The following is a 71,366-nucleotide window of genomic DNA, read 5'->3' as shown; positions in this document are numbered from 1 at the left end:
TTGAGCAAAGTTTTGCCTTACTATAATAAGCAGATATCTTCAGTGTTTACTTCTTAGCCACTACCAAGTGTTTTTAATACCATCTTTCTGTTTTAAGAGAGCTAAGGAGCTTATTTAGCCCTAATCAAATAACTGCAGCTTTTCCAGGCACAGGAAAGCTAAAATTCAGTGATTTCAGGCCATCTACAGAAACATCAAAAAAATCTGAATTTCTTATTATGGAAATTATTCATTTTATCTGAATGTCACTTCCACTTATGTTAGTTTTGATCTCGTTGGGAAAGTGAGCAGCTATTGAGGCTATTAAGCAAACATTCCCTGAATCAAAACAATAGGCTAATTACTTTTAGACGCGTATGGGTTTTATTATGCATGAATTAGTTACTAATTCATCCATACTGCATTTTAATATTCAGCTAGCAGGCTCAGATTGGTTTTACAGAAACTTTTGTGTTTTCCCAAATTGAGACCTTTGCTACTTACTGAAGAATTCTAAACAGTAAATAAATATTTAATGAGATCTTGGGAAAAACATTCTCTTTTAACTTGTTTAAAGAAAATAGTTTATTGAACAGCAGAGTAAAATCAAAGCTGAGCCATGTTCTCCTCAAACTCAGCCTGGAGCCTAGGAAAAAAAGAAAATGTTGCTTTAACACATAATGTAATTTACTGGTGTCAGAAGTGAAAGGGCTGCCAGAGCCTCAAGCCAGCTAACTCCGATTGCTCCCCACTTCGAAGGGCATTTGATCATTGATCACTGGTGACTCACAGGATGCATGCAAAAGAAATGAGCCATGTCATGGTCTAACCCCACCCAGCAACCAAGCCCCACACAGCCACTCATTTACTCCCCCACCAGCAGGATTGGGAAGAAAATTCAGAAGGGTAAAAGCAAGAAAACTCATAGGTTGAGATAAAGCCAGTTTAATGGAGAAAGCAAAAGATGTGCACACAAGCAAAGAAAAAACAAAATATTAATTCACCACTTCCCAAGGGCAGGCAGGTGTTCAGCCATGTGCAGGAGAGCAGGGACCCATCACACATAATGGACTTTGGAAGATGGATACCATCACTCCAAACATTCTCTCCCCTTTCTCCTCCTTCTTCCTCCCCTTTATATACTAAGCATGATGTCATATGGTATGGAATATCCCTTTGGTCAGGTTGGGTCATCTGTCCTGGCTGTGCCTTCTCCTAACCTCCCACACATCCTCAACTTCCCTGCCACTGTGGCAGTACAAAAAGCAGAAAAGTCCTTGGCTCTGTGCAAGCCCTGCTCAGCAATAACATAAACGTCTCTATATTATCAACCCTGTGTTCAGCACAAATCCAAAACACAGCTCCATACTAGCCATGGTGAAGACAATTCTACCTCAGCGAAAACCAGCACAGCCATGTCTTTAACTAGGAAGAAGAGTAGGAGGATGGGGACAGGAGGTTAAGAGAAATCCTATCTCAGTACATCTATGGAAGAAAACCAGAGCTATGGGGCTGCAAAAATCAAAGCGAGACACTGAGTCTGGTGCAGCAGAGGAGTGGATGGCTAGGAGATAATTCCCATTTGCTTTTATTATAAAGATACTGTCTTCATTGTTAGAGAAGAACAGCTATAAATTTTCTTGCCATTGTCACATAGAAACATGACAACAATGGTAAGGAGGAAGTGATTAATAAACCCTGGCTTTTTGTAGGAAGTCAAACTCCTCAAGAATTCCTGCTGTAGCATCTTTACTGGAAACAGTTAAATCCAGAAGTAGTTCAACAGCCATAGGAGGAAACGCGGGTCATGTCTTCAGGTACATCTGGTAACTCTCACAAGCAATAAAACACAGGAGACGAGAGCACCCCGGGCCAGAGGAGAGCTGGGTCACACAAATCCCTCTCAGCACTGCATGTGGAGGCAGTTGAACTGCCTCTGCTGTGCTGTGGGGTAGTAGCCCCCAGTGTGGGATTGGCAATAGTGCTGATGTAGGGCATCCCATTCTCCTTTACCATGGGGACATGGGGATGGTTTTACCCCAAAGCAGCCTTGTACATGTGACCCGCTCCATCTGCAAGACTGACCACCAACACATCAACTCCCATATTCCTCGGGTTCACTGCCTCTCCAGGGCTGTGCTTGCTGCAGTCATGGGACAATGGAGAACTGATTTGGATATTTATTACAGGGGAAGAAGAATGAAATCTAATGAATCGAAATACAGAATTTAGGATACAACTTCTAACAACTTGACAAACCTGACAATGATTTTTTGTTCCTGTTATGGAGCCTTGAAGACCATTTATGTCATTATTTTTATATATATGCTTTGTACTTTGTGTTCCTCTCCAAGAGGTGACAAATCTCAGCAGGTGATTCCCTTTATTAAAGTGGTATTGAAATCTCCTCAAGCCACTTTGGAGAGTTTCTGGTTACAGATTTTTAGGGACTGTGAACATTATGTTCCTATGTCATCTCCTCAGAACAAGATATTTGATCAATCACAACCATTGCTTTTGTCTTCCTAATTTTTCCTGAAGCCTAATCGGAGGTTGTAGGAGTTCCTGAAAGATCACAGGCAGCAGAGAGAAGTGAAGCGCTTTCTTGGTAGATCAGGCAGAGGAGACTTGACTGCACTTCCATCCATGGTGGTCTCCCACAGGGCACATTCCAGTGTCATTTCTCTGCCTGGTCACTGCCAGCACTGCTGACTGGTACCAGCTCTGCTTGACACAGAGGACAAGTATTACATATCTGAATCACATGCTTAAAGTTGCTTAAAGGATTTTCTGTATCAGAACTTTTCCCTTGAGGGCACAGTGCCATATGATGAGTCCTTCAGTGAAAGAGTCAGTTTAGGAAGGTCCTGTGTAAATCTCTGCCGTGGCATGTTGCCCATCCCTGTTTCAGAGGTTGCCTCATTGGTTACAGTGCACAGAACCTATGTGATCACGCTGTAACTCACACCTTTGAAACTTTCTCGTTTTTCACAAGTGCTTTTGGGGGTGACATCACCTTGCAATAGTGGGTTGTGCAAAAACCAGATGCCCCTTAATGCAGCCACCCAAATCCCGGGGATTTTGTGTATGATGAAATTTCAGCTCCTCCTGTCTACCCAATGGTGAGGAACAGCACTTCTGAGAAGGGATCCAGCCCTGTGTCTTTGGATGAGACAATCTCTGGAGATGCCTGCTTCTCTCCAGTAGCGTATCCAGAATGACTCTTGTATGCTGATATCAGACCAAGGCTGGCTGAGATAACGTCCACTCAGATGCTCATGGAGAGGGCACAGAGGGTGGAGCTGCATCCAGGAACAGACTGTGAGTCATTTGGTCTGATGTGGACATAACTTCTTCCTGAGGTGTTGTCGTGGGGATAACCCTGCTCAGCTTTGATGGCACAAATCTCAGGTGGAGCTCTATAGCCACAGAAGATCCTGACTGCAGCAGACTGTGGCCTGCAGCCTGTGCCTGGGAAAGAGGGCTTCTGGCACTAAAGCAGCCCAGTCACACAATGTGGTGCAGCAGGTGGGTGTCTTACTGTGCTCTGAGGCGGTGCTGCCTCTGGGTCCCTCTCCTTCAGATGAAGGTACACAAGAATAGGAGCATCTTCTCAGTGGAGAATGCCCAAGGCTCGCAAATTGTTCCATATTACAACAAGGGAAAACATTTTGAAATTTCCCAAACAAAAAAAAAGGACAAAATATATTTGGGATCAGTGGAAAAATATGTTCTAAATATATCACTTTGAATTTTATATTGCAGGAAAAATGCTACATACTTAACAGTGTCCGCTACTACAATGAACATTTTAATCTAGTAGTCTAGATTGCAGTCTAGCATTGTAATGCACTGATTAAGTTGCAATGAAATGTTTTGGCTTCTCCTCATTGTAAGTATTAGAAAAATTGATTTGTTCCCATAAATCATACTTTCAATTAAACAGCATTTTTCATTGCAGGATCATTCTTTAAGAATTTTCAGGTAGCTTTACCTATGACAAGAAGGAGGCATGGATTACAGATGCTGCTGGTCTGAATTTGTCTCCTTTATAAACATATTTCCTGCACCACACTGGATTTGCAGATAAATCTTTTTTCCCAGTATAAAATAAGGCAGAAAAAAAATTCAGATTAAGAGAGATTATTTTAATCTTAGAACTGTTAGAAAATAGATTGATGTGTTGTCAGAGTGAAAAAGAGATCCAGAGAGTGAAAGCTAAGGCTGAAAATGTCAGACTTAAAATAAATCTAGCCAGGCAAGTTGAATTTCAAATTGTTCCATAATGCTACAATGACATTCTGAGCAATAATTAAGTTCTCTATTGTTTGCATTTAGCAAAGAATCTTTTAATATTCTGCAATTTATCATTCTAAAACTGCATAGCAATATAATCCTCTCCATTCTAAATAGAGCTGTAATTGTTAAAGAAATGGTAAAATGCATTGGTAATTCACCCCAAACTGCTGGCATCATTATTTCTGGGACATGGTTTGGTGATTTTTAATAAGATATTGAGATTACTTCATTAAGAGGCAAAATCTGAAGAATTACTGAACAGTGAGCAGAACAGAGATGCTCAGGCCCCCATGAGAAGGTTTGGGGTCTCTTTGGTCCTTTTCCTTTAAGCACAGGGTCAAGGTCTGTTCTTGGTTACACTGGTGGATGACTGTGTTTATTTTAGTGCATTATCCCAAGAGCATGCTGGTATAGGTAGCAGCAGAACTGGGCCTGTGCAGCAGCACACAGACCAGCTGCACCTTCCTTGCCACTCATGGTTTGTGCAGTTTGGAGCTTGTTGCTCTGAGATCAGTGACTCTGTCATGCTGAGGCAGCAGGTGATACGGAGTCATCCTCACCCAAGTTTAGACATTCGAAGTTTTATAGTTTAAATTTTAGGTTTGCCCCAAAGCTTACAACTTTCTTAGGTCTTAAAACTCCAATGTAAAGCTACAGCACTTCTTCAAAGAAGGCAATGCTCAAGTTAAACAGCTTCTGGCAGTTCCTAATTCAGTCGTTTTGGACCAAGAGAGAAGGTTATCATCTCTAAAGCAAGCCATTCTCCCACTGCTAGAATTCATTCCCTCTTAATGCATGCAGATGAGGCGTGTCATTTTATGCCTCCACAGAGGTGAAAGTCTCCTTCGTCCCTGTTCATACTGAGCTTCATCAGTTTCAGTGGCAGAGACCTCCTGGTAGCTTTTGTCATTGATCACCACGTGGTGCCCCTTCTATCAGGAGGTACTTTTTAGGCTGTTCCTCTTGAATTTTTTTTCTAGACGTGAAAACCTTTAAGCTGAGAACTAAGTGCTTCGTCTGCATGGCAGGCTGGTGAATGAGCACAGGATGACAAATATCCCAGAACAAGGCAGGGAAAAAATGTGAGGATGTCAAAACCAGGAGAAGCTGCTAATTCCCAGATGTAAAGGACGCAAGCAATCCGCTGATACACAAAGCAGGGGCTTCTCCCCAATTCTCACAGCGTTATTTCTTTCTCAGAAAGTGGCTGCATGCAGCAGTTGCCCACCATCCCATTTCACACCCTGGAGAGCTGAGCCAGAGGTTTTTCAAACCCAGCTGAAAGCTGCAGGACCCCTGTCCTCAGGACGGCCCCCTGACATCTGAACAGAGAATGCACAGGAGAAAGGGGAAGCACAATGCTGCCCTCACACAGCACATCCTCTGGTCCTCTCCTGGGCATGAAATTATCTGTAGGCAAATTTCCAATAAATATCTCAAGAGACAGGGCCTTCAGAAAGGGTCTGTGTGTGGAGAGTGGTGGAAGAGAGAAATCATGGGGCAGTGAGTGTTAGGGAAACAAAATAGGTAGCTGCCAAAACTTGAAATATCTAAAAATATGGACTATGGAAACATGGTGTAGTGGTTTTCTGTGGCTAGATTTTGGTAGAGGAGGGGGCTATAAGAGTGGCTTCTGTTAGAAGCTGCCAGAAGCTTCCCCTGCCTGGCAGAGACAATGCCAGCTAGCTCCAGGACAGGTTTCCTGTTGCTGGCCAAGGCCAAGCCAGTCAGGAGCAATAGTAACACCTCTGTGATAACATAGTTAAGAACATAAATTTATTGCATAGTGAAAAATTCCAGCCAGGGAAGAGTGGAGTCAGAACACGTGAACAACAAGGTAGACACCAAGGTCAGTGCACAAGGAGGGGCAGGAGATGCTCCAGGCGCCGGAGCTGAGGCCCCTGAACCCCACGGTACAGACCATGGTGAGGCAGCTGTGCCCCTGCAGCCAATGGAGGACCATCAGGGTGCAGAGACCCACCTGCAGCCCATGGAGGAGCCCATGCTGGAGCAGGTGGATGCATGAAGGAGGCTGCGACCCTGTGGGAGGCCCAAGATGGAGCAGGGTCCTGTCAGAGACCTGCGGCCGTGGAGAGGGAAGCTCACACTGGAGCAGGTTTTTCCCTGGTGGGACTCATGGCCCCTGTGGGGCACCCACATTGGTACAGTTCATTCATGAGTGACCCACAGGACAGCAGTTTAGGGAGAACTCTTGCCTGTGGGATGGACTCACTCTGGAGAGGCCCATCAAGGACTGTCTCCCGTGGGAGAGACCCCATGGGAGCAAGGGAAGGAAGGACTCCTCTCCCTGAGCAGCAGCAGAAACAACAACTGACCACAACCCCCATTCCCTGTCTCCCTGCACTGCTGGGATGGAGAAGGTAGAGTTTTGGAAGGAAGCAGGGGTGGGGGGAAGGTGTTTTAAAGATTATTTTACTTCTCCCTCTTTTGCTCTGACCCTGTTAGTAATAAATTCAGTTAATATCCCCACTTGGAGTTTGTTTTGCCTGTGATGGTGATCAGTAAGCGACCTCTCCCAGCTATTATCTCCACTCATGAACCCTTTGCTGTTTTTTTTCTCTCCTCTGTCCAGTTGCAGAGGGAGAGTGAGAGAGCAGCTTTAGTGGGTACTGGGCATCTGGCCAAGGTCAACCCACTACACATGGTTAGGATAAACCAAGTATTTTTAACACAGGGCTCAGTGAGTTGGAGAAAAGAACCTTTGCTTTCCTCACTGGGGAAGGAGAACATAAAACAAATGAACTGTGACAACAAAGCAGCACATAATTACTTTGTCTTATTACCCTGTCACCTTCCTCTTTCCCCTCAGCCCCCATGAGTCATCACTTATCCCAGTGCCAGTGTCACAGATCTGCTAGTGGAAACCACATTCTGCTCTTGGGCCTAAGGACCAGGTTCTCCTCTGAGCCAGGTAGGAAGAACAAGGAATGAGCAAACAGCTTCAAGTACCCCTGTCTCCTCTCCTTGGACCTTGTATGGTATGGGGAAAGTTGAGCTGTGTGCAGGCAGAGAAACCAAGGGCAGCAGGTATCTAGGGTGGCCGCAGTGTCAGAATGCAGGAAAACCAAGGAAAGGCAGTTAACATTAATGAAACTGTATGAGTATGCAGGGGTTTTTACCTCTAAATTTCCCCACATCCAGACTCCTTGGGTACTATGTTTCCAAACTCAAGCTCCCATTTATAAGTCATTTTACTCATTTCTGCAATTATTTTTTTCCAGGCGGAAATATAGAATTGTAGGGGGAAAAAGCTCTAGGATTTTGGGTTCTTTCTCTTTAATTCCACAGAATTTACCAGACACATTAATTAATGAGATCGGGGACTCTAATAATTATTATTATTCTTTCTCAATATTGTGTTTGAAAATATGAAGTTCACTCATACTTATTATAAATCTTCATCTGCTCCTACCTAACCATCAGTTTAAGGACACAAGCAGCACAGGTAGGTAAGATGCAATTTCCCTCTGTATATTTATAGTACCACAGGTTTCTGAATCTCAGCAGTATCAGAAAGCTAACTAATCTACCCATTTCAAAAGCCAATTTATTACCACCTCAGAAAGAGAAGCAGCGTTGTTAAAAATGCACGGTAATTTGCTGCTCTTAAAATCAATCAACCCCAGCCAGCACTGGCTGTTACACTGACAGTATAAAAACATAAGTATAAGCCTGCCCACCCAGCTCCAGCATTGTTGGCTGCAATCTCATCAGCCCAGAGACAAGCGTGAGCATTGCCAGCCATGTCCCCATGGAGTTCACAAAAATCCAGCTAAGAGTAACTTGAAGGCAAGCAGAGAAGTATTTAACATTTTCTTAATATCTTTCAGAGATGTTCAGAGGAACTGGAGGCTGAAACCCTGCAAAAAAGGGCAGCTACGAGCTGCTAGGATGATAAGAGATTGACTTCAGAGGGATCACGGGAACTGTTTTTGTTTTGAGTGGCTTACGGAAGGAACTGGGAAAAGGAAGAAGGCTTTCTGCTGTCCTGTTTATCCCAGGGGAAATGGGTTGAGCCAGTGCTGTGCAGCACTGTCCAGCCCCACCACTGTGAAACCCTGGTCCCTGCGGTCACAGAGACTATATTTCCCAGTGCCTCTTCATTTCATGGGGACACCTGAAATAAGGGACCACTCTGATCATGGCTTTCTGCAGATGAAGATACTGAGTTCTGTTAGTGGAAACAGTTACTTGGTATCTAACATAGGTTGCAAGCCTTGGGCTCAAACAGTAGAGTCAGATCACCCAAGCAACATGCCTCAGATGACAGGCCAAAATCATTCAGATGCTTTTAACCAGGACAGTCTGCCAACTGTGATACACTACTGAGCGCTGCTTCATGGCTGTCTTCTCTTAAAGTGCCTTCCTAACAAAGCCGTTGTGAAGTCCCTTGCAAACTGAGGTCTGTTTTCTTTGTCATCATCTATATCGATGAATTGAACAATGATAGAGCCCCTCTTCTACCCCTAAAGCCAACAAACACAGTTGGTTGGCATCCTTAGTGCTAAAAAAAATGTGTGTGACCACACCCCAGTTGTCTACTGAGAGAAGTCTCTGGCTCATGCTACTTTTCAGACCATGCCCAGGAATCCTTTGGGAGAGTTCTAGTTTATCTGGGATTAAATCATGCCATGTTTTTCTGTGCAAACCCATAATAATCAAGTTTAAGGGTCTGTCCCTATTTCACTGAATAGTAATTCAGATACTATCTAGTGTGCATCTGTGAAATCTTAGCATCGAGTTGGGTTTATGGTACAAAAGTACTAAGAACTACTCTGGTAAGGGATCATTTACTGTTTCTTGAAAGTTGCAAAAAATCCAAAATATAGACCATAAAACCATCATGTTCGTGTTTTCAGTGTGAGTCTCATCCAGTCTCTGGCTGTTATCCTAGCCTTTACTCTGAAGTGAGAGTTTACTGTAAAATAATGGGTTTGGAGTCATCTTTCTGTATTGTGAGAAGCCAGTGAACATAGGGACACATAACTCCTCACAAATGGTCAGAATTAGCTAAGGAGTTGTTCCTATTCAATCAAGGAATAAAATCTCATATGGCAGCATTCCCCAGGGGTGGGGAAAAAATGAAGAGTAAATTTTAAATAGTTTTTTGTGCATTCTCAAGGAAATTTTAAAATATAGAAAATTTAGGGGAGGCATACTGTTGATTTTTTTTTTTCATGGTTTACTCTTTCACTGAATTTATGGTAGTTGTTGGTTAACTATTCTGCATAGGTACCAAAGCACCATGGTGATGCCTGTGGCATAGAAGCCAAGATAAGGAAAATGAATTTGAGGCTGTGGCAGATTGAAAGGTCTGTTGTTCTGCTATGATATCATTGCTAAAATAAGTATTATAACCATGACATTCTTGCTACAGGGATCCATCCTTCCATGAACCCTCAGGATAGTTAAAAACCTTCAGGGCAGATACACTTTCCTGTTAGCTCCAGTTTTTAGAATATTTTTGTATAATAAATGGTTATAGTTAAACTCTGAACAAAATACCTAATCAGTGTCACAACTGCATTTATGCTATCTCAGAACAGTTCCCCCCAGACATCTTCATTTTAACTATAGCAGACATTTCTCTAAGCAGCAACAACTGGAAGGCATCATCTCATTCATCTTTGTACTCCTGATGAATTAAGTCTAGACTACCAGTCAGGAGGTGGGGGAGAATCTGCCTCATGCAATTATCTGTATTTAAAAAGTGAGTGTAGACATTAGGACTAAACAGCAGGAAAAGGCTCTTATTCAGACTATGCAATAAAGGGCAATTACATTTGTGATTTGAGTTTCTTGTCTTTAACTTCATGAGTCAGCTTTGCCATTACTATTACCAGACAGACCAGTGGAAATATTTTGAGTAGCTCACTTCTCCTTCACTTTATGCTGAATTGGACAGCCCCAAAAAGAAGTATTCTTAATTTGATCAGATACTAAATGAGGTTTCAGATTTTGTCCATGCAGGAGGCATTAGAGCCAGCTGATTTTAACAAGAGTTTAAAAGGGGCTCGACTCAACTCCATTACATTTGTTCCACTTAATGACGGATGTGGTTTTGTTGGGAGCGTTTAGATTGACCATATGATCTTTGCTTCAGATCCAACCAGGCTCAATTTACAGACTGTTTGTCCTTAGGAAAGCTACATTTGTGCTGAGCAAAAAGTCTGAATATTCAAAAAGCATTTCCCTAGGGTGTGAATGAGGGGCTATTTGGCAGGAATGAAAGTGGTAGCCTGGGAGCCAAGGTCTGTAAAGATCTTGTATCTGAATGTTCTCTCAACCCTCTGATTTCCAGGAGTGCTTTCACACACAACCACAAATGAAAAACATTTTGTAAAGGAGAAGAGGGAAAGTGAAAAAATTCCTACCGGTATTCATGCTACTTTTATTAAGTAGAAGAATTACCCTGCAAGGATTGGATTCTGCTCTCATCCTTATTTTGCATCGTGAAATGCTATGACTTCTGTGATCATAGAATCACAGAATGGTTTGGGTTGGACCTTAAAGATCATCTAGTTCCAAGCCTTCTGACATGGGCAGGGCTACTTTTCACTAGATCAGGATGCTCAAAGCTCTGTACAACTTGGCCTTGAACAATTCCAGGGATGGGACATCCACAACTTCTATGGACAACCTGTTCCAGTGCCTCACCACCCTCACAGTAAAGAATTTGTTCCTAATATTTAATCTAAATCTGTCAGTTTAAAGACATTCCCCCTTATCCTATCACTACAAGCCCTTGTAAAAAGTCCCTCTCCATCTTTCTTTTAGGTCTTCCAGGTGCCTCCAGAGCCTTCTCTTCTCTAGACTGAACAACCCCAATTCTCTCAGTCTGTCCCCAGAGCAGAGGTGCTCCAGTCCTTGGATCATCTTCATGGCCTCCTTTGGATTCATTTCAACAGGTCCACATCCTCATTATGTTGAGGACCCATGAGTTAGATGCAGCACTCCAGGTGCTCATGTGTTCCAGGTGGGGTCTCACAAGAGCAGAGTAGAGGAGCCGAATCCCCTCCCTTGCCCTGCTGCCCACGCTGCTTTTGATGCAGCACAGGATACAATTGGCTTTCCGGGCTGCAAGTGCACATTGCTCTTCTTGACTTCTGTGATGATGTCCACAAATCCTGTCGTAACCCAAGTCTCTCTGATTTAATAGGAATGTTTCCACTATCTTCAATGGAGCTATTATAGAGAGAAATGTAATAAGCAAAGCTAAGACTTCAAAGTCTGTATTTAATTTACTGTCCTAATAACATTGCTTTGCTGTGAAAACTGAGGACAAAGATCTCAATCCATTAAGTGAAGTCTTCCGTTAGTATTCCTATGCCAAATCAAAATCAAACAGTCCAGTTTAATCAATGAAAAGCAGACTGATGGGAGTGGTTAAAACAAATAACTTACAGACATTCACCTTCTACAACACAGAGAAATGTCCAACAAGAAGTTACCACCAAAACAATTTGCTCCTGAGGTACTACAAGAGCTCACTGCACACGAGCCTAAGGGTGCTAACAACTACTAGGAGGTAAGACAAAACCCTTGCAGGCTCAGAGTAAATGGCACTGTCTATGCTGATAGCCAGGCAGATTGCACAATATGCATGATCCGTACAGCAGATTGCTGTTAGAAATTGCACACCAAGTGCTGGCAGCTGTGGAAAGCATTGCCCAGTGGGAATCAAGTACAGAGAGCAAAGTTGGGCTGGTTCATCTCTTCTCCCATGTTCTTCGAAGCTGCAGAAGCTATCCCTGGAACTCACCGCAGCCAGAAAATAATATTGTCTCACAATATGGGAAAACCACTTTTCTATATTCCTTGGCAAAGAGATGTTTTATTCAAGTGACTCAAGGTACATGTGTTCCTAGATGACTTGGGATGCAGCTGATGTTCTTACACGCATTTTGGAGACATCCCATTCATGAGACAATCTGATAAAACTCTGAAATATGCTGAAAAAGCCTTCACAGAATCCACTATCAGCTTTCAAAGGAGTGTTTGATGTCAGTCCCACCTCAGCCACCACAGCTCCCACAAGGATTTTGGCATAACCAAAAGTGTGGCCAGAACAAGGTCTGACAGCCTACAAGTGCTGCCACAGGGATTCTACCAAGTTTTCATGCAAGGATGGAGGAGAAGTATTTCTACCATTTCTCCATTTGCACAGCTGTGCAAGGATTGGTACATCTGTCCTCGTGTTTCAGAGCAAACTTCTTGCCCTCACATTTGCTTTGAACAGAAACCATTTTCTTAAATCCAAAGAAAAAGAATCCGGTCTTCTGATTCTGTATATCTGTGAAAACGGAGGAGACCTATATGTGTGGTTTACCTGCTTCATGTGTCATCCTACCACATAGCTGGCTCTAAGACCTGCTTAGAAGTGGAAAAAAATGGACAGGCATAAGACATCTCTAAATAAGACATTCTGAGGCAGGGAACAGCAACCCATTCTAACCATTGGTTAGAAAGATACTATTTTCAGCTACCGGCTATAATTAAACAACTCATTTTCCTAAGGCAGATTAAGATCACAAGATTCCTCCAAAGAAGAAGGGTTTGGTTTTTAATTAAGTTGCCAAGGAGCTGCTCTCTCAGCCAAGCCTGTGAGATCATGAGCTTGTGGGGTCGGTTTGAGACTGTCAGATATGTCCACATTTCATGAGAAAAACTATATACTTTAATGAAGACTTAAATGAGCAGCGTATTAGGTATTTAATCTCTTTTATTTTCCTGATGTGTGTCTTTGGACAAATAAGTAGCAGTTATTTGGCTACAGATGCTTGGAATTATGATGGTCTACTGTGAGTCACTATCTCTCAGAGGACATTTTCCCAGTGATAAGGAGCTAACCAGGAGCACAGGTAAGGGGAAGGACTCCAAGGTGACCAGAGGGGTCTGAGAGGAAAGAGAGATAGGATTGCAGTCAGGGAAGAGCACAAGTGGGCCTCTCCACATCACCTGTCCTTCTGGAACCAGGTCTCCACTGTTGCATCTCCAGCCACCCAGGGCAGCCACCTTGCACCTCCCTGTCACCTCCTCTCTCCAAAGACTGGGAGCCCATGGACAAGCTATAACATAAAGGAGGACCATACCCTACATCACTTCAGCAAGGGCAAAGGAAGCGACAGAGACAACTGCACAAACTCAATGTCATTGGTGTCTGCTGATGTAATGTTAGTTTTTCTCTTTCTCCCCACTCATATCCTACCCTTCATTATTTACTCTGATTTTATTGTTCAGATCTCTAATTGTACTATTTTCTAAATATTTGTCTAATAGTCAGTGAGCTAAACAAAGATGTGTTATGTGGCATAGTACTGCTGCCTTGAGCAGAACTCAAATAAGATGGGCTCTCTTACGCCCCAACAATTCTTCCTTTTCCAGTAATGTTTAAAGTATGTAATGATGTGTCAGATAATGAGCTACCTTATTTGACATTTGAGAAATGCCAGTGTTATGCTTCCTTGCGTGCTGCTGCAAGAAAGGCAGCAGTCCTGCGAAAGCAATATGCTGAAATGCAGTTCAGTGCTGCTTCAGCCCATGGGGGCTGTTGGGACCACCCCCAAATGCTGCTCAAAGCCCTCACACATGGCAAGGAGGGTTGAGGGAAAATTTGAAGCACGTATTAGAGTTGTTGTGTAGGCTGAGGTTGGTGAGGGTCAGAGAGGAGAGGCTTACCTGCCTACAGACTAGGTTTGTACAAGGTATGGAGAACACAACCAAATAGAACTGGGACATTTCTATCTGTAATTACCATTTTTTTTTTTCCTTTTCCTAAGAGTAGATAATACACTGCAGCTCCAGTTAGGCCATAAAAAAAAAAATCCCCTCATCATTTCCAAGAATCCCCTAATTTTTCTAAGGAAGAAAACAGCACTCTCTTAAATATATGCTGTCTTCCAAACCCCAAATCAGCCTTCACCCTTTACTGATAATCCAGTCAGTCTCTCTACTTCACTTGATATCTTTTTTCCTCCTATCTCCTCCCATGCTTTTTTCAGTCCCCTCCATCACGTAGCTAATATAGCTCTGATAGCAATGGCAACTAAGATTGCCAAAAGTGATGACAGTAGTCAATGCATCCAATAATCTCTAAAAGTGGAAGGGGGAAAGGAAGGCTTTCTGCTTTCTCCTTACCTTAGTACCCTGAGTCCACCACTGGGTCTGCCCAGGGGCACCCTGTGACTGAGAAAATTCAAAACTTGGACTTTGCAGATAAGATATAATTATAAGGCTTTGTGTGAATTTGCTTGTATTAGAACATTGAAACTCCAGAGTGAAGACTTTTATCTCTTCATTTGTCTTGGTTTATATCTTATCCCTGTTTATATAGGTTTTTTTCTGTGGTAGCAGCATTAACTGCCAGGAAAAAAAATGCTACAGAAAGCAAAGGCATTTATTTTCCTATAAACCTTTTACACTCAACTGTCTCCCCCTTGGCACTCTGTTGGGAAGTGGGACAGCTTGAGTTATTTAATAACCCCTGTGTAGTCTGTGCATTCCTTTGAAGTTGTGTATTTCTAATACTTTCTATCTCTAAATAAAACACCAAACAATCTCACCACATAAAGTGCATCCAGTCATCCCCTGAATTTTAATGCTCCATTTCTGAAGTCTCTTTTCTGCCCCACAGATTTTTAAATATATGATGGTATTATGTATCTGGAAAAAGACATGACTCAGTGACAGCTAAAACCACTTAAGCAGTCATTTGCCTCCAGACACAGAAAGCTTGTGCAAAACTTGCAAAGCACTGTTCTGTGCCTACCAACTGTGAAAAGCCAGGGAATTAAGTGGAATTCCCTGACCTAAAGCTTATTTGGAAAGAAAGAAAGCCAATCACATTTAAATCCTTAAAAATGAGAGGACTGCCTGAGTCAGATATCCCTGTAATTCAGCAGTGTCTCCAGAAACGAGAGGGTGCCCAGAATTGAGGTGTGTATACATTTGATATTCTCACAGAATCCGTCAAGCAGGTGTTTCTGGAGTTCCTGAGAGGCTACATTCAGACAACTATGTTCAATAGTTTCTGATGTAGCTGTCCTCTACTAGTAAGTATAATCCCTTTCTGAACCCCTTTTCCCCTGCTGTGACCATGAGGTCCTGCAGCAATTGGTTCCACAACTCTGACTGTGCTGTAGGAAGACACCTCTGTGCAAGGCACTGGAAAAAGTCACAGCATTGACAGCTATTTTTTGTAGCATACCCCTCACCTGCCTTCATTCATAGCTTTCTGTTCTCTTCTTCTGCTGTACCTTCTGAGGTTAAGGGAACATTTGACTCCACTGGCTAACACTGGGTGCAGTCAGTGTTTGAGTTGTGGTGACATCACTGTTCCTACAGCACCTAAATGATTATGTGTTTTGTTCTTAGTAATTCCTAATGTTCCCTTCACCTTTGAATGAGATGAGCTCAGTTGGTTAGAGCATGGTGTTAATAACACAAGGTCCTCTGTTTGATCCCCATACATTCCCTTAACAGTCGGACTCAGTGATCCTTGTGAGTCCCTTCCAACACAGAATATTCTGTGAAACTTGAATGTCAGTGTTTCCCTGAGTACTAGTAGCTAAGTCAGGGCCCGTGGCTATGTTTAGCTAGGACCAATTCCTGCCCTGTGCATTACTTGCAGTCACTGTCACAGAATTTCCCCTGTCATTTTCTTATCAGGTGAGCCAATATCATGAAGTCCTCATGGCAAGATGAACTCTAGACACTGAATCAAAAATTTAAGTTGAAAACAAACCAACTTTTCCTGCTGAAGTGCTGAAAATTAGAGAAACAGCAGGATGAAGGCACACTGCTTTACAGCACTTCATCTCTGAAGGAGCTGCTGTTCAGCTGCCTGCTTGGTAGCACAATTTGCAAATTCCTTTCTCTTCCCAGATGTGAAATTTCCCATCCTGCAAAGGATCCGTGTTCATATACTTCCCAGGTTGTTAACACAGGCCTTAAGAGGGGCTTAAGTAATGCTTAAATTTTATATTTATCTCAAGAAACAGAGCATTCAGCAAGTCCCTATTTGCTCAAGAAGCTAGACACTTCTGGAAGAAACTCCTCCTGTATCCAAGACAGAGGGCAGCAGCCCCACAGAGACTCTGGCTGACACCACAAATGCTGCCAGTTGCTGTAAGCAATCTCCGCACCTGCAACCTGGCAAATGGCACGTGGAGCATCCTGACAAGGTTAGACTGCAGGAGCCCTAGAAGCTGAGCAAAACCCTGTGCTTTCAAAAAAAAAGTGAAATAAATAAAAAAGAGGTCACATTTTTGAGCCACGCTAGTAAGAATAATAGCCAGATGAATTTTGATTTGTGTGTTAGTTAATTATTTAAAAAGTTGACACTGGAAGATATAGTGCTATCCATAGCTGAAGCAGAAAGAAAAAAAAAAGAAAATGTTTCTGTAAGCAACCATAAATCCCAGGAACTACAGGCTCTGGCAGCTGTAATGGCACTAAATTTTTAAGATGGCTTTAGAAGTTAGAGGTTCTACATGTGGAAGTCAGGTTCTATTTAATTATTAAAGCCTTTGTGGAGTAATAAGAAAATGGAGTGATCAACCAGATATTTAATAGTGCGCAGGCACTGGGACATAAAACATATTCAATAAAATATATTTAGCCCTCTGTATGTGTGTGCATATTTATATGTATGTTCACACACTTTAGAAAGCCCATAACAGTGCACATTCACAGCCTATAAAGGAGCCATTTCACTTTCCAGCTTGTGCTGGCAATGGACTTTCCTATGATTAGTGTTCAGCTCTCAGACACTTCTGGGCAAGGAAATTAATAGTGAACAGATCATAGCCCATACCCAGGAAAGTAAATAAGCTTTATACTTTTCATGTGTAAGGAAAATTTACAGAAAAATGTACTTAGTGTGACCCACGGGAATTTAAATTTAACTACTTTTGTATCTTCATGACCACTGGTATATTTTTTTTTCTATCCACTTTACAAAAGTATTAGGAATATTAATTAGATCTCAGAATAATGTTTGCTAATTGATCTATGTTACCGCTTTAGAAAGCCATTTTGTGCACGTAGTTAAAGAGACTGAAAATATGAGTTGTTTAAAATACAGGATTCCATCTCCAGAAGTGTTTATCTGTAGTGTGTGAGTTTGTGTTTTATTTTCTGAGGTTAACAATGAAGAAGCAGGCTTCATTTTGGTCAGAGGTGAAGTGCAGTAATGCAAATCTTCCTCCTTTTCCACAATACTGTTCAATTCCTCTGAACTTAAGCATTCTAAAATTTTTAATTTCGTTATGATTAATTATATAACTCTAATTTTAAATAACATGGTACAAATATTTATATGGAAAAGTTCAAAATGTGAATAAGTGAAATGGCTGCTTTTGTTCAGAATTTAATTTGGTTTCTTTCCAGTAAAGTAAATTGAAAATTTTCAGTTTTTCTTAACATTTCTTTTTTTTAGCTATTACTCATTTCAGTCTTTTTAATCAAAAAAACTCTAGTTTCATAACATTTTAACTAGTTTTATTAAATCTTTTAATATACATCTCATTTGACTAGATCGAAATAAATTGCTGAACTAACAAAAAGACCAGAGATCTAAGGAAATTGTTTCCCTGAATCTAATTAGACACACAGGCTTCCTCTGGAGGTCTTCAGAGACATCCTCCTCTCCACTAAGTACTTTCTGGAGTGACCTCACTCAACTTTCATGTTTTAAAAGACCGGATTATACAGGATACTCAAAGCACACAATAATAAAGTCACAATCTTAATGACTGGAAAGTAATTGGGCAGTGGTTATTCCAGATGCTTGTATAGAAATACATATTAAAAACCCCCAGATAAATAACATTTACTAATATTTCCTCTTATTTTACTCAGAACTTGTTGCATCAGCTCCACAGCAGTAAACACTTGTTAATTACCTGCGTCCTCCATGTTGCTGTGAGCAGAGGATCACTGCAGTCTCTTAATAAATGGGTTTCAGCCATACCTTAAACTATGGACTGTACATCCAGGATATGGTTTCTTTATCCTGCAATATGAGAGGTAATTTTCATATTTTTAAGAATGTGGATTGTGTACATGCTAAGATATTTAGAGGTCATTGAGACTTCCAAAGCATCTAAGTACTCGAAATTTTCAGGAATTCATTTCTAGTACCAAACAGCTCCTACACGACCTTCACAGCACCCATCTGCCGTGTTAGGCACTGAAATGCTGGTTAAAATCTTGCTAAGGAAAACTTTGGCCCAGAACTGATTTTTCAGCCATCCAATTTAACGTAATTATTGTGCCAGTACTGTAGCTGATACACCTTCCAAGGTACTGATAGAGGTGAGAACCCATTCTTGTGATTAGCTGCCAGCCTGAACACTGGAAGTGATGGTGTAGCATCAGCATAACTTCAAATGCCAGGCAGAAATAGCCCAAACCCATTAGTGTTGGGCTGACCTTAAAATTTCTAACTACTGCTAAAACAAACTCCTCCGCCCTAACGAGCACTGGGAGATATTATTTACCAAGGATGTTTTGTGATTTTTTTCCACTGTGCAGCACCTTTGCACCAAGGAGAGCACTGACAGCTCTCTCAGCAGTAAGGTTTGAGCAAAGCTTTAGACTCTGACTCATATTTGCAGGTGGATTTACGCAGGATGGCTGAAAGAGCCATTGCCCTGCTGCTCCCAGGGGCTGCTGCCCACACAGCAGAGCAGCCTGGTGGCATGTGTGTCCCCCCTCGTGCACAGCATCGCCCTGTGTATTGACATGGCATGGAAATGCAGGCAGTTGGCACTAGTACATCAGGCTGTGACTCATGGCCTTTGGAGGTGGACAAGCCTCCTGCTCAGCTTCTCCTTCTCCAGGGATACCAACCACTGCAAGAAGAGTGGTGCAAACAGTGGGAACTGCTACAGCTATCCCTCTGTGAACAAGGCAGCAAATGCAGCTGGAGAACAGGCAGGCAGGGATGTAACAGCTACAAGACGTCAGAGACATGGCTAAGAGGAGGTTTTTATAAGCAGTATTCCTCAGAACAAGGAAAAAGCCCAGATTTGGAATGAGTCTTGTAAACTGCATGGACCAGTTCTTTCTCCTACTGTCCACTGTGATAAAGAGCTGGTGAGGGACAGCTGCCCCCTGCAACCCCAAATGAAGGATGAGTGACTTTGTGGCTGCATTAATAAATTAAATAATGCTGTAGACCAGTCTCTGGCATCAAAACATTGCAATGTTCCCGGTGTTAAACTGGATCAGGAGACACACTAACAATTTAATTGCACAAGTGACTGGGCTGCTTGGATCTGTGCCACAGCATTTTTTGATTTACTAGCAGAAACACTGATATTCCTTAGTAGGCCCTAGTTCATGGGAATTTTGAAGCTCCAAACCCCATTTTGCTCTTGGTTTGGGAACTGTCTCTGATGTTTGCTATAGTCAAACCTTCCTGCAGGATTTCTGCAGACAATCATATGGATTTCTGCAGACATTCGAACTATTGGTGCTGGCACACTGTTGCTCAGCCTCTTGAAAAAAAAAACAAACAACACAACAAATTACAACCCCCTCCACACAGCAGGGTCTGTCATTACCTTGCTAATCAAAGCAAGAACTGTCAAAGGACCTGCTGAAAGGAAACGTACATGTATATGTCAAGCTTGCACCAATTTAAAAAATTGCTCATTGCCTAATTCATTAAACAGTAGGAAGCAGAAATGAAACTTTAAATTTAGCAGAGATGCTACTGCTAATTATTAACCACAGTCTCTCATTAAGCACTTGCCTATCATTCTAATGAACAGTATGAACAAAAGAGGATAAAATGTAATCTAGTAATCAAATTGAAACCTAATGATATCCAATTGAACAAGCATGTGGTCATTTTATCAAAAGATCAACTGGTGCCTTTATCTTGCTATTGCTAATTAACTGGAGCCTCATTGCTTGAAAATAGCATCAATTATTCCTGTATCACATTCCTTACTGTCACAAGTAAGGAAGGAATTGTACCTGGCACTTGAAAAAGCACTGCCACAAGATGTAGCTTCGTTTGCTATCTTTGTACTACTTTATTTTATAAGGGACAATTATCTTCACAGGACAAAATCTCCCCATCTGACTGAGTTTTGACACTTCTCATGGCCAAAGGACTTGCTTTGTGTAGATGTTACATGATTTACCATTCTATTTGCTGGATTCAAAAGCAAATCTGTGCAACTCTTATCTGCCACACTCATCAAATATGAAAGTCAGATCAATATCCAATTGTTCTGTCCTGGTATTGAGCAAGTAATTTAAAAATCACCTATTCACAGTTGTGTTGAGGCCAGTGTTTCTCCCTCTGAATGATGAAATTGTTAAAGTAAATGCTGCCTACGTGGAACTCAGGATAGTAGCTGAAGGCAATGTTTGCAGCTGTCAGCCTTCCCAAGAAAATGCAGATTATAATGGCACTTTTTTTTCTGTGAGACTTAAATTAAGCTGGATCAGATCTTTTCTGTGGTTTTCTCAGTTTTTCTATCTAGCTTTGCAAATCTGAAGTGGGTACTGGGGAAAAGGTAAACTTTGCGATCTCTGTGACATCCTGCTATTGCCTCGGCTAAACTCAAAGGATTCCTAGGAAAGAATATTCAAATTTGAGCTTGCATCTAAAAATACACAAATGGCAACTGCCTTCCTCTCAAATCCGTTCCTGTCTCCTACCATTAGGAAATTAATTACAGATTATCCCAGTGTGAGAAACCATAACAGAGTAAAAACAGTTGGATTTAATTGATGTAATTTTAGATGTTGGAAAGTTAGTTGCCTGTGTGTCAACTGCTCAGCCATGGTCACTTCACAGTCAAGAGGCAGCTGCAAAGGGCAATTCATTTGATCCATCTCAGCCTGAGAGAAACTGCTTTCTGAAAAAGCCTGGTTTTGTCCACTGACAAAAGAGTGTCTCTGGTAATCAGGTTTGACTCAGTCATTTTTTAGACAGATAGTTAAGTAGAGATGAATGCCACCTGACATGCCACCTTACATCCATCATTCATGACATAAAGATAACATTACATATTGATATCATTGGCAGTATGTAAGCAGTCTGGGTTTCAAGTCTGCACAATTATTTTCTAGGCTGCCTCTCTGATTAGTACCTCTGCACTTGACAGGAATGAATGTCCTTCGATTCTCCTTCACTTTTCAGCACCACTGAAGTACACCAGTATTTGAATCTGGGTTTCACAATATTTGGGCATTTTAACAGGTAGCTTTAAAAATCCCCTATCCTGCATTGCTTTGTTTTGCAGTTCTGAGTGCACCGCAATTCAGCACTTCCTGCAGTTAATTAATGGTTATCATTTTTCTTTGCTCCAAACGTTCATTTTAAGACAGAGCCAAAATGGCTAAAAGAGGACTTGAAGACGGTCTTTTCTGAAACAAATTGTTAATTAACCTTCCACTTTCCAGTGTTTGTTAAAACCTGCATTGCTCTTTTTACTAATTCCTCTTTCTTAACCTGCCATTTAAGCTTGTGTTCTTAGCCCTCAGATCCAAACCTTCATCTTTCTTGATCCTGCAAATGGGTCAAGGGGCTGGTTCTTTAGTTCTTTGTATTCCACTTCCAGACTTGGCTACAAGGAACATTTTGAAGGCTTCTGTGAACTGTCAGCATTTTCCCTGTTTACTGCCCCTCTCCTTTATTATCAGTGAATTTCAAAGGTTTATTATTACTGCAACAGCTTAATGTGAGGCCCATCAGGCACTCTCAGACAGTTCCACTCACAAGTTTTGTGTTCCCTGTTATTCCTTCCCCCATTTCTTGTACCCCACTCTTGTACCTCCCTCTCTCCACCTCAGCCCTCTCTCAACAAAATCATCCCTAAACACTTTCTTCTTATGGTACCAGTTTTGCTGCACCTACACCCAAATTTTTTATTTTGGTACTATTGCTTAGGTTACCTTGGACAAATATAGTGTTGTTGACATGGTTCTCTAGATACTGATGGACTTTCCCAAGGACCCCAAGAGGCCGCCAATACTCCTCAAAACATCCCTCCATTTATCTGTGAAGCTTGGCCATTTCTCATGTAGCTCCCCCAAAACGACCTCTCCGAAATCCAGCTTTCCCTCACAGTGTGAGCTGTAACTTCTGTCAATCTCTCACATTGCCAACTGCCCCATACAGAAATTTCTCATGTCTCATCCTGTAGATTTCCATATCCCACTCAGGCAGCCTCACCTGAGGCCAGCATCCAGCCAGTGACCTGCAGTTCTAACAAAGTACATTACTCACAGAAAGGTAAGCTCATCTTGGGCCAGAAGCAGCTGGTAATTATTTATTACATTTTTTGATGTTTATTGCTGTTACTATGAAAGCTCAAGGCTATCTCTCCAAGAAAATAGTAATATTCCTCTCCAAATTATGTGAAGTCCTTTGTTAAATTAATAGATGTACTTTGACCCTGAAAGAATGAACAGTGTCGTGGCTGAGGATGAAAGACCTGAGCGCAAAGTCACAGTAGATGTTTCACTGAAATTTGTAATTAAACACCTCTAGTCCATATTTTAATGCTAAATTTGCTCTCCATAACTCCTGCAGAAACTCTTCAGGGGACTATTAAATTGTCTGTACCATATTTTTAGAAAAATATTCCCCCAATTTTCGCTAGGGAACAATTTAAATTTTTCTATCCTGGATTTTAGTCTGAACTTTTAGGAGTTTTTCTCATCATCTGCAGCACAGTTTGCATGCATTTTTATACCACTTCTTCAAACACAAATCATCTTAAAACTCACCCACAAGAATATGACCTCTGTATGTTTACCTGACATGAATCCTAGACAAATTTTTCTCTGCTAGGAAAAGCTCAGATTGGGGAATAATTTTCTTTCTGACAGAGCAGAGCAGCAAGTTCATAGCCTTTGTTATTTTGAGACCTCTCTATCCACAAGAAGTTCTCCTGTGCTGCCCTTGCTTGGCCTCAGGGGATTTAGGAGTGAAAAGTCAGGATTTAGCCTCTGCCCTACTAGAAACCACTTGTTCTTCCACTTCTGTGGCTTATCCCAGGTGCAGCCTCAGCCTGTAGCAGCTTACAAGACTTGCACTGACCTGTCTTGGGAGGTATGAACAAGGAACAGAAAGTAAGACCAGGGCAGGGAGATGGAGACAGTGGTTACAGCCAAGCTGCCATGATGACTCTTTGCCCACCTGCCTCAGCTGGAGAGCTCTCTTCCTTGGCTCTTCACAGCACGAACAGGATGAAGATGCTCTGAATGACATCTCTTTATTTCCTTGTCTTCAGAGTCTGTATTAATGAGATATGCAGATCAGCAAACCAAAGTTAATTATTTTCTGACACAAATTAGAGGAGATGAATCACTAATTATTAAAGCACCTTTGAGGTCTCTCTTTGCATGGCTTATGTAAAACAAAGGGGAAAGTGACAGCCTCACACAGCTCTGGTGGTGCCTGTAACACTCCTGAGGAAGCAGGAGTAGATATTTCCACAAGAATGTTTCACAGCCACCAAGATCATAGAATCATAGAATGACTTGGGTTGGAAGGGACCTTAAAGATCATCCAGTTCCAACTCCCCTCCTGTGGGCAGAGACACCTTCCACTAGACCAGTTGCTCAAAGCTGCATCTAACCTGGCCTTGAGCACTTCCAGGGATGGGCATCCACAACTTCCATAGACAACCTGTTCCAATGTCTTAAAAAAAAATAATTTGAGTTTTCTGCAACAGAAGGTTTCCAAAACAACTGAGGAGTTTTCCATATGTGGGCAAAGTATCTGGAGGAGCTAATATTAACCATAATGGGCAGGAATCACAGAATCAGAGAATATGCTGAGTTGGAAGGGACCCACAAGGATCATTGAGTCCAACTCCTGGCCCTGCACAGAACCATCTGCAAAAGTCACATCATATGCCTAAGAGTATCATCCAAATGCTTCTTGAATTCTACCAGGCTTGGTGCTGTGACCACTGCCTTAGGGAGCCTGTTCCAGTGTCCAACCACCCTCTGGGTGAAGAACCTTTTTCTAATATCTAACCTAAACCTCTCCTGACATAGCTTCAGACCATTCCCTCAGGTCCTGTCACTGGTCACCACAGAGAAGAGATCAGTGTCTGCCCCTCCTCTTCCCCTCACAAGGAAGTTGTAACTGCAATGAGGTCTATCCTCAGTCTCCTCTTCTCCAGGCCAAACAGATCAAGTGATCTCAGCCACTCCTCATACAGCTTCTCCTCAAGGCCCTTCACCACCTTCATTGCTCTCCTTTGGACACTCTCTAAGAGCTTAGTGTCTTTTCTTCTATTGTGGTGCCCAAAACTGTACAATATTCAAGGTGAGGCCGCACAGTGCAGGGGAGCAGAGTGGGACAATCCCCTCCCTTGATCAGCTGGAGATGCTTTGCCTGATGCCCTCCTGGCTGCCAAGGCACAGCTGATTCATATCCAACTTGCCATTGACCAGGGCCCCCAGGTCCCTTTCCGCAGCACTGCTTTCCAGTGTCTCATTCCCCTTGCTCAGGATTCATCTGCCTGAAGGTTCAAAATGGCATTCAACCAGGTTCCTGGTATAGCCCCCAAACAGAAATACATGACTTCCCTGACCTGTGTGAAATAAGCAGTTTTCTCTCTTTCTTAACTACAGAGGCAGCCTAAGATCCCTTCATCATTTACATAACTGTTTGACATGGAAGTCAAGCAGAAAACTCCCTTTTGTGCATTTATGCCCTGGGCTTTTCTAATTACTCTAACAAATGGTTTTAAAAATATGGATTAAGTGGTTTCAGTAAAAAAGTTATTGGGTTTCGTGTAAGGTAAAATGTCACATGGAAGTTTTGTTTCGTGTCTTGTCTCCTGGCTCTAGAAGTCATGGAGGAACTATGCCTACTGTGAAAAAACAAGCTATGCTGAAACCTTTATTTGTATTTATAAACTAAGCTGGAGGTATAGGTCTGGATACTTGATTTTCTAGAGTGGCTACATCATTAGAACAATCCATGGTACAATTTTGTCCCAGGTTTTGCTGTGCTTACCAGTAGCAGTATAACTGCAGTATAACAACAACCCAAAGCAATGAAGCCAAAAGATTAAGATTTTGCTGTTAACCATTCTGCTGTAATTACATTGAACTTGATCAATTTGGTGGTAAAAAGAGGAAGACTAGCCTTATATGTTTAAGGCTCAAAATACAGCACAAAACTAATCATAAATCATTCCTCTTTGTGAAACTTAGACTCTGGATTTTGTGTTCATTATTGGTGTTACTGCTTTCATTGTCAGTAGTGTACAGAAAGTGCCTGGGGTAATCTGGGCAGGCAATTGTGAGAGCAAAAAGATAGAGGTGAAAAGGCTCAGAGGTTCAAACACAGGTTCTAACAAAGTGATACGTGCCCAACTTATACCTTGAGTCCTAATAGTGTGCACTTGTATGCTGACTTTTCACTAATCACACTGCCATTTTTGGCCAGATGGTATGATCATACTGTTTATTTCTTATGAGGCACCTCCAGAAAGCTAAGAACGTAAGCTTGAAACTTAGATGATAAAGGCAGGCCTTTAAATCCATCTGATCTACCTATTGTATTGCTGGTCTGTTAGTGTGATTTCAGAAGAAGCTGCAGCTATGCAAGGGCTGTGAAAAATAGGCTTCTCCTTGATGTACTGGAGCCCAGGCATCTTAGCCACTCCAACTTGAGCACAGTAGATCTTGTAGCACCTAAAATCATAGTCAGCCTTTTCTCCTCTGCCCTGAAAGCTGCAAAGCTCTGTGAAGTTCAAAATTGCCAATAAAGACAAAATCAGAATTTTGTGAACAACTCTGACACTCAGGTCTCAAGTAGTTAAGTGTCCTTTAAGTTTCCTTCAAGACTATGCTTCAATCAGTATTGAGAAAAATCAGCAAAGTACATAAATATTGTCTTTACATCTCACCCAAGTAACTCTCATAAGTGATAAAGAATGCTGTGGTCCTACAACTTCATATTTCACAATTGGAATACAGACCAATTTTGGTAATTACATGTACATGAGCCTTCCTAAATGGATAGTATTCCCTCTGAACAATGAAAAGATGTTCTGATCTGATCACTGACAAATAACACTCCTCAGTTTCGTAAGTCCTCCTTCTGAATCTCTTAGCATCCATACAGGACCCTGTTATCTTTAAACAAATGTCCCTCAACATTTAAGAAGCCACTTGCTCTAATTTTAGCAATGTTGCAAGGACATGTTCTTGCATTCCTCTTCATTACCACATTGCCAGCCTCCTAAATTAACATTCAAGAACCTATTTCCCTCTCACAGACAGAGTTGACAGGAAAATTCACAGGTTTTAATTTGAAACATTGCCCTGTTCTCTGCAAGTAAGTTTATTTCTCTAAGTTGGGTGAGAAGAACAATGTCAAAAATGGTAGTTGTGGAGTCTTCACTCTTGGAAATATTCAAAACCCTGTCTAACGTGATCTTAAGTAACTTGCATTGGTCAACCCTGCTTTGAGCAGGGGTATTGGATGAGAAAATCTTCAGAGGTCTCTTCAAACTCCCACCATTCTAACAGGGCTGGATCCTTAAAACCCCCTCACAGGGAGACAAAGGACCATGAGTAAATTCTAATGAGTGAAATGCAATGGGACGGTGATGGAAGAGATTAAGGTCACCATCAGCTTCTGTGGGTGCAAAAAAGCTTTTCCAAAACTATCAAACATTCATGAAACTAAGGAAAACCCAGGAGACCTGATGAGTACTCAGTAATCAGAATCCTTTGGACATTCTTTCATCACAATGCATATGAACCAAACCACCTTGTCCACCTGATCAACTCAATCACCTTAGATGCCTAACTGGTAGGGAGGCTACTTGGACGCATGTGTCTTGGTGCTTGAGATCATGCAGTTATGAGGATGGGAGAAACTGGCCTTTTGAAAATAAAATAACCTTTCCTTCCATATAACATCTGGCTTTGAGCTTTGTAATATTGTTTCTACAATGGTGCATCATTATTTCCTACAATGACTTGCTGCAATATGAGGCAATGAGAGCTTTTTCTTCTACAGAAGCACTGTAAAAATCAGTGCACAAATTTTAATGTATCGTTTTCTCAGCTGGGATAAATTAATACTGACCTTTGTTCATTTTTAAACTGCAGTTGTCTGCTTGTCTAAAAGACAAGTTCAAACAGGAATTAATCTGGTAAATCCCAAGGACCTGTTTTAACCCAGGCTGGCTCAGACTATCAGAATGAACCCCTCTTGCCCTAAAGTTGATGGCTACATCAACTTACAAGTACTCAGTTAAAAATTATGACACAATATGTCTAGTTTTGCACACAAGTTTCAATTTTAATGTTAGCAAACAACGTAACTCATCATGTTAATGCAGAGCTCCAACTAATCTTACTTACATTATCTTCGATCAAAATCTTAAGGACTGTGAGACTCACTCCTGTTCACCCCTGTTTATTCTTCTCCTCCTTCCTTGATCTCCAGCACACATCACCTTTAGGAACAGACTGTTTTGACAGTACCAACAGTACAATGATGAAATATGCTACATATCAAAGGCAAGCAGCACCATCTGCCAACTCTTTCAGAGCACTGCAAGGAGCAGCAGATTTAGACTGAACCAGGCAACTCTGCGGTAGCAGTGGGTAAGAAAAGGAAAGATGATATTCCCCGCACACTCCCCACTTCTTTATAATGTCCTACAGTAAAGATACCTGTTGTGTACCATTGAGTCAGCCCATGACTCAAACTAATCAAGAATTTTTGAAATGCACTGAACTACAACATACTTTTCTGAACATTTCGGTTTGTTGCAATAAAAAGAAAATCATTCAAAGTAATAGGTTAGTTTAATTTAAAGACTTTTGAGGAAATTTTTCTAAGGTCCAAGATGATAAGAGAGACCTGACCACAGGCATTCATATATAATCAATATTCTCTTGTCCTAAATGATCCTCTAATTTCTCTCCCAGAGAATCTCTAAAACAGGGCATGGGGGGTGTCTCCAGACCATCCATTTCTGTTCTTTCCCTCCCTCTCCCTCCATTTGCTCAGACATGTCCCCTTCCAGAAGTGTGAGTATCTGAATGAACATGCCTCCCTGCACAAGAATAGAAGGCTAGAGACTTTCCAAATATTCTTTTATAAAAAACTTTTGGGAAGCAATGCTTTTTCTGGTAGTATACAAGCAGGTTAGTTATGAAATAGCCTCCTCCTCTAAGGAGGAATTGATTCAAGTTGTCATCCATGATTAAAAAACAAAAAAAGGAAAAGAAAAAGGTATAAACAAGATAGTCCTCCCGACCTCTAAATTCCAAAGAATAAGCACGTGCCACAGCTCTTGTCTCCTAGATAGACTCTTTCAGTAGTGGGAATTAGCTTTCTCATGGATGACATGTTTTAATTAGTGACAATAGCAGATTGACTGAGGTGAATAGAAGGTAAGTTACTCTGCAGACTTGAAAATTCTGGCACAGAAAACGTGTGGCACAGTCAGAACTGGAATTCAGCAGGATCCAAACATTAACACAAGGCAAACAGATGTCTTTTCAGACGCTTAATACAGATTTCACATACCTCTAAATGCCACCAGTTGAGTCCAGACAGAGAACTGGCTGGTGTCCAGAGATTAGGTGTTTTGATTACTTGCTTGTCACTCATTTGTCACTCAAATCAAAATTGCCAAACTCACAAGAAAGCTGAACCAATATATGAAAAATAAAAGGGCATCACTCCAGAGAAAGCCTGTATTCCATGTGTTAAACCAACAAGTATAGGCAGAGAAGCAGCACTGAATTAGGACTCCAGCTGGTTCTAGTCATATAGCATACATCAAATTTTTTAAATACTAAATAAAACAGAGGAGTAAAAAATACACATATGCATCTGGGATGACCAGCTTCTGGCTCATCACACAACCAGCCTGGCCAGGCTGGCCAGTGGCAAGACAAAAGGGACCCCTGTAGTTTTCATGGTGGATCTCTGTTGTGTTGCAACCTTGCTCATGCTCAGCATCTCTTTCCATGGGAATTCTGTAAATTGCAATGTTATTAACACACAATTTACTATATTTAAATCTTTTTGTACTGAAAGGACTCAAATGAAACCGGCTGTTGTTCCATTTTAGCACCTTTCCTGGTAAATTCTGTATCTGTCACATCTTGTCTTTGTCACATGCACAGAGCTGCCATACAGACGTGCCTGCACTGTAGCCGTCACCATCTGTACACGCACAAACATGAGCATGTGGCCAATAAGACTAAGAGCAAAATGGAATGCACAGGACAAAGTTACAAGACTCTTTACAAGAGAAAAGCAATTTTTTAATCTGTTCTCCACTGTGAAACATATACATATGTTTTTCTTGATACTCATTACCTTGATAATGAGTAACCTGCACTATTGGTTCTGGGGTTTGGGTTTTGTTTTGTTTTTAGGGGGGATTGTTGGGGTTTTTTTGGGGGGGGTTAGGGTTGGTTTGTTTGGTTTTAGGATTTTTTTTGGTTGGTTGGGGGTATTTTATTTTATTTTGCAAGTTCACCGAGTTTTGCAAATTCTCTGGAACTCAGTATACCTGTGCATGCCCACACAAGTCTATTACAATTTTTTTTTGTCAGAGATCCACCAGCTAAAGCGAATTAGAGATGCTGATTTCATCCCTGGATCTACATGTTTTTTGGCTAGTTGCTCAGCCTAGTGTTGGGTGCTGAGAGACAGAAACATCCCAGAGCTGCAGCTGGGGTGGAACTGGAAAGGGGCTCAAAGCTGGAAACTGGAAAGCTCAAAGCTGCAGAAAGATCTATCCCATGGTGAGTGTTTAGCTGGAGGAAAGGCTTGGATACGTTGACTAAGTCCTGCCAAGGATTACAGTTCAGTTCAGAGCCAAGAGATAAACTCAAAGCTACAGTTGCTAGAGGCTGGAAAGTGTCTTTCCAAGTAAAATTAGGGCTGATGCCAGAAGCCACTTTGGAAGAGTGCCATCAGCCCTGCTCCTGCAGCTCTGGGCTTTCTCTCAACCCAACACTGAGGTAAATGACTGGCATTACTAGAGCTCCTATCAGAGGAATACCTAGTCCCTGACTGAGCAGGTTCTCTGGTCTATGGCTTGGGTTATTGCTAGGGTCAGGATTAGATCTGAGAGCGAGAGCAAGACCACAGCAAGAGCAGGGCTGGAATACAACAGAGAAGGCTGCAAAAAGTATCTTCCCTTGGACATGGTGTAACTGGGAGGAGGTTTGGGAAACCCTGTCCAAGGAACACTCTAGAATTAGGATTAGGTTTAGGGTCAGGTTAAGAGAAGAAGTCAGCACAAAACTACAGCTGTAGGAGGACAGGAAAGTATAAAGCAAACTAAAGGCTAATGCCCTGAATCTTCTCTTAAGGAATATTTAGTCCACAGGAAGCTCTTAGCTTAGGGGTAGTGTGGTTTATTCTCACCAGAACTTTCTAAACCTCTCTAAAATCTTTTGATTTAATAATCAATTTTGATTTAATAATTTTGATTAAAGAGGTTGCATACATTAGCAGCAGTAACAAACGTGGAGGTAATGTCACAAAGGAGGCAAGATGAAACAATGTTGATTAGGTGACAATTTGTTACAACAGCGTCATCTGTAGAGTGCATTACGTTGTAGTGCTATCAGAAGTCTCTGTTGGGTTATAAGCGCACAAAGACACTCACACACACCTACAAATGTTCTGCTGAAATCTCCATCAGCTAAAAGCATCAGAGCTGCCACTGAAAGGAACATACTCTGCTCTGGTCTGTGAAGGGCACGTAATCTTACATAGAGAAATGACACAGTGGCATCTAGTGGATATCACTGCATTAGCAGAAGGTCTGCCCTTCTGGCCTCGTCTCCACCGCAGAGAAAACCCCTGTGGCGTCAGGGGGCAATCCCCAGGCTTGGCCATTCTCAGCAGCTCTTCCAAAAAACAGCTTTCATGGAATTGTCTTTAATTTCTTCACACATCTCTTTCATCTGCTTCCACACATTCTGCAAAAAAAACTTCCTTGATCACCTGGATATTTGTACTACACATATATTTGTCATCTATTTTCATTACCTCAGATATAGATCGTTCCAGTTATTTCTCACCTCGATGCCCTTCTCTAAAACAATTTCAATTTATTGTTGGGATTTTTTTTAGGAAAGCAGTTCCAATTTTTTGTCATGGTGCAAATAAAGGCAGGCTTATATATTTATTTAGCTAATGAGGGGATTGATGTTGCCCATTAGCAAATCAGTCTAAGAAATTACAGAAGAGCAAATCCCTTGGTAGTAACTGCCCTACACAAATTTTTCCAACCCCATCCCCAAAATAATCAAATGCTTAATGAAAGATAGATAAGCATTTGAAAAAATAAAACAACTCTATGAAAGCAGGCCAGAGAATCACCCAGCACTGTACCTTGAAAGAAAACAGTAACAGCAAAAAGCAGATACCTTTCCCCAGCATAGTCTCAGCAGTGTTAGTCCCCACCCTTTTGTGGTTAGAGGACTTTCTAAGACAGGGTGACTTTGTCCAGTCACTTTCTTAATTAATTTAAATTTTTAACCATTTAAAAAATACTGCAGTAAGCAGTTCAATGGTTTAATTACCCACAGGAAAAGTATGAATATGTTTGGTTTTGAGCCAATCACCTATTTTTTTATATTTGTTGCTTCTTAATGACTAACTCTAGTTCTTGCATTACACAGTAAGCAGCTGCTCCCTGTCCACTGTCTCCACACCACTCACAAATTAACTCCTTCACTTTTACTGTAAGTTAAAACAAATCTTCACAAGATGACACAGAACAGCTTCCTACCACCTGTTAGTCTACAATGTATCAGTGTGTTGCTCTGTTAATCTACAATGTATCAGTGTGTTGCTAGTAAGGCAGAAAATTACAATTTTTAATCACTTATTCTTCTTTTGAATCATGCCTCTCCTGGAGTTATGTGGGAGCAGAAACTAGCTCAGCTTTTCAAATCCATATGATATCTTTACTTTTGCTTTATGTTTGCTGCTAGCCAGAAATAACTGAACAAAGATTCCTCCTCTGTTGAAGCCATGGGAAGCTTGCCATGGTTTGTAGTGGGTTCAGGATTATACACAGATGTATTTCTAGGCTCTGATGGCTCAGAAAGCCAGAGGTCTGAGCCAGTCTCCCAGGCAGACTGGCTTACAATTCCCGAGACTGAATCTCATTGACCTTGCTTATCATTCCCATAAGTCTTTGATCTACTTCTTCATACTTAGCAACTTCTCTCAGAATAATACTGTCTGTGGATCTCACTGATGAACTTTATTCCCTGAGTTCCTGATCCTGGTCCCAACAATATATGTTTCCATTCTATTGCGACTTTGTCTGTACTTTCTACAATGTGATGGCCAATATTCAGGCTGTGCTTTGAAAAAGGTGTCTCACTTAGTTTAGACCTGTAACATTTTTTTGAGTCTGAGTTTCCCTTCACTGTCTTTTATCAGTTTTCATAGTGACCTATACATATTCCTGACTGTGCAATATTTGAGCCACATGGAAAAGTCTGTGCCTTAAGAACAAGACAAGGCAGAGCAATCACAGTGGACACACAGCCTGCTGACCAACCAAAAAATACAGCCTCCCATTGTGCAGAAATACTCTAGTGCAGTGTACTGCCATCCTGGACTGACCAAGCTGAAAGGAGAGGAGCAGGACAGGACTGCAGCAGCCTGTTCCATCAGTCAGCACCCCCAGCAACACAGATACTGCTAGAGCTGGCTGGGTGTCCAGGTTCCCCCTTCCAGCCAGACTGGCTTCCACCAACCTGACACAAACTAGTAGAGATCTACATCTATAAAACCTATTAAATACCCTCCTTCACAGTCACACTTGGTATTTTCCCCCTCTTTTTACAGTTTCCCTTGGTGTACATACAGTGCTGTATTTTTCAACTCCCTCAATATCTGCTTTCTCTTAGTCTTTTTCCGCCGCTCTTCTCAAACATCCTTTAAAATCAGCACTTTCAAAAGCTCCACTATAACACAGGCAAAGCCAGCCTGGCATTATGTGATGTGTTTATCAGGGTTTAAGATAAACTCTCCAGTTCTGGAGTAAAAAAGAACCAGTATAGCCCAGAAGAGCAAAAGAAAGAAGGTTTCTATATTCAATGACTTGTTAAAGCAAGACACCAAGAGGGGAAGCTGGGGTAGACTCATGAGCTGTATGTGAGATTTCTGCAGAAATACATATTTGTAACAAGACTTATATAGCTTCAGCCTTCCAGGGAGAACTAGAAGTCACTTGATTGTTTTTAAACTTATTTACATTCCCTCTTATACAATCTGACAGGACTTTTAAGTCAGGTCTGTGGCACTGGCTCTTAGCTTTTCAATGGGCTGATGCTTTGTCTTTCTGGAGTGGAGATGTGGCCATAGAGACACTGCATACACATGCAGTGCTTGTCTAGCAGAGTTACAGTGATTAGCTGTGTCTAGAACTATTAGCTATTAAGCAAAACCTCTTGCATGGTAAAAGCTGACTCATTGGAAAGCCTTGCACAGAAACAGTTTGTCATGCAAAAAAAAAAAAAGCTTTAACCATGTTAGTAATGCTGTGTTCACTGTACAGGGCAGATGGCAGGGATGGGCCTTCTGAGAGTTAGTTAAGACACTGTAGGTGATCTTCACAATTGAAGTTAAGTCTGGGTGCTCAGGGTCATATTTAGCTGAGTTCCAATACCTTCAGGGATGAAGATTTCAAAATCTCTGTGCTCCAGTGCTCAGTCACTCTCAAAATGAAAAATGTTTTCACATTACCTACCCAGAATTTCCCTTGCTGCAATTTTCCTTGGTTGAAACATTTTCCCTGGTTCTTTCTCAGGACAGGCATAGTGGGAATTCAAGCTGCAGGACTGAGATTCTCCTCACCAAGAAGAACAAGTTGTGCTCATGGGAATTCACAGTGAGCTCAAAGGCCCTTATATACAGCAGCTCAACTTGTATGTCATACACTCGGATCAAGCCTATTTTTCTCAAAGAAAGACAGCTATGGTTACTTTATTACAACAGGTTTTTCTCCTTGCCACAGTGGTGAAATAAAACAAGCCAGTCATTGAACTGAAAAATTAAAAGAAGCTTACTGGGCTTCCATAACATTAGGTATATCCATTACACTTGTCTTTTCTTGACAATCCCAAGGCAACTTGCAAAGTAACAGACAGTCTGGCCTGCCATATAACTCTGAACAACCTAGTCAGCCCTGAGATTCATGAACAGACTGTACTTCCATGTTTAGCACAACAGTGAGGCCCAGCTGCAGTAATGTTAATTACCTGGAGGTATTCCTAAAGGATTCTGTGGTCTGGGGTATGGTCTCCTCCCCACTAAGCATCATGTTACTTCCTGAAAATCTTACTAGTTTAGTTGAGATGGTTTATGTAATTTTTTTTCTTTTAACACAGAATGTTCTGATATATCTGTCAGAAGATGCTAAGCATTTTATTTAGCTGCTGAAAATGCTGTTTCTGTGCTGCCAAGCCTTGTTAGATACTTCATGCTAGAAGGTTTAAGAGATTGTCAAGAAAAGACAAGTGTAATGGATATAGCTAATGTATCTTTCCATTATTCCCTCTTGTATGTAGCCATGAGTCACGTGAGATTATTTGCCAGTAATATCACAGAATTTCATGCTGCTGTTGAGACTCCATCACTGTCTTCAGTGAGATAGTACAGCCCCATGCAAACTCATTACAACCCTTCATGCATTTTGTCTGAAGGTAGCTCATTTATCACAGAGCCTGTATCATTTCCCTGTTTCCATTGTTATTTATCACTATACTAATATTTGTCTTGGTTCAGGTTTTATCAACACTATCTTATGTGTATTTCCAGAACACAAATAAAAATGCTGAATTGCTCCTGATGTAGAACCGTTTCCTGTAGAAACTCACTAGGAATTTAACAAGTCACTAAAGATCTGTCTTTAAAGGTTCTTATTCTGCAATAACTGCTTTAACACATGCTTCCTGATGCTACAGAAACGTTAGATGCAGCCATCCAACTTACTGTTCACACTCGTGAAAAAGAAAACACACTGTCCATATGCAGCTCTTTCTATTAGCCATTCTCCCTCTCCAAATTATCAATTTTCTCTGCTAATTTACACACCATTAAACTATTCTTTAATGATTTCTGTTTTGAGAATTTTATCCAGAGCTAATGTCATGCTAATTGCTCAACAGTGCCCTGACCTGTCATGTTTACTTTTTTCATCGTACCAGTGGAACGTAGGAGACAGTTTAGAGAAATACTAATTGATGGTCTGCAAAGCAGCTCCTATTTGCTGTAGGAGTCAGTAAAATAAGAGACATGTTTTATCTTAAGGTCTAGGAAGTGCCACAAACCTGAACCCGCCTGCTCAGGCTTCTCATTTACTGATGGAAATGCCAAGATGTCAGTATTTTGTAAGCATTCTGATTAAAATTTTTATTCCATGAGCCCCTGTTCCTCAACCTCTGAAACAACTTGAGGATGAATATGGCTCCCTGTTCTCACTGCTGTATTAACAATTCCATGCTCTGAAAAAGCAGGACTTGAATGGTACTGAAAAGTGTTGTTCGTGAGCATGAACCAATGGGGGTGTGAATGGGGGTAAAATTTTTGACCACTACAGATCCAACCGCTGAAAAATTCTAGTTCAATGATACATGAAGTCCAGCTACTACTGCTACACTAAAAAATTCACAGCTCACCTAATCGTGTACTCCTAGCTCTGCAAAAGCCTGTCTGGATCTTTGCCCACCAACCTCTAGTGCCCACCTTCAGTGTGCAACCATTGCAGGTGAGAGGGGTGGATGTACTACCAGCTTTTCGAGGCAGCTATTTTCAGAGCTTTTGAACTGAGATGCTGGTTTTTCATACACAATAGCCATATACATGCTGTGCTGATGGACCCAAACTTTCCAAGCCTCTGTCGGATGCAAACAGGTTACTTAGGGTTTCACGGCGCTTATATCAGGATGCATCAGCCGTTCCCTCCCCCGTTTGCATTTCCTCGGTCTGCAGCAGACCCAGCTGAGCTAATTTTTACTTTTACAGGTGAGCTTGCAACTGGAATTTTTTTTTTTTCAAATCTAGATGCCTGCCTTGATTTTCGCAGTGAGACCATTTAGACCGCCCTTGAGGCTTATGTTTGCACTCAGAGGCAGTAGCAAAGCTCGGGTACCGAACAGGACAAATCCCTGGCCTGCCTTCTTTCTCCCTGAAGGCCTGTGCGGGCTTCGGCCCAGGCCCGGTCACCCCTCAGCGCTGAGGCGTAGGGGCTGGGGCGCTCTGGCCAGGGAGAGACTCTAGGAAACTGCTACAAGCACACCGAGACTTTTTTCCTCAGGGCACCAACGCTCCCCCCTCACACCTCAGGCAGTCCCCCACACTCTGCAGCTCCCAAGACCCCGGCTTAGCTCCAACCCCGCCCAGCCCTGACCCCACCGCCCTCCTCCTCCGCCCCTCAGAGCCTCTCGCGGCCCCCGCGTGCCGCAGCGGCTGACGCGGACGCCCTCCATTGGCTGCGGCGCTGCGCGAGCGGCGGCGTGGCCAATGGGCGGCGGACACGGCGGGGCGCGTGGCGGAGGTGGGGCGGGCGCGCGGGCCTCGGCGGCGGCGGCAGCTGAGAGTGCGGGGCAGCCATGGGGGCGCGCGGCGCGGGCCGGCTGTGGTGGGGTAAGAGCCGTGAGGGGCCGGGGGACGGCCTGAGGGGGCGGCGGGACACGGAGAAGCACGGCGGGATGTGGCTTCTTTCTCCCCAGCTTTGCGGCCTCCGTCGCGGTGGGGGGAGCGGGGCCCGGGGCCGTGCGGGTCACGGGCGGAACGGGGAGCCTCCTGAAAGAAGCTTGTAGCCAAGGGGGGTCGACCTGTTCTCCCAGGCAACGAGCGGCAGGACAAGAGGACGCAGTTTTAAGCTGTGCCAGGGGAGGTTTAGATTGGCAATTAGGAAGAAATTCTTCACAGAAGGGCTGATTAGATGTTGGAACGGGCTGCCCAGTGAGGTGGGGGAGTCACCGTCCCTGGAGATGCTTAAGGAAAGACTGGACGTGGCACTCAGTGCCATGGTCTAATTGACATGGTGGCCTCTAAGCCGAGGGGGTGGGGGTTGCTCGGTGCGTTTTCGGAGCGCAGACTGGGAGATACTAAACATCCTAAAGGCCTAAAGATCCCAGCAACAAAAAAATATAAATAAAACGGTGGTTATTTCTCATCCTAATAGATAAAAAACCTGCTTTGATTTGAGTAAGCGGCGGTGTTGTTCCTGCCTGCCTGGCTGCCCTGCCCTGGGGTCCGGTGCTGAAAGGGGCAGCGAGAGAGCGGTGACCGAAGGCAAACGGAGGTGCCTGTGAGGATCTGGTGTTCCCCTTCCCCTCCTCCTGCTGCCGCATCTTGTGTGCCGGGGGAATCGGTAAACGATTCCCACTCGGGCCCCTCGATGGAAACGCGGAAGGTGCCGGGAGCGCTGCCCAAGGCTGTGTCTCGCCGGGCGCACGTGTACAGGGATTTGTGAGCTCCACGCCGAGCGCTGCTGGAGGAGGAGGTAGTTGAAGGAGGAAGTTCACAGAATAATCACCGTCATCCCGTGACAAAAGCTTTTTTTCACGGATCTTTACAGCTGGAACTTTGATGTTCAGTGAAGACGAGTAATAGCAGTATGGAGCTGCCTTAGTTGGTTTAATAACGCTCATGTCTGTGTGATTTGCCAGTATTAGAAAACAACATTTGAAATCAGATTATCTGTTTCTTTTTGCCTTAATAACAAGGACAGACTTGAATTTTTCTGGCTTAGATGCTTGTAGGAAAATGATCTTTTTGTTTGCTAAAGATGAATCAAACCTTGAACTAGTGGCATAACTTTCCTTTTTATAGTGAAACATTCATGAGTCATAGTTTAAAAAAAATACAGCGATACGTGACTAGGTGCATTTCACCATGTGCTTTCTTTTGTGAGTTCTCTTTAGCAACTGTTTTCGCATAAGCTAGAACTTCTCTGTTTGAAGGGACAGTAACGGCTGAGCGATTCAGTCTTCTGACTGTATTGTGTCAGGGATTACCTAAAAGGTGATACCAAAATACACTGATTTCAGTTTAATGATCTCATTCCATCTAGAGAAGGTTTTTGCTCTCGAGAGTGACTGTAACATTCAGGGAGCTTGTTTTCTTACTCTGTCCCAGCAGCAGCTGCTACTGTAGGTCACCGTACCATGCTGTGACAGCCACTGATCGCCTTGGAAGTCAGTTGATCAGTGCTGATGAAGTGCTGTTTGTGTATGGGCATACTGAAGGAACAGAGCCAATCTACATGTAAATCTAGTGCTGGAAACCAATAATGATCACCCCAAAAGAAAAGGGTTGGGTCCTTGTGCTAGAAGAAACCATAAGGAAAGGATAGTGGTGCAGTGGGTTGTAGTGTGGCAATTCAGTCCTGATCTCTGCTTGAGTAACCTGGAAGATGTTTTTGTCAGCTTCTCTCAGCTGCAGAATAGAGGTGATGGAACTGGCTCTTCTTGAGTGGGACTAATAAACTGTGGGTGATGCTGTGCAGTCTGTGTACCATGTGCTGTAGAGTTTCTGCATCACTGAGCAGTGTCTTCCTCTCACATTCAGTCTTAAGAGATAATATGTAGCTTCCCATACAAGTTATTAACCAGTTGCAGCAAAGCTATTTTTTGTCTGGTTCTAACTTGGGTGTCTGGGCTCTTACTCCCCCCAGTCTTTAGTGGACTAAGAGAAGTCTTTTGCTGGGTGGATTTTGTTGCAGAGAAGCTTGTCATTCCTCATCAAATCATCTCTCAATCTCTCTGACTTGGTAAAAGGAAGGATTACAAGGTTTTATATACAAGGTCTCAAGCAATAATAAGTTCCAAAAATGATCAGAAGTACAAAGTCATAAGAGAAAGCAATTTCCATGTATCTTTTCATGTTATATTTTAGTATTCTCAGAGTGCTTGAGTTGTTAACCAGAGAGATTCACCTGTCATACAACAGAGAGAAATCCATGGTAGACTAAGGTCCTCATGAGCAAGAATGAAGGAACTCATTACGCTACCAGTCCATCAAGTGCTGGTCCTAAAATCAGTGTAACTGTGCCAAGCCCAGTTAGGACAGTCCTGCATTATGTGATCCTGTAAAAAAAGTGCTTGACTGCCTGCTGTGCAAGAGGTGTGAACAATTGGCTTAGGAATTTTTATGTGGGAAACCCTGCGGAAGTTCTGGTGGTCTGGTACCAGTAGGAGGTAGGGTAGGAGCTCTGACGAAAGGTGCTCTGGAGAGCCATAGCAGGAGTGGCCTAACTCCAGCTAGATTTAGGCACAGAGCTTATATTACATGGTCCTGTGGAATCATGTTTGAAGTGAGGAGAGAAAGCATATATCTTGGCTTAGCTTCCTTTTTTTATGTGGTCAGACTGGAATCCCTTCCCACCCCTGCTGATTTGCAGGGCCTGGGGAGATGATTTAGCCATGGCAACAGGAGAATCATAAATGTTGAACAGGAATGCTGATTGCTTTGCTTTTTGTTGTAGGCACCGTGAGCTGCACTTTGTTCCTGGCAGTTAATGGTTTGTATTCGGCCAGTGATGATGTGATAGAGCTCACACCAACTAACTTCAACAAGGAGGTCATTCAGAGTGAGAGCCTGTGGCTAGTGGAGTTCTACGCCCCATGGTAAGAATTACAGCTGTGTACTTGCTTGCTCTTACACAGGAGCAGCATAGGAATTTTCTGCTGATCAGCCCAAGGTTTCTTTCACTTGTTGGCAACACAGTTGCCATTTTGATGGCTTTATGACTAGCAAAATAGCTGTACTTGGGATTCTTGTTTTAAATATCCTCATGAGGGAAGAAGGCAGGAATTTGTTTCAAGTTGGCAAACAGGGTCTGATAACAAAACCTTATACACTTTACTACTTCAGTTTTTCTGATGAAATTAGTATTAAAAATGACTGATTACAGTGCAATAGCTAAGTGAAAAGGCCCCTCACTTGCATGGTTCTGAATGTAATTCTAATGTGAAAGCACAAATCTGAATTCACACTTAGAATTTACACTTTCCATTGAAAACTACTGGCTTTGTGCATCTTAATTTAGCATCTCTCTTAGTCTCCTGTCCTGCTCATGTCCAGAGCATGGAGTCTCTTCCATTTAAATTCTGGTGATATATATTCCATCTTTGTACAAATCCTCTGTGATATTGCCATCCCAAAGCTCCACATTCTGGAGAAAGTGGCCTTTCATTGCAACAGCCTGACTGTGTCTGGACGGAGAGGTTTAGGGGAAGGCTTGCTGTGCCTCTTCTAGTGTTGCAGTTTATGGGCAATGAGAAGCTTTATTGAACAGTAGCAATGAAGTGTAGAACAGGAAATTGGCAGTTCCTCTCCTTGCAGACTTGTGATGATGTGATTATATGCTGTTGGTTTTCTCCCTCAGACACCTCCAGGAATTGTGCCACAAACTCTTGCTAGTTAAGAAGTTACTTCTAGAATAATTTTTTTAGGCCTTATCACAGGTCCATTTTAGCTTGCCACAAGCAGACTAGTGTGCAAATCTGTATTTTCATGCTCACGTTTGCCTCTGTTTTGGGAAAGAAAGGTAGCTATTGAGATATTTGCATATACGTGTGTGTGCACGCACTTATATAGTGTGGAGGTTTTTGAAGCCTAAGTGATGATGTGATGTTGTGACATAGCCTCTTCTCCTCTTTATGAGTAAATCTTCATTTTCCCACAGTTTGCAGTGAGTGACTGTGAAATAGTTGTCAGATCTGAATGACAATTACTGTTTTTTGTTTGGTTGGTTTTTTCTAAAAGGTGTGGTCATTGTCAAAGACTAACCCCTGAGTGGAAGAAAGCAGCAACAGCTTTAAAAGTAAGTTTAGCCTTTCAAATGTGCTTATGGCAGTGGATTTAAGAGAGTTTGGCTGTTTGCCGTCTGGCTTGGGAACATGGAGGTGGGGTTTGGTCCTTAAAACCGTTATCACTCTAACCATACTTGTCCAGCCAGAGAAGTAGTCATTCAGGCACTTAAAAAGTCAGGATTTTTGTTTAGTTGGTTTGGGGTTTTTCCTTATAAAAGAAGACATTAAATTGTGGAGGAAGCAAGTCAGTTGTTTCTGTGTGAATTCCCATTACTGTTTTCCAGAACTGAAAACAGCTTTGTAAGCTGTTGGGAATGAGTATTTCTCTAATTACCAAGAACTTGGTCATTTAGTGATTTGCTGAATTCTTGCCTTTGTAAAATATATATTCCCCTTCTAAAAAAAAAACCCAAAGAGACAAATCTCCAAACAAAAAAACTCCAACTAAATAAAAACCAAAACAATTTAAAATTTAGTTAGTCAGGCTGAATTAAAAAATGGACATATATTACATGTTCTGTAATTTAATACTTTTGGGGGAAGTACTTCTCCTCTGGTGACCGTTCTCTTACAGTCCTATTAACTGTCCCTCCCTCTTCACCTCCTCCCCCTCTTCTGTGCCCCCAGCAGAGTGTGAAATGTGTTAAATCAGTTTAGAAGTCTTCTCTTAGGTGTTGTTTCTTGTTTTGTTTCTGCAGGGTGTAGTGAAAGTGGGTGCAGTAGATGCAGATAAACATCAGTCCTTGGGTGGACAGTATGGAGTCAGAGGGTTTCCAACTATCAAGATATTTGGAGCCAACAAACATAAAGCAGAGGACTATCAGGGTAAATGTGATGCTGTAATACATGTTACATGCCTAAAAGCTTCCCTGAATACAGCAATTATGGTAGCTGTTAATGATGTCTTGTGTGGCATTTCCTCCTTGTCTAGTGCTTATAGTAACTCAGAGACAGATGGGTGGGACTGGTTTAACCAAACTGTGTATGTCTTAGCATGGACTAACAGTCTCACCTGCAGTTCGTAGTTTTTGGAGGTTGATAGACAGTTCCAAAGAATTATTCCTTTCTTCCTATTTATTTGGAGCTTGCCACAGTCACCCCTCATCAGATAAGCTGGGTTGCTAAAAAGTGAAGTCAGTCCTGCTTCTTGTGCTGAAGTCAGATGTCCCACCACTAGGACTGTATCACTCACAGCCCAGTCCTGCTTTTCCTGAAAAGTCATTAGGGTGAGGGAGTACTGTTTGTAACTAAGTTAGAAGCTGACCTTAAACTGGCCTTTTGGTGGTTTAATCACTTTGCTGCTTTGCAGGTGGCAGGACAAGTGATGCTATTGTTGAAGCTGCTCTAAGTGCTCTTCGGTCCCTGGTGAAAGAACGTCTTAGTGGCAGAAGTGGAGGATACAGCTCTGGGAAACAGGTATTTCAGGGAATGTGTGTTTGTTTTTCAACTGGAGACTGTCCTGTACAGGAGGTCAGAGCTTGTGCCCCTGATTCCACCACAGAATAGTTGAAGTTGAAAGGGACTTTTGCAGGTTTTCTACTCCCTGCCCAGTGCCGGGTCAGCTAAGCAGATTGCTCAGGGTTGTGTCTCATCAAGTTGTGAGTATCTCCTAGATCTGACACTCCATGCAGACTGCAGTCTCTGGGCAACCTGTTCCAGTGTTTGATCACCCTCACAGTAGAAATCTTTCTCTTGTATTTAAGTTAATAGAATCATGGAATGTTATTTCTTCTATTTCAACTTATACCCTTTTGTCTCTTGCTTTTGCAGAGAAGAGTCTGTCGTTTTCTTTACTTTCCTTCACCCTCTCATCACATACCCTTAATCAGCTTTGGCTGAACTTGCTCCAGTGCGTGCATTCCTCTTCTACTGAGGAGCCCAGAACTGGCCCCAGCACTCCACGTGTTTCACACTGTGCTGAGCAAAGGGAAAGATTGCCTCCTCAGACCTACTGGCAACTCTCTGCCTAGTGCAGCTCGGAGGCTCTTGGCCACCTTTATCATAGGAGTGCAGTTCTGGCTTGTATTCATCTTGTCCACCAGGACCTTGAGGTTTCTCTTGCTACTCTTCAGCTAGTCAGTCCCCAACATGTACTGGTGTATGGGGCTGTTATTCCCCAGGTGCATCTCCTTTTGAACTTTGAGGTCCCTGTTAGCCCCATTATCCAAGTGGTTCAGGTATCATTTGCCTAGTCCTAGTCTAAACTGGATGGATAGGTTTTTTTAATATGGTAGTGTTTTTCTGAAGTTAGCTTGCTGGATTTCCTCCCTGAAGGTAAATTGAAAAGCTTCTGGCTCCTACTGCTGTCTCTAAATCATGGTGCAAGTACACTGTGGCATCCTCAGGTTGGCCAGGTAGAAGAGCTGGGTGGAATGTACCCTGTAGTGTATATTGCACTCCCACATGTTTGTTTTGCCTGGAAACCAGGACACAGTTCCAGATGGAGGTAGCGGTTGGAGAGCACTTTGTTCTTGGACAGATCAGAGCATGAAGAACTGGGAAAGTGCTCCCACATCTTCTCAGTAGTCAGTTTGACCTGATTTCTCTTTTTCTTTTTTTTTCAAGAGAAGGTTTACTTGCTGTTTCTTGAAAGTGCTGTGGGAGTAGGCTGTGTGTATTGACACTTTTAAAATGGGAAAGTTGTATGACCTAACACTGCCCGTTGTTTATCTTACTCAAATAAAGACCATTTGGTACAACACGACACACAGGAGGTGGCTTATGTGGGAAACCAGCTTTGGTTACCTCTTACAGGAGGGTCTGTTTGTTTCTTACAGAGCCGGGAGAGTGGAGGTGGAGACAAGAAGGATGTGATTGAGCTGACTGATGACACCTTCGATAAGAACGTCATCAATAGTGACGATGTGTGGATGGTGGAGTTTTATGCCCCGTGGTGTGGGCACTGCAAAAAGTAAATGAGGCTTTTCTTTGACAGTTCAGTTCCCATTAGTGCTTGGTTTTGTTTGATACCCTTAGTCCCCCTAAAAGAGACCTTTCGTCTCTGGTACACCAGAAGTGGGGTTTTCTGTAAGGTGTTTTAATAAAAATGTGTGGGCTTTTGCTCGGGGCCCCTTGGTGCTGCTTTGGCTGCACTCTTCCTTAGCAGTAAAATTCTCCGTTATCAGTAGAAATAAGATCCAGGAGTTATACTACGCTTTTATTTCCTTAATGCAGGACCTTAGTCTCCTTTGGAATAACTCTCTTGTCATTCTCTGCAGAGACTTTATTTCCTTGAGTGGAATGCACTATGTAATGTTGAAGTGTGGTATACTTTTGCTAACTCTCAAAGAGCTTAGAGCACTTTTACTGTGTTTTTCAGCCTGGAGCCAGAATGGGCAGCTGCTGCCACTGAGGTGAAGGAACAAACAAAAGGAAAAGTAAAGCTGGCTGCAGTAGATGCAACAGTCAATCAGATGCTGGCGGGGCGATATGGGGTGAGTGTGCTCTGCAGTGGTTACAATTTTCTTTCCCTCTCTATTAAGTCAGATTTCTTTTCAATGCTTACTGAACTGTTCCTTAATCTGGTACTACTTAAAAGTTTTGTGCTAAAAATAAGTGGTGCATACAATTTTTTTCCACAAATAATTAATTCCTGAATGTCAGTAACAATAAAAATAAATGGGGAGAGAGGAAAAGAATAAATTTCGATGTTGCTGATGAAAAAGGTCATCTATTTCCGTAAGATCTTGTATGCCTTTATCATCTAAAGTGAGAGGTCTCTCTTTTCAGACTGTTTGTATGCTGGCTGGGCATCTCCAGAACCCACACATGTACCCATACACCTTGGAACCAGTTAGCAGGGATCACTCCGACAGTATTGGCTGCACAGATCAGATGTGTTGCTCACGCAAAATAAACTGATACTCTTTAATTTTTAGTACAGTCCACAGAGCTTACAGTGTGCTGCTTAGTTTCCCTGTAAGTGCACATGGCTGACAAAGAGGAACATTGAGCGAGTTTTACTGGAAGTGTAGCAGAGGGACTTTAACGTCCACTTGTTGCCATGTAGTCACAGTGCTGTCCCCGCACAGACAAATTGGGACACCGATGTCTAATAAATATGAAGAGTAAAGATAGTCCTCATGATACTTAAACCTGTCGATCTTGGTGCATCTAAATTGAGATTAAACCATTGCTGGTTCATCAGCCAAACACTGAAGCAGTGTTTCAATGTATGTTAACCTTGTTTTGAATTGTTGCACAGGTAGAAAGCTACAAAAGTCTTCAAGTTAAGTCAAGAACATGCTGTGAGACTTGATACATGTAAATCTTAAATCTCTTCCCTTGCTCTTAATCTAGAACACATTGGACAAGCAGATAATTTCTACCATATTCAATTCCACCATCAATTCGTGTTTATTTGAGCTGATGGCTTAAACTTGTCTTGCAGATTCGTGGATTTCCCACCATTAAAATCTTCCAAAAAGGTGAAGATCCTGTTGATTATGATGGTGGGAGAACTAGATCTGATATCATCGCTCGTGCTCTGGATCTGTTTTCTGATAATGCACCACCACCTGAGCTCCTGGAGGTACCTCTGCATTATTTTCTCAAATTGCTTTTCCATCATATTCTTGGCAACAATTTTAAGAGGACTGTACTAACTGTAAATAAAACTGCCTAAGTGTGGTGCTTGTGCACTGTTTTGCCCCAGAAAGTAAAGGGTGACAAGACTTAAATAACAGAAAGCTAACTGTTTATTTCTACTATGAATTTGTTGCTGACTGGAAGATGATCAGAACTGATGCAGTGAAGGCACGGACAGGATGGTGCCAGGGTGTGTGAGTCCGCTCTTCAGTGAGTGAAGAGGCTGGGCTCTGTGCCCCATCTGTTTCTCACAAAAAGAGGGCAGGGCTATGTCATTTGTAAGCTGTCCATTGGGAGGTGCATGGTAAGCAATTTTGCTTGCCCAAGAAACCCCATCCCCTGTATGGCAACTTCTGGTTTCCACTTTCTGTTGGTACGTTTGAAATGGTGATTAGTTGTCTCCAAAGTGAGGTGCACACAAGACAATCCATTGGGATGCAGGAAGGAAAAAACTTAAAACATTTGTAGGATTGATAAAGATATTTTTAAATGGTGCTTAGTTCATATTTCTCATCCTTCTAAAATGTCTATTATGCTTTAAATGTTAATATACTAGTACATATTTATTTATGCGTATATGTATATAATTGATTTACAGATACTAGGGCTGCATGCTTAAAAATTTTTTTACTGGTGGGGTGCACAATCAGAGGTTGGAGACCACTGGTGCAGGTCACTGGATCGATTCCTTTTGAGGCAGATCCCACAAACCCAGTATTGCTGTTACTGTTGATTGAACAATCTCACATGCAGCAAAAGCTGCTCGCTGCTGGCTCTCCTTGTGCCAGCAGGCATTGCACGGTCCTAGGGGTGCTCTTCCCAGCCCAGGACAAGGACAGTGATTTTGAGCAACAAGTGACATCTTACTGTGCTTTCTGTAAGCCTTATTTGGTACCACTTACTCTACTGTTGCTGCAAGTCTCTACAAAAGATTTTGTGAATTGTAAATTTACTTTGTAAATTACTCTTGTGCTGCCGGGACCATTGAAGTAGGGGAGACTCATCAACTTTTGTGTCAAGTTGTTTCAATGCTTATTACCTTGTAGGATGGAGTTATTATAAGGCTGTTGGAGGGAAATGCAGTCACAACTGAATAACCAAGTCTCATTGACTTTCTGCTGCTTTCTTCTAGATAATTAGTGAGGATGTTCTGAAGACTACCTGTGATGCTCATCAGCTGTGCATAATTTCTGTCTTGCCTCATATTCTTGACACAGGTACACATACAAGCAAGCAGACTTCTGTATGAATTTGTCACTTAGAGCATGTAGTTGTGGTTTTTAACTCGTCCAATTCTGTCTAACAGGAGCCTCAGGGAGAAATTCTTACCTGGATGTCATGTTAAAAATGGCTGAAAAATACAAAAAGAAAATGTGGGGGTAAGTGTCATTGTAGATTGGTTATCTTGGAAAAGATGTGAGCATTTCTGGAGGTAATGGGATAAAATTTGTATAATAACAGTTTAACTACAGATCAGAGTTGTTCCTTGTTCAGGGTAGCATACTGTGGTATTTCACTAATTACTGGGGAGGGAATGCTGTGACTTTAGAATAACCTGCTATTTTTTTTTTCTTTTCATCCACCTCCAATTCTGCATTTACAAGATATTGGAGCATTAATGAGATTAAGCAACTTTTACTCTTGTCCTGAATACTAAAATATTTTAGGGCAATTTCTTTTAGTCTTTTGCTGGTGGGAGAGTCTGCCAGTATGAATGTTGAATTCTCAGGGGAAAAAAAAGGTAAATTACAGTTTATTAACAAGTTTCATGCTGTCAAAGAAGCAGGCCATCAGGCTTTGCCACCTCCTCTCAAGTGCAGGTGAGGATCTCTGGAACTTAATTGGAAAGTGAGCGCTGTTCTGTCACACAGACTGCTGTGAAAAGGGGCAAAATGGTATGAAAGCCTGGGGGAATAGGCTGAGATTGGCTGATTCCAGAGGTTACTCAGGGGACTTGCTAAGCATTACAGGAACTGAGACCTGACCAGTGAGAAACAAATACTGAGTGTCCTTAGGTAAAAGTTCTTTTTAGTGATATTTAGGCAGGACTTTGTCATGTTTGGATCTGTGACTTGATAATTTTAAACCTTGCTTAATACAGGCAAAAGTGTAGCAATTTGTTCACTTTAATAACATAGTTCTTTCTCTGCAATGGCTGTTCTGATCCAGCTTTCAGTGGCTGTGAGGATGGGACTGGCCTAGAGGTGCTGCTGAGGAGGGGCTTTCTTCTGGTGCAAGCTTCAAGATCGGGACCCTGCTATTCCCTGCTGATATCAGTAACAGTTGCCAGTGTCAAAGGCAGTTCAGAGCCCCGCTTGAACTCTGCAGGGTTGCAGAATTTATGTGACTTGAAAATTATTGTAGTGCCTATCTTCATTGTTAATATTCTGTTTTGTCTTTTCCTCAAGGTGGCTGTGGACAGAAGCAGGTGCTCAGTCAGATCTTGAGAGCTCTCTGGGGATTGGAGGCTTTGGGTATCCAGCAATGGCTGCTGTTAATGCTCGCAAGATGAAATTTGCCCTTCTGAAAGGATCATTCAGTGAGCAAGGGATTAATGAGTTCCTCAGGTATGAAATCTTTAAGTGACTTGAATCTTTCTGTAACTGGGGCTGTGACTCTTTAGGCCAAAATCGGACTCTTGAGGATCAGACAATACTTGCACAATTAAGAGAATTATGATTAGAATTCACTGGAGTAAGGAATGATTTCAGTGAGGATTGCAATAAAGCAGTCACTACCTTTTTGTGGTGTGCAAAATTAAGTTGGCCGTTTAGAGTTAAATGGTAGTTTTGGCACAACTTTTGACAGAAGTGGGCTTTGATGTTGAAAAATTCTTCTCTGTAACTCAGGAAATAACTTGGTAATCAATTCTATTTAATTCTGGATTAATGGAATCAATGCTATATTCTCTTACCTGTTGATCAGACAGGTAAGATCTTACCAAGTGATCAGACTTTCTTTTTAATGCCAAAAAATAAACATTCTTAGGGCGTCAAGTAAAATTCAGGATTCAGATGTAAGAAGAGAAAAATACCAGACAGTTTGTACTAATTAATGCACATTAGAGAAGCATCTGCCTTTCTCAGACATGGCAAATTCTCTTAGTCTATAAAATCCATCTTTGTGAAACCTCTCCTGGGGAGGGTGGATGGTGCTTCCAGAACACAACAGCCAATTTAACAGCTTATATCGTTGGGTAATTGGTTTGGTATTGTCTTTCCACACTTCAGCTCAGCTGTGCTGCCTAGAGAAAGTATAATCACAGTTGGTGTGGCTGGCTGTTAACTCAGCTGCTGTAGGCAGCTTCTGTAATCTAATAGGCAGTCTCAGCAGTGTTGACTACAAGTAAGGAAACTGGCACTGTGAAGAGCACAAAAATTGTGGAATCCACCTAGGGAGGAATGCTAATTCAGTCTTATTTGCCTCTGAAAGAATGCAAAGGGATTAGCTCCTCAGGGTTTTAATGCTGGGCTTTTTGAGCAAGCCTAACTAGCAAGGGCAGGAAGGAGTGTCTCAGAGGCTGGTTACCTTGTATCTGTTGGAACCCATGGAGGCTTAGTCTTCACTAAAAAAGATCTGTGGTAATTTTGAGTAACAGTTGCAGGTGACTTCCACAAATAGAATTGTAGACTCTCCTTGGAGTTGCCTTAAGTGATAAACAACATACTGTTAAATGTCTGTACTTATCCATGATTGTTACACCGCTGAAATATGAAATAGTGTAGGTCACAGATGTCTTTGGATCCAATTGTAAATTTTCAATGCTGCTTTAAGGGCTGTGTCATTTTCTACTTCTCAATTTGAAAAGTTTTTGCTTCCAAAAGACAGTTCAGATTTGCTTGAAGAGACGAAATCTTAAAGTTGACTTCCTTTTATCTGAAGCAGGCACTGTTCCAGGTGGAGGAAGGCTGGAGAAGTTTCTGAACTTTAATTTTTACATGTTTTTTCTCAGGGAACTCTCTGTTGGTCGTGGCTCTACAGCACCAGTGGGTGGTGGAGCTTTCCCCAAAATTCATTCAGTTGAACCTTGGGATGGCAAAGATGGTGAGGTAAGAGATGCTCCATTTCTAAAAGTGCTGATGAACTGCTGGGTTTAGAAGTGACAGAATAGAGTAACTAAGAACTGTCAATGTGAAAATTCTTGTTCTTACAAGATTGTGGCAAGTTTTGTTGATGGTTTTGCATTATCTAAATCCTGCCAGCAGACCAAATGCCAAATTAATTGTCTGACATTGTGGACCAGATGCTTCTGCCTAGCTGATAGGATGTGATCTGAAGGTTGAATCCCTTGAGGCAGAAGTGCATTAGCAGTGCTGAGTAAGGGAGGTGGTAGTGCCTGCATTCAAGACCCCAGTGTTGTGGAGACTTTGGTTCTGGGGTATGCTGACCTTGACATCAAGGTCTTACTGTCAGAAAGTTTGTCGGGTAAACTGTGTAATAAATAACACAGTGACTCAGTGGACATTCTTAAGGTTCAACATTGCTGTAAAAAACAAAGTTACTGCAGTCCTTTGATTTACTTCAGACAAAGAAAAGCACGGAATATGGTAGTAGTTTTGTTACAGAGCTTACTTGTATTGCCTTCATCTGGAGTATTTTTATTAGTAGAAAACAAGCCTCAGTCCAAACTCTGATCACTTGTCCTGTGCTTAATGCACTTTTAGTTTTATGAACAAAAGAGATGACGGGAGGGAGCTTCACTCTCAGGATGAAGTAAGAATATTTCTAAGTCAGGGATCTCCTGGCATTAAGTACTTCTAAATACATGCTCAAAACCTTCCCTTTTTCACAGCTTCCAGTTGAAGATGACATTGATCTCAGTGATGTGGATCTGGATGACTGGGATAAAGATGAGCTGTGAGATCTTCAGGAAACTTTTTTTCTTGGGAGAGTTTGCGCAGCAGTTTGCAGCCTGGATCACAATCAGACGGATATTTCAGTGGCCTTTATGTGGAGAATAGCACGTGACAAACTGTGCTGTTTGATGCACTGCAGCAGTGGACTGTACGCATCTCAAGAAAACATTGCAGAAATTCTATGAATTGTCATAACCAGTAAACTTGATTGTATTCTGTGTTACAAATATTTTGAGGACAACATGGATATTTCTTTGGAACATCTTGGTTTTTATTCTGTGGATAGTGTGCTGTTTGAGTGTTCCTGGAGGCTGTTAGTGTAACCAATGTTAAATGTAATTTTTTTTTTTTTTTTCATGGAGGTGGAACCTGGTCAGCTTCTGTTTCAATTAAAGAATAAAATATTTTTTGACACACAGTGTTAGTCTTGTATAGAGTAAGAAAGGTGCACATGATACAAGCTGTCCTGTTCTGGATGACTCTTGAAAAATGAACTGTAGAATAGAGAGGCTTGTGCAGATGGGAGTCCTAAGCCACCCCCTTGCTGTGAGATCTTGACAGTTTGGCCTAAAGCCTGATTAGATGGACAATCTTAGTTTAAATGCTCTTTAGTCTTCCTTTTCTTATTGCTTCTCAGGGGCTTTCTCTTTCTTTGTCCCAGACTTCATAAAATCATTAATACAATGGAAGTGCGGTTGCTGCTGCAATGGGAGATGCTGGGAGTTGTTGGTCTTTCCCCTGGATTAGTGGTGAAGCTAATCCCCATTTTAGGGCATGAGGATTTCCAGGTGCTATTAGAAAACCACCCTAGTGCTGTCTCCAGCAAATTGGGTAATGTTTCTTCACTTCCCATCTGACATTGTTTTGATCTGAAATTGCTATTTCCTTGGAAGGGGAACTGGGAATAGGGATGTTTACTGCTGCTTTTTTAATAAAAATACTATTATTTTATTGCTCTCCATGTCTTGTATATTGGTGTCTAGTGAAGTGACCCTCATGTGATGAGCTTGTTTGTAAGTGAGGAATGAAAGAGCTGAAAGTTTCCCCTTCTTTCAAGGAAATAACCTAATATGGATATTTGTCATTTGGTGTCTGTAAGAGATTGCCTGTAGCTCATCCCTGTGAAAGGCAGTGTCAGAACCAGTAGCAACTTTGCTGATTTGGTGCAAGAGATGTGTCTGACTCTTAAGTCATCCCAGCAGATGAGATCTAATGGAACTGTTTTAACTGAATTATCTTTGCAAAAACTAAACTCACGAGTACTTGGGACTATAAGTCATACTACAATAAACTCCTCAGCATTTTTGAGGATCTTTCCTCTTAAGCTTTCGGCATTTTTTTTGTTAAATTAAAAGAACTTTGGACTTTGCTCTGATGCTTTCTACTTTTTCTGTTAGGGTATTTTTTTGTTAGAAAAACAGGACTTAGTAGACTTAGTAGACCCATTAGCCACCATATTTTTTAAATTGTTTTATTTCAAGTCCTGTAGATACTCCATCTTTGTAATTTACCAAAAAAAAATAAATACTACCATAGTACCTCCTGCCTCTGAAATATTTTTTTGTAAAACTATGAATAAGGAATATTTATATTGAAGTCACTGTAAAAATTATTGGAAGTGGTAGGAAGATCATCCTGCTACAGCATCTGCATTTTAATTTGACTTTCAGCAGCTAAAGATCATTTTACTATAACATTAGAGTCTTGAAAATTAATAGACGAAGCTTGAGCAATTTTTCTTTAACTGCAGTCAAGAAGACTGAGGTCAATCTTGAAATAGACATAAGGATAGTATTCTTGGTTACTCAGTTGTAAGCCAGGGATGTCCATGCCAGGCTGGAAAAGGAAATAATATGACTTTAGTGGCAGTTCAAAGCTACAGGGGATTGCTTTTGTGCTCCTCTCCTACATTCACCACTGAGAATCTGGTCTTTGCTTGTTTCAGGCTGTCTAACATAACTAGCATTGAGAATTCGGGCTTCATTGTCGTGAACTTGTAGCAATTTTGTGTGCGTCAGCTCTAGAGCGACTCATCTCTTTGTCCTCCCTTAGCGTAGTGGGAATCATGTTTGCTGGTTTTAGGCTATTTTGAAGGCCTCTATTTATTACTTTAGCCTAAAATGTTTGTGCACTCAAGATCTGGGGAAGGTGAAAGCAAGTACTGCTTGCTTAAGGCCTAGGTTATTTATGAATGACAGCCTTTTACAGGGGACAGAGGTGTCACAGTCCTAGCGTTTAGCTCCAAATTCATTTTTCTTGCTGGTGTTGATCTGAATGTTTATAAAGGACTTTAAGCCTTTTATGCAGAGGAACTGCCATAATTGAGCAGACCTATTTTGTTCTGGTAGCTGTGAACATCAGATGCTGCAACAGAAAATACAAGCAATCTCTATACATCTGCATCATAATCTGAGCCTAGCTGTTACCCTAATCTAGTCTGTAACCACCAGGGATTAGAGCTGCACCCTAGCTCCTAGCACTGCAAGATGTGAGGACATGCATGCTGGAGCCCCTGGGCAGTGGAAGTTTCATTTGGCTAAGCTGAGGCAAGCTACAGCATGTGCACTTGCAGTTCAAATACATACGTCCATTATACTTGCTGCTGCAACTTCATCCAGGTGTTTGAAGACCACGTTTAGGACATCTCTCAGGCGTTTTACAGACTTCCTATTTGGCTGCAACAGCATTGCTTGGAAATTTACTGGAAGGCCATACCTTGAAACACATCAACATACATGATCATCTGCTGCGAAGGGACACAGCTCTCTGCTCCTGCCCTTCTCCCTCCTCAGCCTCCAGGCATGCCATCTGATGGTGTGTTGCAGAAACAATGCTGCCTCCTGATTGGAAAGCATTTTCTTTTTGAAGCCAAAAGTCAACTAAATAGTATCTTTGTTTTCCACTTCCCTGTGAGTGCCCCCAGAGAACTGTTTTTCATCAAATTTGTGTGTCACCTTTTTTGTAAACATCTGTATTGTCTCCCTTGAGCTCCTGGAATGAAGTGTGCAAGGGACACACCTTGACCAACACAAAACAAGGTGTGTAAGGGTTCCACCCACAAAGGAACTGCACCAGGAAGAGAACTGTACGTTTTGACTTTCACAGCAATCTCTGCCTGCACTGTGTGTTTACTCACTCACCTCAGGACAGATTCAACAAAAACTCTCAAGGCTTTCACATGAATCCAAGCCACAAATGCTTCACTGAAGTTCACTTTCAGCCAGCGCAGTAATGGGCCCTATGAGAACAGACACAACAGTACTGTGATCCCCTCGCTGAGTGAAGCAGCCCTATAGCTAACACACCACTGAGGTCATCATGGGCTGCTGGAACAGTTCCCAGGCACCTGGTAGTGACTCCCAGTTTATCAGAAACTCAAATGACTTTGGGCAAATCATGTTATTTATCCCATGCCTCAGTTTTATGGGCTAAATGGAGCTCACAGGAGACTGTTGGAACCATAAAGCCATTTCTGAGTGAGAGATGCTTAGGCACGCTGGTAGCAAAGGCTGCTTTATGTAGGCCATCAGCTTGAGGGGCTACTTACATATTGTTGTTTCTTATCAGAAGCTAATTTCATCAGCTCTTCCTTTTCACATTTCAGCTCCTTCTCATCATAATAAAATTCTCGAACCATGAACCTACAATTGAATGACATTTGCTCTCACAAGCTGTAGTCCAGGCAAAATGCACACTCACTTCTTTTGCCTCTGGAGAAGCAGGTACAGAAAGTTGTAGCCATTTAACAAGCTAAAGTATGTGGAGGGTGGGAGTTGAAGTCACTCCTAGAAAGCCAGCTTCCTGCTATCAGCGTGAGACCAGGAAGGACAATTCCAGGATCTGTAGTTTGGTGCTTTAGGAACTGGATCATTGATTCTGCTGCCACAGCTCCTTCCCACCCTGCCTTGCCAGTGGCTTTAGGGCCAGCAGCATCCCAAGCAGTCAAGAAGTCGTAAAACTCAGTGATGGATTCAGCATACTGCACACAGAATAAGCTTCACCTTATCTTCATTATGTCTCACTAGCCTGCCCTGACTAGCAGTCATTGTCACTTACCTGTTCTCCCTGGCTTTAGCCTTGAAGTCATCCATCACTTTTCTAAATAGGGTCACGGTGAAGAGTCCTCCCTCTGCATCCTCAGCAATCATTCTGTGGGAGGGAAATCCACTGCTGTGATTTGTCATGGCAAATCCCTCACGCCTTTTTTACCTTCCTCACCTTCCTCTTTCGCAGTTCTCTTTATTTTCATTTATGATACTGAACAACACCCTGCTTTTTGAAAACTGTTGTGACTGAAACAGGGAACAAAGACTTTACTAGCACCAGCTGCACTATCTCCAATGTAAAACTCAATGAGTTAAGTTCCTGAACCCACTGTAGTACACACATTCTGCCTGCCTGATTTGTCTATGTTTCCTGGTAGTGTTCCCCCACCTTTCCATGCACTTGTGTTTTTGAGACAGGCAGTAGCAAACAGCTTGCTTCCACTTCTTCCAGTTCAGGTCATAGCACTGTCAGCTTTTGTGCCCTGGATTGAACCTCGTGGTCTGCGTGAGCTGAGCAGTGGAATATTTAAGGTGAAAGGATAAGTTAATATGGCATTTGCTAATGCAAATGATAGTATGCTGAATTATTCTATTGTACAGCAAGAAGCAATTAAAGTGCAAATTTAGTGTTTGATCTTCTTGCAAAGTAGTTTCCATAAAGTTGTATGTGATTGCGTGTTTGAATTATGCCTTGATTATTGTAGCAAATTGTCTGTTTTACGCAAAAAAGCAAAGGCAATGGTTGAAAGTAGAAAGAACTAGATTACTTGAAAAAGGAACAACAAGCTAATTGTAATAAAATTATTTTTTCTTTTCTTTCATCTGCACTTCCCTTCAACAGAGTAATTTCTAGTTTCAATTGAAAATATGTTAATGTGGAGCCCATGCATTAGATAAGTGATTCCTTCCAGGATCCAGCAGTTTGGCTGAAATATAGCAGGGATCTCTGGAACAAACAGGGAGCTTAATTTGGAACTTCACTTACTTGGTGGAGCGAGGCACTACCATATCTGAGAGGGATTCATAGGTCTTCTGCCACTGTATGTAGCTTGACCTTTGAGCAACACAAAACAAAGCACAGTAAATAAATACTATATACTGGAAAGGAAATGTGTTGATATATGTAGTTAATTAAGCTAATGGCTTAGGGTAGAAGGGTTGGAGTTCTTTGTGTTGGGTTATGTCATTAAGATACACTAAGCCTCTCCTGTCCTTTCCTCTCCTAGTCACCAGCTGAGATGTTTCCCTCAATGCTACACCCTCAGTTTTCACTTGGGTCTTAGCTTGAAGAAGGGTTCACAACAGGAAGCTGATGGTGGGAAGAACATGGCTTTTGGCACATACTTCCAGGTTGCCACACAGTGTCCCATCCTCCAGGACCCCTACCATGGGTAAGTGTGGTGCATCTGCTGTGTGCAACCCCAGAGCTGATCCAATGCTAGACTGTAATCATGGTGAGTGCCAGCACTGGGAGAAAGGGATCTGGGGGATGGTAAGAGTTTGCAAAGCAAGAAGTCTGTTTTTAGGAAGAATCTGAAAGAATGTGCAAATAATAAACTCAATAAACTTATCTCAGCTTTTTGTAACCTGTGATACATACAGAAAAGTGATGGTGCCTTATGTGTGTGTTGGGACAGGGCTATATGGAGGGGGAAACTTTCGTGTAGGCTTCTGAGGAGGACACTGTATAACTTTCACGACTGATGGCAGTGGCAGTCATCCTGCATGTAGGCACTTGCAGATGCAGTGTATGGCCAGCAGAGGCTGTGAGTTGGACAGCTTATGGCTGCTCCACTAACAGTCTGTTTTTCTTTTAGCTCATACTATTCAGGAGGTTGATTGAGAATGCACTCGTAACCATTAAAAACCCACATCCCAATTCTGTCCTGCTACAGTTTTGGAGCAGTCTTTGTCTCCTTTTGTGCCAGCACCACTCTTGGCAGAAACCATTCTTTCTTCTTTGCTAACAGCTCCACCCATGTCCCAGCCACAGCGCTGATGAGGTGCCCCAACCTGACTCAGCATCGCCCGGATCCGGTGCTTGGGCCTGAAACTCAACACCACATCAAGCATCTGTGCACACACTATTGCCTTACTTTGGCACCACGACGAGCAGCGTGATAAGATACTCAGAATCCAGAACAAAGTCTTCTTTATGCACTATGTCTGCCAGGGTCCGGGTCAGCAGATTTCCCCTACGGTGAAAAAGGCAAAGTAAAAATAACACTAGCAGGAACTCAGCAGCAGCACACTGGAGGTATTGTGCTGTGGGTGGAGTTGTTAATAGTGTATCCTGGGGTAGAAGAGGGCCAAGAAGGAGGTGGCTAAAGGACACAGCTACACTTCTGAAATGACTATTTCATTATTTTTACTGCAACAAAAAGGATCAAAAAACAACTAAGACTAATGACAGAATATTGGTGACTAGTTTATGCCCTTTATATGAAACTACACCATTCTGCTGCCTTTGTTTCTACAGTAGGGGTGTAGATGCTCAGGAAGTGCACATCTTCTTCCAGTCATTGCCACTTCCAGAGGGAGACACCTGCTTTCTCAGGAAGCCTGTTGAACTGCTTGTGTGACCAGGCTTCAGGCAGAGCAAGCTATGTTAGTACAGACCTAGGCCATCAAAGCAACACTGGCATATCTGGACTGCCATGGCCAAGCACACTTAGATACCTCCCGCTGAAGGGCAGTGAGAGCAGCAGTCTCTTGCATGGCTGAGACCTGCAGGAGGTCTTCACAGACTAAGCCCACTTGATCATATTAATTCCTAGGAGATGCAGATGGCCAGGGCTGACTGGGCATGGCTGGAAGGCACCAAGTGTGTATGACAAGAGAGGAATCGTCCTCCCTGTCACTGGGCAAAAGTGAAAAGGGCCTAAACCAGTAGTTTCTAAATATTAATTAACTGGCCAGTAACTTACTGGGTGTTTGTTCAACCCAAGCTATCTGGCACAGGTAGACACCAGAGTTGTCAGCATATAAAGGTGAATGAAATGGTGAGAGGAAGATAGGCCTTGACCACAAGGTCTCCATTCTTCCCCCTCATCACCTGGCTGGAGGCCTGGCCAGCAGGATGCCAACCTGGCTGGCTGCAGGGTCAGGAGGGCAAGGACCTGTGTCCTGTGCCCAGATCCTGAGTATGAAACAGTGGCATATATGAGCATGTGTTGGGTGAGGGCTTGCACAGCATCATCTAAGTTGCTTTGAATCTACTACTTACTGGATTTTACCATTCTCCCCAATGATATCCTAGAAAAAACCCCACGTATCAGCACTGACAGAGGTAAAGACCATAAGAAGATGAAGACAGGAGAGAGAACATTTGGGAAGCCCGAACAGTGCATTACCTGAACCAACAGAATGAAACAAAGAAAAGAAAAATATAAGTGGGATGCCGATGAGGTGCGGGAACAAGCAAGACAGAGCTGTTTCCTATGGGGGCTCTGCAAATCCTGTTCAGAACACAGGACACAGCTCTGTCTGGCAAAGGAATCTACCAGCTGACACTGCTCATCTAATTTCTGACTCCCTGAAGTTCCATCAGAACAATACAGTGCATTTAGTTTTGACTCTTTCCAAGACTGCCTGCTCACACTGCCAATAAAATCCCATTAGGAACGGCACTGTCCCTGAGCTGATTTTGAGACATGCTGATTACACCAGCTTTCCTATCACTGATTTTCACTGTGTCTGCAGCTACTCAGCATGCCCCAAAGCCAGAAAAGTGTTGCCACCAGAATACACATGGTCCTCTGCACAGCAATAGGTGTGGGTTCACACTGCCCTCAGTTCAGCCATGCAGCATCCCCAATGCAAAATACTTACATAGTTTTTTTCTCCAGGCTTTGCAAATTTCCTTTAATGTTGTTGTACACAGCTGATCGGGTCTTCAGGTCTGTTTCTATTTGAGTCACTTGCTAAAACAAAGTAAAACAAAGTGACTCAACACAGTGCTGGCAGCCTTGTTCTCACCTCCATCCCACTACCACTGCACCTTAACGCAAGCACACAGCTGTCAGCCCCCCTAAAACCACTTGGATTGTGGCCAAGAGGGAACCGGTGTCAGACCTCCCCCATGTCAAAGGCCTCTGCAGAAAGCAGGATTCAGTCAGCTGTAGCTGTTAGTGTGCTGAAGCTGTACCTAAGGGGCAAGTTCATGGTTTCATTTGTTACCTACATTGAACAACACATCACACCTTTCTGAATGAGCTGGCAGTGTAAATAATTCATCCAGCCTGCAGGCATTTGATTTAATGTCAGACCAACAATTTCACAAAAAACCCTCCAATATGGAGAATAATATGACAGTATATGAAAAAAATAAAGTTTTACAATGAAGGGGATTAAAGTGCACAAAACACATCAATGTACTGTAGTAAATCTGACTAAGTGCCATATACTTACAGATTGGTTAGGTTTCAATGTACGTATCATTATAATTGCAGGAGAAATTAAAATAATATAAACTGCTTCAGTATGAAGTGTGTGCTTCTGAGCTTGTTCCTGGCCAAGCCAAAGGCAAAGCTTCCACTGATTGCAATGATTGCCAAAAGACATGCTTCCCCATGACGACATCTTAAAATTTGGATTGCAATTTACCTTTGCTAATGCTTCTGATATATTCTTCAGCGGCTGCTTTATGGGATATTTGGCCATGTCCCACTCAAACCGTGTCAAGTAGCTAATTAGGTCAACTGAAAATGCAAAGAGATGCATGAAAGCAGATAGTGTATCACACAGCCAAAGTTTGGGTGGTAGTCCCCAGCTATAGCTTAGGCATAACTTTGATTATTTTTAGAGACAGGAGTGAACCAGAACCTCTGAATTCTTATAGAGATTTGATCTAAATCAAATCCACACAGATCACATGCCCAATCTAATCACCTTTCTAAACATGCCCAATCTTAGAAATTGAACCAGAAATCTTTACTGCCTTACACCTAGCAGTATAGAAAAAGTGTAAAATTATCTGTATCAGCAGGACACACAGTTGTAGAGACATTCTTCTTCACAGTAGAAACAGTTTTGTGTAATCTCAATCTTGATTTCTGCAATATGCCTGAATTTAATCCCAGCAAGAGCTATCAGAAAAATACTTCATGCCCAGGACAAGCAGTAATAGTCAGGGTGGTTGAGAGCTTCATCAAGGGTATTAAGAGCATAGCAGATGTCACTTCTCTGTGATTCAATCAAGTGCTCACTAGAAATCAAACAAATTCAGATGTGATGACAAATTTCTCACTGATTTTGTGCACAGAAGTTCCCATCTCACAAAAAGCTATAGAGTATTTATATAAATGGATAAATCCAGTCACAGCATCCAACAACAGAAATTCACAGCAAGGCTCTGTGCATGCAACCCCCAAAACAAGGCACCCTCGGACCATAGGAAGCCATGGCTTCTTCCCAGAATCAAGAGGAGACGACTCATACAACATCCAGCTCCTAGAACAGGATCGTCCTGTTTGAAGATCAGGGCTCCTTGATGTTAGAAAACAGTAAGCCTTAGTACATTATGGTACCAACCAAGGAATTCTCCTCCAGCAGCTCATGAAATCAAACAGCTCTTTGCCTGAGTCCTGAGAGCCCTTTGGATGCTGAACACACCACTACACAGTGTTCTTGCACAACTTTATAGGATGAGGTAAAGTCATGCATTCTGCCACAACAAGCAGAGGGGCTGGAACTGCCCCCTAAAGGTTAAGAAGGCGAGGGGAAGGGAGCAGGCATGGTCTCAAGGTCTAGACAAAGAGGCCAGAGGCCCTGTCACCTGAAGGGTGGGCTCCTTCCAGACCAGGAGGGTAAATATGGAGAATATCTGGGAAGTTGCACTGAGACAGTAGGGAGCAAAACAAACTCAAGGTGCCAAGTAAAAGGACGTGCATGCTGAGGTCGTTAAGTGCTCTTTACTGCCTTGTCCAGGGAGTGAATTCAGTTCCACAGTGAGGTTTGAGCACAATTTCTTGTGGGCTGAACTTTGAGGGTAAGGGCAAAACTTTATGAACCAAGATGCATGAGAAGTAATGTGAAAAATTGTGTCATTGCCATATTAGCAGGCTGAGGGTACTACCCTGTTTTGTGTGATACCAAATACCCTTGGCAGGAGAGCACTATCCTTTCCATGGGCTTCTCTCACCCCACAACAGAGTCAGTTTACCCTATTAGATTTCCGAAGCATGGAAAGTCTTATGCTAGGAGGGAACAGGCTTCTTAGCAAGGGATAAACTGCCTAGAAGTTAGAGGGCACTGGCACAGTGGTGTTTTCTCCCCCTCTTTCTAAAACCACATCTGTGTCAATGTCCCCCACATCCAATCAGCAGGAGTCACAAGGCAAAGATCCAATGCTTACTGCTAATGTCTAATCAGGAATGAGCAAATTCTCCTGCATACAGAGGGTGCAGAAAAGGTGCAAAACTGCAGAAGGCAGGGAGAGCTATGGCACAGCTCTTGTGTGCACAGTTCTCCAGCAGTGCTTGCTCGTGTTCTCTGTGGGGAAGGCAGAGAGGTCAAAAATACTTCAGCAACAGAGTTCACACAGCATTTTCAAGCACAGGGTACACAGCACAAGGATTTCACCCCACTGCCTCTCTTCTAAGCTTGCGTGCTTAGGCCTTGCTAAATACAGTGGGGATGAAACCTGCAAAGAGCACGGCATTACTGGGCTGTGCAGAGGAACATTGTATTCACAGGCTCTTTAAAGACAGACACTGACCTATTTATAGCTGATGAGATATAAAAGTTCCCCAAAGAACTTCACATGCCCTTTCTATCCTCACATTCCTTAATTCTCAGCAGAATCCGGATGTTGGACAGTTAAACACAGCATGAGTTCTCAGTCCAGGTTTTCAAGCCCACTCCTGAGCAGTGCTCTGGCACTGGTGCAGGTTAGTTAAGCAGCCTGATCTTGGGATGGCACAAACTACTGTGAACTACACTAGCAGAGCTGAGTGTAAATTGCCAAGCAGTCTTAGAATCCTGATGCTCATGGAATGGCATCTCTCATTTATGGGACCTGTCAAGTAACTTCTAAAAGACTTCACATAGCTGCCCACCCAGGAGAGATGATTCCTACCAGCTCACAGCTGTCCAGGAACTCCACAGCTTGAATATCTCATAATCTAATTTACACACTCAGCTCTAAGAGGCAGTGTTAGACACTTTCCCTTCAAAACACTTAATTCTTTAAAATTGTTATGCTTCCCACTTTGCTTTGTTTTGCGTTCACTATAAAGAATGGAGTTATTCTACCACTTATTCAATTTTAAAATTCATTGGGGTTTAACATTACCATAAATGGAAGAGAATTTGGTATGAATCTTTGAAGAAAAGCTTTAATTACATTTCACATTTTTTATTCTGTCATAAGCAAGAAAGCTTGCTTATGCTGTTACAATATACTAAAATTTTTTTCTTACCCAAATATACATTTCTCTCTGTAAGAGAGAAATTTCCACATGGCTGCTTTCAACTGTTGCCCACTGAAAAACTCTGTGTGTGTACGCTCACATAACTAAAAGTGCTGTATTTTTTAGTACTTTGCATTTTAGTTCATACAAATCTAACAAAAAATTTAGACGCACAGCCACCACCTAACTGCTATCAGAATTATATACAAATGAGCTAAAATCAGTGCAACCTAAAGTTTGAGTTGGGATGGTCTAATAGTCTGAAACCGGACCATGAAGCAAGAAATCAGGTCTTATAATTTTGTTTCTAATTTCACGACCTCAAGGAAGTCCTTGAGTTCACATACTCAAGGAAGTCCAAAAGGACTTTAGAGTCCTTTTGCTAATCAAAAAGGAAAGGAGGAAGACTTGGTGCAGAAAAGTTGCTGCTGCTTATGAAGACTGACACTGGAAGATATTAGGGGAATCCTCACATACTAAAGCTGACTTCATTTTTTAAGATGCAGTGGATAATCTTGGAAAGGTTAATGTCCTAATTTAATATGATTTGTTTGGATGACCAAACCCAGACAGAGGAGAGAAATTAGTAACACACAAGTAATTGTCATATCCTTCTAATACCACACATGAAGAGCTGATATGAAAACAAAATGGTGTAAAAAGGGGAAACAAAAGATATTAATGAAACCTGTTGTTTCTCAAGTCATAGGGATATCGTGATCAAGCTACGAGGTTGTTACTTGAGAAATCCATCGTAACCTGATCACTGTATCTCTACAACCAGACCAAGACCTGTGTCTAGCACTAATACACACAAATGCATGCATGTGACAACACCACAATCATCAATCAACATACTTTTGAGACATTTCATTTTATCCTTTAGCCCTGAAACACAGTAAGTGGGATTATTGTATTTTTTAAGCAGCTGCACTCATCACACATCACTTTTATGTCATGCAAGTACATTTCTAAAAGAACTTCCTCCTCATCCTTTACCCATACAGGTCTGAAGTACAACATTGTAGACAGTCAAAGGGTGATGGAGTGTGCGCTCTTAAGTTTATTCAAAAGCATCATTCTACATGTTTGTAATTAGCATGTGTAACACATCCAATTTTGTTGTTCTTTTTCAGGATAGCTGGGGAATGCAAATCAGTAACAGATCACTGACAGATGTCACACAGCCATACAGAATAAGATTTAGGTGCCCATAAGAGATCAAGCCCAGGCAGGGCACAGAAATGTGCTAGGTCATTTTAGGAGTGAAGGAGGATGTCTCTTGCTTTCCTCTTCATCCAAAGTTAGCTTGCTAACTTTGAGAAAAATGGGAGCAGGCTAAACATGTTCTTATAAAACGTTGCTGTGGCTGTCCTTTCTGAAGTGTGAGAGTTTCAATTCCACATATTCATATTCTAAAACAAAGGCAGCATCAATGCATTAAAAATCCCACATTCACAACACCTACCTCCATTTGCCAGAAGATTTTCTTGGACTTTATCTTTTGAGTCCTCTATAACTTCTCCTATGTACTGGGCTATTTTCTTTATTACGCTTAGGTGTAACAAGAAAACTATGTTAGTGAAATTGTAACAAAATTGTAACAAAGCAGTTATCACAATGATCTAATAAACACAGAGATGCCCAAACAAAACACCTGAAGCAAAGCAGGTTACTTTGCAATTCAAATGATGATAAAAAAATCTATGATATATTGCAGAACTAAATTTCTTATCTCTTAAATACATTGATCTCTGCAAAAACACAGGTAATGTCATTTATCCAGCACTCTAGACTGATCAAGATTCAGTCTTCTCTACACTCATTATACTCATAGCAGAAACCAGAAGGCAAGAAACCCATGTTTAAAACTCCAAAGGTGATGAAGGAACACAAGGCTACATACAGACAACATTGACTGAAAATTCGTTCCCTAGAATGCCAAAGAAACTCTAAGGGTTGCTGAGAGAAGGTTCTTATAAAGTACTCAGGGGTAAATGGCAGTGTTCACTTGTTTGACAGGGAGAACTTCCTTCTTGTTCTTTTTCTTTAGGGGATTCTTTCTCTCTTATCTTTAGCATGGTGGACAAGACATTCCTTTAAGGTATAGGAGAACTAGACTGAAATCCTTCTGCCCGATTCAGAGTAGTGATTTGAACAGAGCCCCTCCTGGGGAACACTATGTCCACATAGTTACTTATTCTTTGCTGATTTAAAAAAATGGATTAATGAAGTTCCTCCAGCAGTAGATCCCCCTGTCTCTAGTCAAAATACCTGTCTCATACAGGCTAAGAGACTTTCTGGTTGTTCAAGTATCCTTCTGCACTCAGAGATATTCACAGAATTTGGCTTTCAGTTCCCTAACTGTTCCAGGTTGACTACACACTGTAAAAAAAAAAAAAGCAGCAGCTACAAAGCAACTGCCTGATCATGAAATTGGTGGAGGCATGAAGTGGACATAATCCTTGGCACAGTGATAGGGAGCGTAATGGCAGGCTTCTTATCCCTTTCTTTACTTCCTGAGGGGAGACTACTACAGCTGCAGATGAGCTGCAGACTGAAAGGGCACCTACAGTGTTTGGCCAATGTATCTTGTGACATCCTGTGGTTTTCAAGAGCTCAGGAATAGGACTTTGGGCCAGGTACAGTCTTTCCTGGTATGAGGAAAACATTAGAGAAAAGAATTTTCATTCACGTGCTGCAAAGCAGTTACATCTATCTCTATTCCCATGAAAAAACTTACAGTCTTGGGAAAGGTTTTCTAGTCCTGTGACAGGGAGGAAAAAGATGAGATTGCTGATGCTGCCAAGAATGCAGTAGTTAGAATTCATGCTGTTTGGGATCATTCAGTCTGAAGAAGAGAAGATCTTATTGTGACCTTTCAATATATAGAGGGGGCTTATATGACAGCTGGAGAGAAGCTTTTTACCAGCACCTGTCCTGACAGGACAAGAGGCAACAGTTTTAAAGTGAGAGTAGATTTAGACTGGACACAAAGGAAGAAATTCTTTACTGTGAAGGTGATGAGGCACTGGAACAGGTTGACCAGAGAAGCTGTGGATGCCCTACAACTGGAAGCATTCAAGGCCAGATTGGATGGGGCTTTGAGCAATCTGGTCTAATGGAAGGTGTGCCTGCCCATGGCAGGGTGGTTGGATGATCTTTAAAGAAGCCTTTCAACCCATAGCATTCTTCTGTTACCCTGGACAGGAGCAGTTCAGAGTTTCTGTAGGAGGAATTTACACCACTGTGCTCCAGTTCACATCCCTCTCACAGAGCTGCTGCAGTTTTTCACTATCTACATGTAGCCCCTTAGGGACCTGGTGCCAGCAGAGGGTTGCTGGAGTACAGCTGGTAGATACAGCTGGTTTTTGTCCTCTTTCATGATGCTCAGGGAGCTCAAAGGAACTTGAAACAAGACAATAGTTGGTAAGACCAATAGAAGGAGTCTATAGATCTTATGGAGAAAGCAGTCCATGGGAAAGTGTATAAACCAGGAGATTTTCCAAAGTAGCTTTCATTACTGTTTCACTGAGTGAGCAGCTTTCACAGTCAACACTTAAACCTCTGCCTTTAGATGAGATGAATCGCACCTTGAGCAAATATCACGCTCAAATGATGCTTTAAAAAGGAAAGGGTTTCAGCTAAACTGCCTCACGAAGTAGTAGTAAAAACCCATAAAAAGGATAACTCCATTTAACCTGTTGTTACGTCTTGAAAGACTTTCACATTTTGCTTCTGCAAGTGCTGCAATGTCATTACCTTCCAATAAGTCAAAGTCTTTAAGTGATACTGAAAACAAAAAGGTGCTACCAGCCAGGCCCCCAAAACACTACAGGGAGCAGAAGTCCTGCAATCTGAGGCTGCTGCCAAATGCTCTGCTGACAGAGAACAGGGAGAACCCCCAGTTAACAGTGACCCAGAGGACTGTCAATATGAGAGAGCTCCATGCTACCACAGGGTGACATGGAAAAACACTCTTCCTCCCTGAGTAAATAAATAATAAAAGTATGTGGAAACAATAGCTCCTGTAAGCTCTTGCCCCTTCTCTGCTGTCCTGGCAGGAGGCAGCGCTGACAGGTTTGCACTGCCCGGCTTTACTGGCAGCTGTGTTTATCCAGCAACAGTTCAGCAGGCAGCTCTTTCAGAGGAGCAGGAACATGACTGCTCAGGTCATCTGAACAGGCTTGTAACCCTCTGGATGCCATTTACTTCAATCAAGTGTGAGTGCTTGGCATTTTAACCCCCGAATCACAATTCAGACATAAACCTTAGGCATTTATTTAATGCAAAATGCTTTTGTATGTCCTTGTGGGACTCAATCTGCTAATACATTTGATTTTTCTCTTGTGTTGATGAATCTGTGTTGATTATTATCTGTTACTATTCTAACGCTTTTTTTATTATTTTTCAATGCATCACTCTTATTTTTAAATGTCGTTGATCCTTCTTGGTTACCTATCTTGATAGGCAAATGGGACAAACAGGAAGAGTCCTTGCCTCAGCAGATAACAGTGGAAGGGCCTCACTGTTGCTTGCCTATCTGCTACCCTGACTAGAGACACCTTCCATGAGAACAGTTAGCAGGTATTGGCACTGTCTCTTCCCAGATTTATCCCCATTCCCATTTCCTTCTCTGCAGTATGAACCAAAGGCCTGAACATGTTTACAAAGAATATGGGGCAGTATTTTTGGCAGGGTCACTATGGAGATGCTTTTCTTGATTAATTAAGTTGCTCTGTCCTGCTAAAAATCCTGAAAAAGCAACATGGTTTAGTTTTAGGTAGTCTTTCAATGCAAGATAGGAATCATATTCTATGATCCTAGAAACATCAACGTTGTGTGCAGTCCAGAGTGATCAAATGTAATCATCCTAATACAGACTTCATGTAGCACCAATAACATTAAAAGAAAAAAAATTCTATGGAGAAATGTATTGTAGCAGACCTACTTTGACCCAAACTGCCCAGCCTAGATGCCAACAGTTTCTGTCAAGGTTTCTGTATGTGTTTGCAATTGCCTGAAAAAAACCTATGAAAGGATTGAGCATATTTAGATAAGCAAATCCTTTTCAGTCTGGACTGGGAGAAAAAAAGGCTAAAATCCCCAGAGCTAACACATGACCAAAACTACATGTGTTCATAGTTGCATGCTTCCAAAGCAAAAAATAGAACAAACTAGAAAGACCCAGCAGCTTATACTTTCATTGTCTCAAACTCTACTTTGTGCCATGAAGCATCTTACAACCTGGCATTTTCTCAGCTTGCTACAATATATTATTCTTTGTACATTCAGGTCAGTTTGGTCCAAAAGGCAAACTTGGCAATGGTCAGCAAGTCATTGTCAGATCATTCAAGTCTTTGCTTGAGTAGGTTTTATACAATGCGAGTCAATATTCTGGCTTTCAAGGAGTTTAAAAGCCTGAAAGGGAGACGTTTGGATTTTATTTAAAATAACTTAATCCTTAGAACTCCTATATCTGTTTGCAAAGGGACAGAAGGCTCTACAGAAATACTCTGTGAAAACAAGATCAGGAAGGGCTTCATATTCTCTAAAAGCTGTTTTATTAAGTTTCTGGATGGGGGAGGAAGAATGTTCTTAAACAAACAAACAACTCACCTTTTTAAGCAGTTTCCTTTTGAGAAACAGCTTTCCTAGCACTGCCACTCAAATCACTGTGCAGAGAAAACTATCACAGACTCCATTCAGCTAAATTTTAAGGAATCATCCTTTCCTTATGATGACTTCATGACAATCAATACAAAGGTTAAACAAAGCCTACCCACTTTAGTCCAGCTGTAGTCCAGGCTGAACTGAGTCAGACTGAGGTGAACACAAGGACATACCATCTCATAAAAACAATGTCTGTTTCTCATTTGTAGATAGTAAATAAGATCTATTTTACCTTTCAGCAAAGCTATCAAGTTTTCCCAACTCATCTGACAGACCAACAAGAGCATCCAGTGTCCCCACCTGTGCAAAAGATGAGAATTAGGTGAAAGATGCACAACCCTGCCTAAGGCTTCTGTTGGCAGAGCCTTAAGGGGACTGATTTGTGCTTAACACTCGTGAATTCAATAGTTTGGCTGAACTTTATCTACTTTGTGGAAAATAGTAGCAATTCCTTTACCCAGGACCTAGGACATAAAAAGCCTTTTCCAATAAAGGAAAAAAATACGTGTAGTCTCAAGATCACACATCGCTGTCTTCCTGTTTTCATTTCAACCTGTATCATTCATTGAGCTGCATAGTCTTTAACCTGATAAAACAATGACTAGAAATGCACAAAAATAATGCACACATACAAACAAGTCAGATGTACTGAGAGAACCAAGAGAAGCAGCACTTAGAGACCCTGAGACAGAGGGTCTCTGTCTGAGTTTTTGCTATTACCGAAGATTAAGTCTCTCACAAAGCCACTTCCGACCAACATCTGCTTTTTGTATGACTCAGTCACCATCCTGTATTTATGGTGTTGCAGTATATTGCTAAACCTTTTCTTCTAATGTTGCCAGCTCAACATTATGAAGGGTCAAGCTGAGGGAGAAGAAAAAAATTTTATATAGAACAAATAGCAGAATGTGGATGGGTGTCTTCAGATACTCCAAATGCTTTAGTTCCTTTAGCATAAGCAGACTCACACTACCACCAGTTAGGTAAGGTCCACAGATGGTAAAAATAAGGTCCATAGATGGTAAAAAAGCAACATTACCAGTCTGAAACATTCATGTGACAATTCAGTAGGTTATTACTTGAGAACAGGTCATGCTTCCCTGTTACTTGGATCCTTATGTACTTGGAAGAGCTCAAGTTATAACTGTTAACAATCTTTTTGGATTAAAGGCAGATCCTGGGTGCACTAAGTGTAGCATTGTCAAGTGATGGGTGATGACAACTCCCCAAGGAATCAAGTTCTACATCTGTGGTAGCTCTATTGACTTTAATGCAGCAGATCTTGATTACCTCATAGCCACCACTGAAATAGAAATAAAAGTGCAGATCTCATAAAATAATTTTTAAAATCATGGATTAATACCCTTTGAATTTATATGATATTATGAAGCTGGATAATGCTGCTGAATAAACACACACATCAATTTCCCAAGGACTAATGTGCATTGTAGCACTGGTTTCTCTGTCAGCAGTGTTACTGCTGTGGTTCTAGCTACTCCCTTTGCATTAGCAATCCATCATGTAAAGTGCTGTATGTCTTTCATGACTAGGAGCAAACTGTACATGGAATGCAAGAGATAAGTTATTTAACTTATTCATTTTTCCTTCTGATACATGTACCCTTCCAATGTGAAGGTCAGCTTTGAGCACAATGACTTACTTCTCTCTGATCAATTTTCAGTTGACTGAACACAACTCATCCCCCAACCACTGTCTTCTACTCTCTGCATGTTATTCCGAAAGATAAATCCCATGTTTACCCTAAAGGATAAAACCCACAGTTATCCCAAAAGTCTTTAGCCCTAGCTAGTGCTGCTGTATTGCCCATACACAAACCCCTTCTTCACTTACCTTTAAGTCTGGAATATGGAATTTGCTGTTGCTGGACAGGTTGGATTTAGATGTCACAGTGTTCATTCTCTCCCATGCCTGCAGATTTGTTTTATCTCCTGGAGCAGAAATTAGCCAGAACTCTGACATTATCTAGTATTTTTCCTTCACTCCTGCTCACTGCAGAAACTCAAAGCAGGTAAGTGGTTGAAAAAGCACTGCACAAAGCGTGCTCTTCCCTAAGAACAGAAAGAGTTAGAACAGATCACTGATATTTTTTTTTTTTCAGAAAGAGTTAGAACAGATCACTGATTTTTTTTTTTTTTTCAGAAACACCAGGAGAGTGAGTCAGTCCTATGTCTCAGGCTGAAATGGAACATGACCTTCCCCAGAATGTCACGGAAAGAGTGTGACTGTTCTTTCCTTCTCAGGGTTGATCCATCCAGTTTCGGAATGAAGAAATGAAGCTTCCTCCTCCCCTTTTCCCTCCCGACCTGTTCCATTTGCCTTGCGCTGTACGTCCAGTCACCACTGGGGAGTCTGGGGACTTCACCAAACTACCCAAGTGTAATAAAGCATTTCTGCTTGATAACTATTCATTCTCAAATTGTTGGATACGTGTAGGGAAAACTGAAAGCAAGACCTCTGTTGAACATAAAGGCTGCAAAAGATGCCACTGGCAAGAATGGAATATTGCTTTCTCCTGTGTTTTTTCTTCCCCGGCTGGATAGGAAGGAGCTGGAGGAAGGCAGGTCCTGGAGTACAGAGACGGTATCGTCACACCACCACAGACAGAACAGTCTGTCCCGGAGGGGGGACAGCTACTGTGGCGTGAGGCGAACAGATGAGGGCAGGAGAGCGAGCAGCGGGCACCGCACCGCAATCCCCCGTCCTTCTCGAGGGCTCCCCTGGGGCACCCCCGACTCACGCCCTCGCTCTCCGGTGCACGGGACGGGGCAGGTGTGGCACTGGCCCCTGGGCACCGACCGCTGTCAGCGCGGGTGTGGGGGATGTGGGGGATGCCGGGTCTCTTCCCGCTGCCTCACCTGCCCGCGCTGCTCCCTGTGCCCGCCGCTCCCGGCCCGGCGGCTCCCGGCGGCTCCCGGCGGCTCCCGGCGGCTCCTGGCGGCTCCCGGCGGCTCCCGGCGGGGACAGCGCGGACACGCTCGGAGGCGGCCGGGGCAGGGTCGGGGCGGAGCGGAGCGGCCGCCGGATCCGCGAGTGAGTGCGGCGAGGTGAGGGCTCCCTCCCGGGCCACGGTGGGCTGCTGTGCTTGGTGCTCTGTCACAGCTCTGACTCCGACAGCTTTGCGTCTTTTTACTGTCTTTTAAAGTGGCACAAATAATGCAGAGGCCATTAGTTTTGTGTTGAACGCTGACTGCCTCTAGCAAGCCTGAAGGTTTTGGAATAACTAAAGAAACTTCTAGGAAAGTCTTGTTTATAGGACTTCCCTGGGTGCTTTATTTAACAAATAAGTGGTGCAGAAGCCCCCGAGGTAGTGATGCTTTCACTCCTGGTGATGCTTCTTCCTTGGTATATAGCTGTGGTGCTTAGTCCTTACCAAGTCTTGAGCTTGTGTTATGTTGCCTTAAGCTTGCTTAAGACATTGGGAGTGTTTCATAGGTTGGGTGGAGGAATGTTCTTGAGAGCCATCTAATGCAGGCACGTTCTGAAGGAAGCAAGTGTTTAAGCACCTGCCTCTGAAAAGCATCTCTGCAAGTGAGAATCTAAGCCACACACAGGTGGTTATCCAGTTCTCGTCTTCCAGTTGAGTGGTCTAATCCCTATGCAGTCATACAGCACTTAGACAATCTCTTCTATTACTAAGG

At 42.3% G+C, this 71,366-nt stretch overlaps 2 protein-coding genes and 1 long non-coding RNA gene across 3 annotated transcripts in view; 2 read left to right on the top strand and 1 right to left on the bottom strand.

The window, feature by feature from the left end:
• LOC120324298 overlaps positions 1 to 8,448 on the top strand; it is a 9,057-nt gene extending 609 nt beyond the window's left edge. The window contains exons 2-3 of the long non-coding RNA XR_005565489.1: positions 7,109 to 7,210; positions 8,130 to 8,448. This is a non-coding gene — a long non-coding RNA (uncharacterized LOC120324298). The remainder of the gene's footprint in view (positions 1 to 7,108; positions 7,211 to 8,129) is intronic.
• A 28,433-nt stretch (positions 8,449 to 36,881) lies between these two features.
• PDIA6 (protein disulfide isomerase family A member 6) lies at positions 36,882 to 52,114 on the top strand. The gene is made up of 13 exons (XM_027713376.2): positions 36,882 to 36,955; positions 39,804 to 39,945; positions 41,087 to 41,144; positions 41,832 to 41,958; positions 42,443 to 42,549; positions 43,911 to 44,044; positions 44,453 to 44,567; positions 45,524 to 45,664; positions 46,853 to 46,937; positions 47,027 to 47,099; positions 48,129 to 48,287; positions 49,673 to 49,769; positions 50,513 to 52,114. Exons 1-13 carry the CDS (start codon positions 36,922 to 36,924, stop codon positions 50,579 to 50,581), a joined length of 1,341 nt encoding a protein of 446 aa, XP_027569177.1. The 5' UTR covers positions 36,882 to 36,921; the 3' UTR covers positions 50,582 to 52,114.
• ATP6V1C2 (ATPase H+ transporting V1 subunit C2) lies at positions 51,947 to 70,627 on the bottom strand. Its single transcript, XM_027713378.2, has 13 exons — positions 70,584 to 70,627; positions 69,559 to 69,776; positions 67,940 to 68,007; positions 63,503 to 63,588; positions 59,228 to 59,322; positions 58,454 to 58,545; positions 56,719 to 56,817; positions 55,608 to 55,676; positions 54,633 to 54,725; positions 54,124 to 54,217; positions 53,717 to 53,814; positions 53,162 to 53,291; positions 51,947 to 52,412 (listed from the first exon to the last, which is right to left on the bottom strand). The coding sequence occupies exons 2-13, from the start codon at positions 69,685 to 69,687 to the stop codon at positions 52,317 to 52,319; spliced, it is 1,149 nt and encodes a 382-aa protein (XP_027569179.1). The 5' UTR covers positions 69,688 to 69,776; positions 70,584 to 70,627; the 3' UTR covers positions 51,947 to 52,316.
• Positions 70,628 to 71,366: the final 739 nt, after the last annotated feature.

Source organism: Pipra filicauda, unplaced genomic scaffold (assembly GCF_003945595.2).
Source record: "Pipra filicauda isolate LSUMZ 115617 unplaced genomic scaffold, ASM394559v2 scaffold485_size447873_pilon, whole genome shotgun sequence".
Classification (NCBI taxonomy): Eukaryota; Metazoa; Chordata; class Aves; order Passeriformes; family Pipridae; genus Pipra; species Pipra filicauda.
Note: the sequence above shows the minus strand (reverse complement) of the source record. Positions and strands in the feature narration are given on the sequence as shown.

Bases quoted from the DNA above. Each gene is read 5' to 3' on its own strand.
- PDIA6 (XM_027713376.2), top strand. From the start codon at position 36,922: ATGGGGGCGCGCGGCGCGGGCCGGCTGTGGTGGG. The intron at 41,145-41,831 runs GTAAGTTTAGCC...TTGTTTCTGCAG, and splicing joins AAGCAGCAACAGCTTTAAAA to GGTGTAGTGAAAGTGGGTGC. The intron at 46,938-47,026 runs GTACACATACAA...TCTGTCTAACAG, and splicing joins GCCTCATATTCTTGACACAG to GAGCCTCAGGGAGAAATTCT.
- ATP6V1C2 (XM_027713378.2), bottom strand. From the start codon at position 69,687: ATGTCAGAGTTCTGGCTAATTTCTGCTCCAGGAGATAAAACAAATCTG. The intron at 54,218-54,632 runs GTAAGTGACAAT...ATTCAATTGTAG, and splicing joins GCTAAAGCCAGGGAGAACAG to GTTCATGGTTCGAGAATTTT. The intron at 53,815-54,123 runs GTAAGTAGCCCC...CTGTTCTCATAG, and splicing joins CTGATAAGAAACAACAATAT to GGCCCATTACTGCGCTGGCT.